At 35.8% G+C, this 72,089-nt stretch overlaps 1 protein-coding gene across 2 annotated transcripts; it reads left to right on the forward strand.

The window, feature by feature from the left end:
• The first annotated feature begins 43,549 nt into the window (after positions 1–43,549).
• Positions 43,550–51,852, forward strand: LOC136224671 (metal transporter Nramp1). Of its 2 annotated transcripts, XM_066013077.1 has the most exons (15): positions 43,550–43,727; positions 43,933–44,059; positions 45,808–45,886; positions 45,979–46,019; positions 46,211–46,289; positions 46,391–46,495; positions 46,754–46,863; positions 46,982–47,163; positions 47,803–47,872; positions 48,355–48,528; positions 48,693–48,797; positions 49,098–49,229; positions 50,105–50,200; positions 50,585–50,922; positions 51,439–51,852. In XM_066013077.1, the coding sequence occupies exons 2-15, from the start codon at positions 43,943–43,945 to the stop codon at positions 51,515–51,517; spliced, it is 1,707 nt and encodes a 568-aa protein (XP_065869149.1). In that variant the 5' UTR covers positions 43,550–43,727; positions 43,933–43,942; the 3' UTR covers positions 51,518–51,852. The 2 variants fall into 2 exon arrangements, with proteins under 2 accessions (XP_065869149.1, XP_065869150.1); XM_066013078.1 differs by lacking the exon at positions 51,439–51,852 and having other exon boundaries at positions 43,551–43,727; positions 50,585–51,039.
• The last annotated feature ends 20,237 nt before the right edge of the window (positions 51,853–72,089 follow it).

The raw sequence follows: 72,089 nt of genomic DNA on the forward strand, positions 1-72,089 counted from the left end.
CTTGTAACATATGAGAATTTTTAAAAGAATTTTCTTATCTCTTTTAGAAAATAATTGAGCAAGTTATTCTTCATTATTTTTAAAAGAATTTTCTTACTAGAAAATTGTGTTTGCTTTAACTTAACTTCCTTTTGATTTAAAAGCAATTAACTTAAAAAAAAAGAAGCAATAAAAAATTTAGATGCATTTTCATTGGATTTGTATGATTAAAAAAACATGTCATTCTTTAAAAAAACATGTCATTAATAAATTAAACAACAAAAAAAAAATCCAAAAAACAACAAATTTTAAGCAACTCTAAGATCCTATTTTCCCATACTTGTTTCTCATCTATGTAGAAGCGCTCAGAGGTTACCTTAAACCTGAAAGAGGCCTACACCAAGGAGATCCTATTTCCCATACTTGTTTCTCATCTGTGTAGAAGCGCTTTTGGCCAATATAAGCCTTGTAGAGAGCTTGGGTCACGTACATGGTCTGAAGGTATCACGTAATAGCCCAAGTATCTCTCATTTATTCTTCCCAGATGATTCACTGATTTTTGGTAGAGCCACTCAGTCGGATATTTCTAGACTCAGTCAGATTCTAAGAGACTATGAGAGGTTTTTGGGGCAGATCATTAACTTCAACAAGTCTGAAATCTTCTTTAGTTGTGGATTGCAGGTCAATCGTAGGCAAGTGCTAGCTGCTTCCTTGAATGTGAGAAAAAACTGGAGAGTTCCCAAAGTACCTTGGCCTCCCTACCTTGATTGGAAGAAGCAAGAAGACAACCTTCTCAATAATCAAAGATAGGATAAACTGGATAATTTACTATAAAATCATGTTATGGTCTTTTGGAGAGATGACGTCAAGCAACAATTTTACCTTCCTCCTCTTTAGGGAATTCAAATTCGCCATAGAAACGCCTCTGGTCCGCCAACTTGGCTCCAAAGGTAAAACATTTCGCTTGGAAGCTATTTACTGATGTTCTCACGTGCTCCTCAGTCCTGCAGCAACGCGAGATCCCGGTGACTGGCTGTTGTGTCCAGTGCTACACCGAAGTAGAAACTCTGCAACATGTCTTCATCTTTTGTCCATCTGTTAAGGAGGCGTGGAAAGCATTAGGGATGTTGGTGCGATGGGATAAAATCAGGGCTCCTAACTTGTGCTTGTGGGTTCAGCAGTGCTAGAATTTCTCTACTACAGACGAAGGACAATTTGGTATAATCCTGCTTTGGTGGTTGTGGTATAACAGGAACTGAATGATGCATGAGGGGACTAAAATGGACTCTGGTAGCCTTATAGCCAAGGCGCACAGTTTCTACGCGGAGTGGAAATCCCGAGCTTAGAGTCCGAATGACCCTATCCTAAGCGTATCGCCCCTTGACTCTTACAAGGTCTGGCATCCCCCTCCCGCTGGCATTACTAAACTCAACTGTGATGCCGCATGGGAGGATAATGGCCTTTTTGCAAGAGTCGGGTGATCGCACGGGACTCATAGGGACACGTCATACTTTCGACTGGGACTCCGCTACCGCTCTATCTGTCGACAGAAGCAGCAGAATTGCGAGCCATTCGTGAAGGTCTGATCATTGCGCGGAATTCAAATTTGCAGGATATCTGGGTAGAGTCGGACGCAAAGATAGTCGTGGATATGTTAACTCGCAGTCTAATTACACATTCTTCACTCAACTTCTTATATTTAGACGTTATACATTTATCTATTTCATTTTCTACTTGTTCATTTCATTTCGTTAGGAGAGAAGGAAACAAACTGGCACATTGTTTAGCACAATGGACACAGGATTTACAATCACCTCTGATTTTACAGTAAGATAATCTGAATTTAGTCTGGCCTTTATTATATAATGATGTCATCAGTATTTAATATATGACTTTTCCTCATAAAAAAAGAGCAACTCTAAAATACAGTTAGCCACGTAAAAGAGTCACATAAGAAAAGAAAAAAAAATTTGCAAAGTAGTACATCGAAAACGTTGACATTTTCTTGAGAATTTATTGATCATACATTTTTTTTTCTCTTATTTTGATGAAATCAGGACTCTGATTTTTCTAGCAAAATCTATACTATATATAATTACGGAAGCAGAGAGAAATGAGAATAAGTGTTTTAGAGGTCTTTTTGATGAGTTGTCAACGTAGTAAAAAATCAGATTAAAAATATTTAATTAATTAAAAATAACAAATTTATATTTATAATATATTAAATAATTACTAGCCTATTAATTAAAATAATAAAAGAAAGCAAGAGTTACGGGAAGATGAAAAAACACAAAACAAAGAAAATCCAAAAGTCAAAAATAAACTTCTATATAAAGCATGATAGATATTATTCCACCATTATATTCATTGGTCACGATAGATAGTATTATATTTCTAAAGGTAAATATTCAATTTTTTTCATATGTTGTAGTTATTTTGTTCTCAATTATGTTGTTGTTTTATTTTTATTAAACAATAGTTGTTATAGTTTCATCTTTCAAATTCATTTCTGTTGTTACACATGTTCTATACCTCTCGCTATCTTATCCATGTTTTCTTTTTTATTTGTCTTTTTTTTTCCAAACTGATAGCTTCAATTGAAGAAATCCGACAGAAATAGAAGATGCATGAACAACTAAAATCGGAAAACAAAAAAGTGTCAAAAATTACAAGAAATTCTTATGTTTCTCAATGTAATTATTCGATTTTTTCATATGTTGTAGTTATTTTTGTTCTCAATTGTGTTGTTGTTTTCTTTTTATTAAACAATAGTTGTTATAGTTTCATTTTTCAGAGATGAAATTCCATTTCTGTCGTTACCCAGGTTCCATACCTCTCGCTACCTTATCCATGTTTTCTTTTTTATTTGTTTTTTTTAAAATGACTAAAATAAAGATTTTGTAAATTTGTATTCTTTTTTAGTATATGTTGCTAGGTGTTATCGTTTCGATTGCTAACTCTTAACTAAAATTTAGATTTTCGGCTTTATATGAACTCAATTTTTGGCTTTCTCAATTGTGCTGTTGTTTTATTTTTATTAAACAATTGTTGTTATAGTTTCATCTTTCAAAGATGAAATTCCATTTCTATCGTTATCCAGATTCCATACCTCTCGCTACCTTATCCATGTTTTCTTTTTTATTTATTTATTTTTCAAAATGACTAAAATAAAGATTTTGTATATTTGCATTCTTTTTTAGTATATGTTCCTAGGTGTTATCGTTTTGATTCTTAACTCTAACTAAAATTTAGATTTTCGGCTTTTTATGAACTCAATTTTTAGTTTTAATTGAAGTTAGATTAATTTTTCTAATTCGGAACATGTTGAAATCCACTAATTTTTTTTAGTTTGAGTTTAGCTAATTGATATGGATTGTATTTTTTATTTTTATACATTTTGGTACAAATAGATATAAAGTTTCACACGATAGTTGTTCATTGAAATTTGAGACATATTAAATAAAATATTAAAGAGATATTGGAATATTATACTTACAATGAAGTTTATTTCAATATAAATTATGTTATATTATTATTATTATTATTATTATTATCAAGAAGTTATTTTTTCTCAATTTTCTAGATAATGAGATTGTAAGCGTCTAATACGCTTGATAAGATGTTTATTCTTGAAAAATGTGGATTATGCTAGATACGAATTCAAAATCAAGGTAAATAAAAATAAATTTTGATACTCAAAATCCTAAAAATGTACATTAATTATGGATATTGAGATAATTGCTTTTGCAACATTGACTTATATAATTTTTAACTATTATATTATGGTTCGTACAAAATTGTTAGTATTTCAAGAGTTTTTAACAGATGAAAATGAAATATGATTATAGGACAAATTATTGAAAAATATTAATTAAGAAAATATTATTATTTGAATCTCTTCAAATTCTCAAATGTTGAGCATAATGATTCTAATTAATATAATTAGTTTCACATATTAATTATAAAACGTTTTTTTTTTTGTACTGAGTGGTTACAATTGAGATTTAATTCTATTTAACTAAAATTAATTTATGGACTTAATACTTCATTAAGAAAAAAAAAATGTTTAATTAATGGGCAAAAAATATTTTCACTCTCCTCTTTATACGCTTATTTCTCGACATTCTCTCTTATTTTCAAAAAAAAAAAACCCGAGAGGAAGATGGTTCTCTCCTAATTATCTTTTTCGTCCCTTCATTTTTTTTTCAATTCTTTTATTTGTTTTTCTTACTTACAAAATTCAAGAATATATAATTATTAGAAAATATTAATGAAGTCAAATAAATGATATCTGCGAGTATGGCTAATATTCTATATAGTGAAAGAATGAAGAACAAATTGATCGAATGTCTTGATGAGATATTACGAGATGAAAATAGGAGAAATCATCATCTTAAACTGATTCAATTAGATATATTGAGTTATTGTAGCAGAATGAATAATTGAATTTGAATACTTGGTGATCATGAAATTCCATCAACCAAAATAATTATCATCAAGATGAATTTGTGACTAATTTTTACGAATTTTATTTTTTTTATATGTAACATATTGAATTGATAAAGTTTATTCATATGCAACATTAGAAAAGTATTGATTGTAATAGTTTATAGAATAATATATTGATGTTGCTTCCATTTTAACATAGATTGTAATTCTTTTGTATCGTAGATATAATATTTAATTTTAATTGTAGTTTAATTCAATTTTTGTTTAACCTATATTGTAATTCTTTTGTATCGTAAATATAATATTTAATTTTAATTATAGTTTAATTCAATTTTTGGTTTTTTTATTATATTCTAATATATTTCTTAATTAATCTGTTATTTTATTATTATTGTTTTACAGAATATTTGGAATATGAAAATGTATTAAAATTCCTAAAAAGTACAAATCATTGAATTTTGTAAAAATAAATAAATCATTCATCTTTAGTTAAAATTCTATAAAAAAAGTAGTCAATTATTTTTAAAATTAATTTAATTTGAATTATCATTAAAAAATATATATTAATTTCAAATATACATAATATAAATTTTTTTCATAGTATGATATAAAATTATTTAAAAGTAAATATGTCAATTTATTTATGTATCTAAATTATATAAAAGTTTCATACCCCGTGCATTGCACGGGTTTTCGACTAGTATAATGTAATTTTAAAACGTAAAAATAAAAATAAGAAAACGACAAACTATGCTCTAAATTAAACTGAATTTATTTGATCAAAATCGATTTTTTCTATAAACAAAACCTTCACAGAATTCTTTGGGTCTAAAATGTAATGTGGATGCGGCTTGTTTTGGGGATACCATGCAGGTTGGGATGGGTGATGTCTTAAGAGATGAGAATGGAAGGTTTGTTGCTGCAAGAACCGCAACTGTGGTTGGATTACCGTCGGTGCAAGAGTGTGAGGCTTTGGCACTTTTTTCGGCGCTGAAATGGGTGACGGAGGAGGGACATAGTTAGGTGGGTTTTGAGTCAGATGCGAAATCTGTGGTTGATGCTATTAATTCCAGAACTGACAATGTATCGGAGTTTGGCTCGTTGGTGTCTTGTTGTCGCTCTCTTCTTCTTAACAACAATTATTCTGTTTGTTTTGTAAGGCGACAAGCGAATGAGGTGGCTCACTCTTTAGCGAAGTCCTCTCGTTCTTATTCTTGTCCCATGTTTTTTGATGTTGTTCCGTCTTTTTTACAATCTGTAATTAACTATGATTGCCCAGTAGAGATTTATTAATTGCATTCTTTTCGGAAAAAAAAAAAACCATCACAGAATAAATGCTATACCCTGTTATTCTTACATATCCTCCATTTTATACAAATATTTCTCTACGAAAAAACCAAAGAATAATACTTTGATTTATTTCGTATAGCATTTGGAAACCGCCACTTGTAAATACTATTCCACGCACTTTCAATGGTCTATATTTATTAATTAATACTCAAAATTCTCATCTTCAATTACATCTCAAATCTTGTACCAATTTTTTTTTTTTTTTTATCTCAAATCTATAATATTTAATTTTATATATTGATACGACTCAACTGGAATTCTTTCTATGTTTGATACTTCAAACAGAAAAATGATGGATGGGTAGTTAGATAGATGTATGCATGGATAATTTTGATAGTCAGTTCAGGATGTGTCCTCTAGCTTCGTTTGAGGAAAGATGTCGATTTCTGGATTAGTTGCTCCTTTTCGTGCTCTTATTTGCCTTTTCACTTCAAAATGGAGAATTTTAGGTGTTTAGTTAACAACATTAGGTGTTTGGTTAGTGATTTTCTGTTTCCTTTTTACACCTGAAAGACAGTCTTTTACAAAAGCAGATAATCTCTGCTTTTTGGAAAAGCAGCTTTCTCCAACAGTAAACAACATACAGCAAACCGTAACAGCAAACAGCAAACAGTAGGTAAAACAAACGGGTCCGTAATTTAGACAGTTTGCAATCAGTGGCGGACCAGGACATATAGGTCGGAGGAGCTAGACCGTAGACAAAAAAAAATTAAATGCTATGGGTTGGGCTAGATGTTGCGGGTCGAGTTAGACCGGTCCATGTTATTTTTATAACTCCCAATAAATCTTAAATTAGACCCTAAATTAATTATAGGGATAAGGTACCAAAATAGGCCTATGGTTTTTTTGGGAATTATCAATTTAGGCTCCACGTATAAAATAACACTAATATAGGCCCAACGTTTAAAAAATGTACCAATTTAGGCCTCAATAACGAAATGAGACACGTCATTGATACCTTTTTTTAAACGTTAAGCTTATATTGGTACTATTTTGTACGTGGAGCCTAAATTGATACTTCTCCAAAAATCATAGACCTATTTTGATACCTTATCCCTTAATTATAATCACTAAAAAATTTCTGAGCAAATAACATATTAAACCCTAAATTAGAAATCCCTAAATCAGATTTCCTAAATTAAACCCAAAATTAATTGTAATTACCAAAGAATCTTTAAATAAACAACACATTAATAATAATCCCCTAATAATAAACCTTAATATAGAAATTATAAAACTAAAGCTAGAAGAAATAAAATAAAAAATGAGAAATACAAAACTTACTTGGAAATTGGAAGTTGATTGAGAGAATAATAGATAGACAATTGAAATTTAAAAGGAAGTATGGAGTGATTTGGGTATTTTTCCTTATATTCAAAACTTTCTCCTTTTCTTCCTCGCTTCTTCGCGAATAGATTAAAGAAGGAAAAAGAGAAGGCTTTAATAAGCCTTCTTTTCCAACAGATGGAAAGGGCAATTTCGCCCTTTCCATCTGTTTAAATTTTTTGGATCTAAAGGACCAAAACGTCGCTATTTTGGGCTTTAGGTTTTAAAAAAATTAAATAGATAGGAAGGGCGAAATTGCCCTTCCCATCTGTTCTTCGTTGAAGAAGAAAGATTTCTTCTTCAGCTGCCGCCATGGCTGGAGGGGCTCCAGTCATGGCGGCCCCTAGCAGAGCCAGGGTAGAAAATCCCATTCCTGGGGTTTCCCAGTGGGGCCGGAGGGTCAGCCGACCCTCCCCGCTCCTTGGCTCTGCCCCTGTTTGCAATATGTCCACGATGTAATCATGAACTATAGGCATGACTCAAGGGTCCTACTTTGAAGTGGTTTTAGAATGCATCTTATTTGTCCAAGTGTCTTGGTCGTTACTCATTCTAACATGGTATGATCTGGAGGTTCTCCTTGCTCCACATGACCTTGCTTGCTTCAGATGAGCACACATGTATATTTGGTATATTTACATGATATCAGATGTTCCCTGTTTGGTTCTAAAAGATTTTTAGGGCTTCAGTCATCGTGGATCTGTGTGGCCTTTATAAACTTTTGTGAAGGGTTTGGTACTCTATGGATACTAAAGTTTAAACGCTGCTAGTAGTATGACGCGGTGTTCCTCACACTGCACTTGATCCTCCCCTCGTCTTATAAGGTGAGACGTCCCATCGAGCTCCTACAAAATGATGTCACCATTATAAGGAGTGCATCCACTTCTATAGGCTTAATTTCCATCGCTTCTTATTTCCATTGAAAGCGCAACATGTATCCACGAGCACCATGTCTAGGAGTAAATCGCCCAAAAATTTATGTGAGTTCTAAAAAGCATAATCACCATAGATCTTTGTTGAAAGAAACATTTCACCATCCATCCAGTAAACTCTATGAAAGGGGGATCAAGGCGACACATTTTCTTCTTTTTAGATTTTCGCACTTGCTTCCAATTCTTCATTTCTTTTAGGCTCTAAGGAAGTCAATAAGTTTACTTCTTCCTTGATTTTTCCCTTTGTTGTATGGAAGTATTTAGAAGGAAGAATTCTCACAACCCAAAAACACTCATCATCATTGATCATACTTCCTCTAGTGACTCCAAAATTATGGCTCCTAAGAAATAGAACAAAAAAACTCAGTTAAAGGGGAAAAGATGGTCGTTGAGAAGGAGCAATATCCCAAAGCATGGGAGAAAGGATCATCCATGACAACACTCTAGTTGGTGGAATTGGCTTGTGATTATCCAAAACTTGGCAATGAGGAGATGCACTTGCTTGATCCCGATCAGCACATCAATGATGGCTATAATGACGATGAAAATAACTTCGTTAGGGTTTATGTTCAAATGTTGCTCTATGAGATAAGGTTCCGCATTCCAAGTTCTATCATTGACATTCTAGATGAATTCCATTTGCATCCTTTTCAACTTTCACCCAACATTTAGTTGGAAACTATTAGCCTTGAACAAGTTATGTGTAGACTTAAAGTTGATGCTAATTGGGTCCATTAATAGGATTTGGGAACAAATGCTAAAGTAGTTGTTGTTAAGGCCCCTCAGGTAGGCGATGACATGATATTGGTCAATGTATTTTCGAAACTCTTTGATGACATCACAAGAACAATAAAGTGTACATGAAAATTTTGGTTGAGGTCTAAAGTTCAGCAGTTCATCCCATATAATTTTCATCTGAGTATAATAATCTTAGATAAAGAGTGAACCTTGTTTGAATGTTTGTATTTCCTTCTGCAACTCAGCGATTCTCATGTTGTCTCCTTATGAAAACCCATCTTGTAGGTCATTCCATACAACGCTGGTTGTGTCAATCCACACTATACTTTTCCCAATCTGAGGTGAAAGTGATTGCTGAATCTAGGACATGATAATGGTATTGCATATGTTCCAAGCTTGGTGAAGATTATCATCTGGATCTGATATTGTGGGAGATCCATCGATGAAGCCATACTTGTTTTTCGCCATGAGAGCCTTCCTTATCGTCCTGGCCCATTGATGATAGTTGTCTCAATTGAGGACGAGTGGAACAAGCACCAGAGAAGGGCTTTCATCAGAGGCTATAAAATATTGACTGGTGTGTGCAATATTGGCCATTGCAGGTGAAGCAAAGGCTTTTAATCTTGGAGAATAAAAATTAGAGTTTTAATTGCTCTGATACCATTATAAATGGGAAGCTATTTGGGGGAATAGAGACAATACTTTATCATTCATAAAAAATGATTACAACACTGATTGTTATATATACGTAGAAGCATATGCGCTCAACAAGAAAAAGAATGACAACTAATCAAATAAAACAAAATCGTAACAACATTGCACTAAAAGGATAAAAACAATTATCTTATCTTATCCTTAGTGACTCACAATTAATGGGCTTGTTTTACTTCTTTAGTAACAACCCTAGGCTTCTTTCCTCATGCATCCCATCTAGAGAATAGACTTCATCAGACTGGGTGGTCACTTAATTTCTCTAATATGTTCGTTAAGGAGAAATATTATTTGTTGTGTCATTTGGTCCATTTGGTTTAAGGGATTTAGTTCGATAAATCAATTGTGAGGTTGTGGTTCTCCTTTGTTTTTAAATGTGTTTGGTTTCTTGATTAAAGATTTCAGTGGCTTTGCACTTATGTAAGGAGAAGGCTTGTTGGGTCAATCTATCTCAATTCTTCATACATATATCTGAGTTGGATTGAAGTTTTAGTTGGGGATATCTTTGAAGTGGCTACCAGTTTTTGATATGTAATTGTGTCAATAAAAAATACAAGCAAATGTTCATATTGGTCGGTTAGTATCATGGGGCTCTCTCTCACCCATACATGACTATACATAGGAATTCTCCTAAATTATCTCTCGTTGTATTCAAACTGAAGGCACCTTCGTTTTAATACAAAACTTGCTTTCTATATAATAATAATGGAAGGAAAACAAAAAAAAAGACAAATCCACCATAATATCCATGATCTCATTCAGAGTTTATGGGGATTTAAATAAAAAAACATATAATACTATCCAATTAAAACCAAAATAAGTGAAAATAGGATAAATAGAATGGTTGCTGAAATTTAAGGTCAGTTTAAAATAGGTAATTAAATTTCGTTTGATTTGAATAAAGTTATTAAACTTGAGTTTTTATTTTAATAAAATCATTTCAAAGAGAAAAAAATCATTGAAATAATGACGTGACAATGATATTGAAAATAAATCTTTATTTTACGTATAATATGATATCCATATGGTAACCATGTGATAGCAATATAATTTTTTTTACTGTTAGGTGTAAAAATTAATTTTTTCTAATTTAACTATTATATTACTATTCATTCCGCTGATTTTTTTTATCTAAATGAATTTATTAAAATAAAAATAAAATTTTAATAATATTTATTAAAATAAAATGAAAATATTTATTAAAATAAAATGAAAATCTTTATTGAAATAAAATGAAATTCAAACTATGGATAAAAATAAGGTAAAAAGTATCATTAAGCATCTGAATTTTACATGTTTTAAGAATCAAACTCCTGATCAATTATTTTTTCATATTGAGCTTATGATTATTGATTTTATTATGGATTTGGTTCTTATTTAACTTTTCCGTCGAGTTTAGGAGATGAGAAGATCGAATTTGCGATTCTAATGTAGAAAATCATAAAATGGAATAGGATAAAATCGAGTTTGGAAGAATATACTAGAAATTAATTTCTATAATTTCGTTTTAGTTTTTAATTTTTTTTATCTCTCCTAGTCAAAGAATTTTTATTTTTATTTGTCCATGTCAAGTATCATTCTAACGATGTATGCAGTCCAAACTCGACGAAAAAATTAAATAAGGGTCTAATCCATAAGAGAATCAATGATTAAGGTTTCAATGTAGAAAAATAAATGATCAATGGCTTAATCTTTAAAACAATCAAAGTTCACGGGCTTAATTATGTTTTTTCCCTAAAAATAAGGGTCTGAATATCATAATTAAAAACAAAATTACAACTAAATAATATCACCAAACTTAATTTTTAATATGTCATTATTTTATATGATTTTACACTATAATTTAAAAATTCTAGATCTCAATTTATAAATCATAAACACTAGAAAATATATTTTAGACTCTTAATTTATAAATTATAATCTTTAAAATATATTAAAATTACTGATTTTAGTAGTTTGACATAATTCAAAATCGATATTTGACATAATTGTAGGATAAAGATTATGTTTACTTTATTTTTTTTAAGTGAATTACTGTATATGTAAATTTCCTTAAAAATAATAATATCAAACAACCATCCGATGGAGGGAATCTAAGACGGAGCCACTTTTAAAGTAGAAGAAAACGGGCCCAGTTTTACTGCTATTAAAGATTTGGAACCACAAGTCAAACACTTTCCAAGGAACTATGCTTTGCCATTCTAATCTCTCCTTTTCAATTAATTGTTACTCTTCACCATATACAGACTCTTTTATATATATATATATATGTTTAGTTCTACTTTTTCATTTAGCATGCATTATTTTTAGGTAAATACAATTATGAGGCTCTTCATGGTGTATTACGCCATTTATCTTATGTTTAGATATATTAAACACTTTATGTTTTTTTTTGTTACATTAAACCTTTAATGACAAGACATCAGTTTTGAATATAAAACTCGGTTAATAGAATATTTTTCATTTCATCTGCTTTTAAAATTTGTAATTTTTACAAAAAAAAAATTTCTTATATGTAACTAGTCGAAAACCCGTGCGATGCACGGGGTATGAAATTTTTATATAATTTAGATAAATAAATAAATTGACATATTTACTTTTAAATAATTTTATATCATGCTATGAAAAAAATTTATATTATGTATATTTGAAATTAATATATATTTTTTAATGATAATTCAAATTAAATTAATTTTAAAAATAATTGACTACTTTTTTTTATAGAATTTTAACTAAAGATGAATGATTTATTTATTTATACAAAATTCAATGATTTGTACTTTTTGAGAATTTTAATACATTTTCATATACCAAATATTCTGTGAAATAATAATAATAAAATAGCAGATTAATTAAAAAATATATTAGAATATAATAAAAAAATCAAAAATTAAATTAAACTATAATTAAAATTAAATATTATATTTACGATACAAAAGAATTACAATATAGGTTAAACAAAAATTGAATTAAACTACAATTAAAATTAAATATTATATCTACGATACAAAAGAATTACAATCTATGTTAAAATGGAAGCAACATCAATATATTATTCTATAAACTATTACAATCAATACTTTTCTAATGTTGCATATGAATAAACTTTATCAATTCAATATGTTACATATAAAAAAATAAAATTCGTAAAAATTAGTCACAAATTCATCTTGATGATAATTATTTTGGTTGATGGAATTTCATGATCACCAAGTATTCGAATTCAATTATTCATTCTGCTACAATAACCCAATATATTTAATTGAATCAGTTTAAGATGATGATTTCTCCTATTTTCATCTCGTAATATCTCATCAAGGCATTCGATCAATTTGTTCTTCATTCTTTCACTATATAGAATATCAGCCATACTCGCAGATATCACTTATTTGACTTCATTAATATTTTCTAATAATTATATATTCTTGAATTTTGTAAGTAAGAAAAATAAACAAAAGAATTGAAAAAAAAATGAAGGGACGAAAAAGATAATTAGGAGAGAACCATCTTCCTCTCGTGTTTTTCTTTTTAAAAAAAAATAAGAGAGAATGTCGAGACATAAGCGTATAAAGAGGAGAGTGAAAATATTTTTTGCCCATTAATTAAACATTTTATTTTTTCTTAATGAAGTATTAAGTCCATAAATTAATTTCAGTTAAATAGAATTAAATCGCAATTGTAACCACTCAGTACAAAAAAAACGTTTTATAATTAATATGTGAAATTAATTATATTTATTAGAATCATTATGCTCAACATTTGAGAATTTGAAGAGATTCAAATAATAATATTTTCTTAATTAATATTTTTCAATAATTTGTCCTATGATCATATTTCATTTTCATTTGTTAAACACTCTTGAAATACTAACAATTTTGTACGAACCATAATATAATAGTTAAAAATTATATAAGCAAATATTGCAAAAGCAATTATCTCAATATCCATAATTAATGTACATTTTTAGGATTTTGAGCATCAAAATTTATTTTTATTTACCTTGATTTTGAATTCGTATCTAGCATAATCCACATTCTTCAAGAATAAACATCTTATCAAGCGTATTAGACGCTTACAATCTCCTTGTCTAGAAAATTGGGAAAAAATAACTTCTTGATAATAATAATAATAATAATAATATAACATAATTTATATTGAAATAAACTTCATTGTAAGTATAATATTCCAATATCTCTTTAATATTTTATTTAATATGTCTCAAACTTCAATGAAAAACTATCGTGTGAAACTTTATATCTATTTGTGCCAAAATGCATAAAAATAAAAAATACAATCCATATCAATTAGCTAAACTCAAACTAAAAAAATGAGTGGATTTCAACATGTTCCGAATTAGAAAAATTAATCTAACTTCAATTAAAACTAAAAATTGAGTTCATAAAAAGCCGAAAATCTAAATTTTAGTTAGAGTTAACAATCAAAACGATAACTGTTGGAAAATTTATATATAAATGAAATTAGTATAAATTCCAATAGTCATCCTTGTTCATGAACAGTTGTGTTCGTTCATGATTAGTCGTGTCAGTTTATGAACAGTCTTGTTCGTTCATGAATAGTCGTGTTCATTAGAGAACATATATGTCCATTCAAGTTCTATATATACATGATGGAACTGTAAGATTGATATACTTTGAAATATTATTCTCTGAAACATTTCTGCTTTCTGTACCTATTGTTTTATTCTACTCTGGTGATAGCTATTATACACTCGGTAAGAGTTCGCTTGCGTATCTGTTGTATCCTAGAAGACGATTGTCAATAGCGACAACATCTGTCTTAAGGAAACTGCTAATACAGGCCTCAGATTTGTCTAAACTCTTTCCTTTTTAATTTATTATTTACTGTTCATGTTTCTTTCTGTGTTTATTTGTTTTTGGTTTAATCATTTTCTAACATTCTTAAGACAGATCTTTAGTTTTGTGATTAAAGAAAAACTCTGCTTATTTTAATCTCCAGAAAGAAATATATCTTTCTTTGTTTTAATCTTTCTTTTTAAACAGATAAAAACAAATAAAAGATAGAAAGTTATAGATTAGAAATTTTTTGTTTTAAAGGTTCTGGGTAATTTCCTTTTTCTTCTGCATATTAGCTTTGATATTTGTGGCTAACATATTTTTTAGTTTCCTGCATATTAGTTATTGTCTTTCCTATTGGGTTTGTCAATCTAATATATCTATTACTAGTTTCCATATGCAATTCTAAATTTTTTTTTTGGATATACACTCCAGTATAGCATGAGTGCTGTTTATGAAATACAGAAAAGAAAAAAATATTTTTTTACATCTTCTATTTTGTACTACGTTTTTTTTCTGTACTAAGAATTAAACAATGTAATTCTAATTACATCAACTTGAATTCTTATTATATTATTTCATTAGAAATATATTGATAACGGGATATAGTAACTCAAATTTTATCTGTTTATTTTATGTTCCTGTTTGTTTGAAACAGATTATTGTTTTGTTTCTAACTTAATTTGTTTGAAGTTTCAGAAAAAAAAATGGTTGAGATTGACAACACAAATGTATCCAGTTCTAACGTGAATCAGAACATGGAGATTCCACAGCCTACTCGTCTGCCAGTATCTGTGCCAACTTCTGTCAGCCACAGTGAACGTCCTGAAAAATTCACAGGTGTGAATTTTAAAACGTGGCAACAAAAAATGTTATTTTACCTTACTATGCCTAATTTGGCTAAATGCTTATAGGATGATCCTCCTGTAATCAGAGAGGATGAGGTAGATGCTGCTACTGCCTTTAATGCAATGGAAGCATGGAAGCATTCTGACTTCCTTTGCCGTAATTATATTTTAAACGGCTTGACTGATGCACTTTACAGTGTTTACCAAGTCAAGCAAACGGCAAAGGAATTATGGGAATCTCTGGACCATAAATATAAATCAGAGGATGCTGGGGCTAAGAAATTCTTAGTTGGGCAATTTCTGAATTATAATATGGTAGATTCTAAGAAAGTTGTAAGTCAAGTGCAAGATTTACAACTAATTATCCATGAAATCCATGTCGAACGTATGTCAATTTCTGAATCATTCCAAGTGGCAGCAATAATAGAAAAATTGCCGCCTAGATGGAAAGATTTCAAAAATTACCTTAAGCATAAGAGAAAGGAAATGACAATTGAGGAACTTATTGTCCGACTCCGAATTGAGGAGGACAATAGAGGCACGGAGAAGAAAGTCTCCAATATGGCTAGTCAGTCTGTGGCTAAGGCAAATATGGTGGAGACGAATGAGAACTCCAAGAAAGGCAAAGGCAAGAAGCCGATATGGGGTCCTAAAGGTGGCATATCCAAAAATACCAAATTCAGTGGAAAATGCTACAATTGTAATAGAAAGGGTCACATGTCATCTAATTGCAAGCGACCAAAGAGGTTTAGGCCAAATGAAGCACATGTAATGGAAACCATTGAACAAGATGTATCAGACATTGATCTATGTGCTGTGGTGTCAGAAGTCAATATGATTGATTCCAACCCAAGGGAATGGTGGCTAGATACTGGTGCCACACGTCACGTTTGTTGTGATAAGGATTCCTTTGTGAAACTGACTCCTCAAACTGGAGAGAATCTCTTTATGGGAAATTCTGCTACCTCTAAGATCAAGGGGATTGGGACTGTAACTCTGAAGATGACTTCTGGAAAGGAAGTGAAACTGCAGAATGTTTTGTATGTTCCAGAAATTCGGAAGAACTTGGTTTCAGGAAGCATCCTTAGTACACATGGTTTTAGGATGGTCTTCGAAGCCGAAAAGTTTATTTTGACTAAAGGGGGAATGTATGTGGGAAAAGGATATGTATCCAATGGGATGTGGAAATTTAATGCAATTTCTTGTAATCCAAGTTCAATGAATATTAATAAGAATGACGTTTCTTCTGTTTATATCATTGAGTCATTTGATTTATGGCATGGTAGACTTGGACATGTTAATTCTAATACGATGCGTAGATTAATTAATTTAGATCATATTCCTTCATTCCCAATTGATTATAAACATAAATGTGAAATTTGTGTAGAGTCAAAATTAACAAAATGTTCATTCCATTCCGTGGAAAGAAAAACAGAACCACTTGATCTAATACATAGTGATATTTGTGGCTTAAAGTTTATTCAAACTAGAGGAGGTAATAAATACTTTATTACTTTCATTGATGACAGTACGAAATATTGCTATGTATTTTTGCTTAAAAGCAAAGACGAGGCTATAGAGAAATTTATTCTCTATAAACAAGAGGTGGAAAACCAACTTAATAAAAAGATTAAAGTGGTTAGAAGTGATCGTGGTGGTGAATATGTTGAACCATTTGGGGAATTTTGCTCGCAACATGGTATTATTCACGAGGTAACACCACCATACTCTCCTCAGTCTAATGGAGTGGCGGAGCGTAAAAATCGTACCTTAAAGGAAATGATGAACGCAATGCTAAATAGTTCTGGGTTGCCACAGAACATGTGGGGGGAAGCTATTTTATCGGCAAATCACCTTTTAAATAGAGTGCCCCGTAAGAAATTAGACAAGACCCCATATGAATTATGGAAAGGAAGAAAACCTACCTATAATTACTTGAAAGTGTGAGGGTGTCTTGCTAAGGTAATGGCTCCATCGCCAAGAAGAATGAAAATAGGTCCAAAGACGGTGGATTGTATTTTCATTGGCTATGCGCTTCACAGTAATGCATATAGATTTCTTGTGCATGAATCTAAAAATCCTGAGATTCATAAGAACACCATCATGAAATCAAAGAATGCATCATTCTTTGAAAATATATTTCCTTGTAAGGAAAAAGAAGATGGTTCGAGACCCAAACGGGCTTTAGAAACTGTTGATGATAACAGTCAGGACCCTCAACAAGAAACTGATGTTGAAATTGAGGAAGAGGCTGAGCCTAGAAGGAGTAAGAGAGCTAGGGTAAAAAAAGCATTTGGTCCAGATTTTCTAACCTATATGGTAGAGGCAGAGCCTCAGACCTACAAGGCAGCTGTAAGCTCAACGGAAAGCCCTTTGTGGAAAGAGGCTATAAGGAGTGAAATTGAATCCATCTTGCAAAACCATACATGGGAAATAGTAGACCTTCCTCCGGGAACGAAACCACTAAGCTCTAGATGGATTTTCAAACGGAAAATGAAAGCAGATGGAACAATTGATAAGTATAAGGCCAGATTGGTTATAAAAGGTTATAGACAAAAAGAAGGTCTTGACTACTTTGACACGTACTCTCCCGTGTCTAGGATAACATCTATTAGGATGATACTTTCAATCGCCGCTTTGCGGAACCTTGAAATACATCAAATGGATGTTAAGACAGCTTTCTTGAATGGAGATCTTGATGAAGAGATCTACATGGAACAACCTGAAGGTTGTGTAGCTCCAGGTTAAGAAAGAAAAATCTGTAAATTGGTGAAGTCTTTATATGGATTAAAGCAAGCACCAAAACAATGGCATAAGAAGTTTGATGATGTCATGATGACAAACGACTATCAAATAAACGAGTGTGACAAATGTATTTATGTCAAAACTACAAATGAAGGATATATCATTTTGTGTTTGTATGTTGATGACATACTTATTGTTGGAAGTAATGACAAGATGGTGAAGAGTACCAAGGACATGTTAAACTCACGATTTGATATGAAAGATATGGGACTCGCAGATGTGATTTTGGGTATCCAAATCAAACGTTCACCTAGTGGTATCATCTTGACTCAGTCACACTATGTGGACAATATTCTTGACAAGTTTAGTAAGAATGATTCTTGTATTGCCAGAACTCCAATCGACACTAGCCAACATTTATGTAAAAATAAAGGTGAAAGTGTTAACCAAGTAGAATACGCAAAAGTTATAGGCAGTCTAATATATCTCATAAGTTGTACAAGGCCTGATATTGCTTTTACTGTCAGCAGTTTAAGTAGATACACGAGTAATCCAGGGGAAATCTGTTGGTCCCTTGTAAGGTTGTAAGTATAGTTCCAAGGGGGGGTTAGGAACTATTTAAACTTTTTCGCAATTAGGGCAGACTTCTTTTTCTAAGGAAAAAGGTTTTAACAGCGGCGCTGAGTAAACAGCAAGATACTGGCTTAGTCAACTAGTGACTAGGTCAGTTTCTTAGCTTGAGTCAGGAGATAGCACTTAGAGTCTATTCCTGAGCTCAGACGTTCAACGCGCACAACTCAACTTGACCTCTTTACTTGGTCAGTTTTTGGTTATTTTAAGCAAGCAATATAAATAAGGAGTTAAAGGTAAGAAATACTTCACTCAGTAGATTTATTAAGGTTCGGCTTCTTCTAAGCCTACGTCCTATCCCCGGAACACGTTCCGAGATTTCGAATCCTCTACTGAGCTCTTTAAAGGTAGAGCCTCAAACCTTTTACAATATCAGCAACTGAGTATGACAAGAGTACCTTCCTCTATACCTCTACTCAATCCTAATCTCTCGCTGAGTACTAAAACCGAGTACTCAGCTTCTCCTTTCTATCTCTAGAAATGATAAGTGTTTTGTCCTATACAAAGATTTGCTAAGACACTTTAGACGATTGAAACAATCACTCTAGACTTTTACACAGATATAAGAATTGTAGTGTAAGATTTTGCTTTGCTTCTTTGCTTGCAGAACTTGTAGAAATTTGGTCAGCGTAATGGCTTGATCAAGTTCTGTGTGGAGTGAAGCTTCTGATGGCACTATTTATAGAGACGTCTGGGCATCGGTCATTTCGAATTTCGAAATAACCGTTGGAGGGAAACGGCTACATGTCATTGTCATCCTGACTTGCTCAGAGCTCTCGGCCAATCAGAATTGTGTATCTTCTGTCCTCGGTCAGCTCAGCAGACTGTCTCTCCTTTTATGGTAAAGTCAACTGGACAGCATACTGTGTCGTCTGAACTTTGCCCAAAGGGAAAATACTTTGTCTGGAAGTTTTCCTTTGCCAGCTGCTGTCTTGTACGCTTTGTCGAGACTTACTCAGCAGCTTCATCTTGAAGTTGTTCCCGAAGGTCTTTTAGATCCTTCCTTTTGCTGAGTTGCGTTTTGTTCAAAACGGCAACGTCTTGACACACGCGGTCCGAGTTGTACTGATTTGTTTGACTTGGGCCTTGACTTCCGTATTGGGCTTGGGCCTTTTAATCCTTATGTCTTATAACAGTTTTAACTCAACATTGAACAAACACATTAGTGGAATAAATCAAAGCATTTAAACTTAGTGTGTTTAGAATATGTATTTTAAATTATACTTAAACAATTTTGTCAAATCAAAATTATGTGGAAAGGTGTTTCAACAAACTCCCCCATTTTGATGTTGGCAAAACTATTCAGCGAGGAACTCAGTATGAGCTCCCCCATAATAGTTGACCTAGTATAATTTAGCAAACTCCCCCGTAAGGGTTGAGCTACTGACTTAGTTTTACTCAAAACATTTAAAGGTTTAAATGAGTAAGTCTAAGATCAGTTTTCAGATATAGGTCAGCTATATCAACATATTCTATTTACTCAGTATTAAGCGGAAGGTTTAGTCATATAGAGCGCGCTGAGTAATTTGTTGTTCAATGAGTTCTTATCAGAATATTTTATAAACACATAGGTCAATGTCAAACATATTATCAGCATATCATTTAGTCAATAAATGTTACAAGTATTAAACATATCTAATTTAATTGAAGATACATAATGACTCAGTACTTAATAACATATATCATAACTCAGGATTTGAATAAGAGATGCAAATATGATATATAGATAGAAGTTAGTAATTACACAGCAAAATTTTTATAGATAAGTCAAATAGAATTAGATTACAAGTGACTCAGTCTAAAACTAGGCTAGCCTATCTATTTCTTTTTCTTGTGATGCGATGACTGACTTCGCTCATGCTGAGCTCTTGCTGCATGTTCTTTCTCCCCCGTTTTGTCAACTTCAGGGAGTCTGAAAGCATCAGTTAATACAGCTCGAGTCAGTTCTTGGGATAGCTCCTTAAGCTTCTTAGCGCTTTCATTTACGCCATCAAAAATGGCAACTCCATCAGCTGATACCTCTTCGGGTACTTTGAGATCAGCAGCACTGAGCATATTTACACTGAATGCTTGAGCTTTGCCTTGCCAGATAAGAGCTTCAGTAAGGCCAGCAAAGATTTGGTGGAAGGTTTTTAAGAGAGCTGTGTCGTAATACTGACGTTGGATGTTGTTATGACGAATGTGATTGAAAGTCTGTTGTGCGAGAGTCATCATCTCGTTCTGCTTCATTGCATTAGTATCCATCTCTTGCTTATTCAGATTAAGCAACCTTATAGCCTCACCAATTTTCTCTACTGAGCACTGACTGTACGACACCATTTGCTCGTTGGTCTTAAGTTGCTCGGTATGAAGCTGAGCAAAGAGCATTTTGATTTCAGATGAAGTGGCATAGTCAGTGTTCACAGCTGACAATTTCTGGACTTGTTGATGGAGAGAGTTCAGGTGTTGCACGGTTGTCAGCTGGATCTCAGCCAACTTGGCAATTGAATCCTGCTTAGCTTGCTGTGCTTGGAAGGATAAGACGACGTTCAGCAGATCGTTGAGTCCCTTAACTTCGTTGAGAAGCTGAGTGACTTGGGAGAGTTGGGTGGTCTCAAGAATTGAAGATCCAGTAGCAGGAGAAGTGGAATGTTGAAGGTCTCTGATTAATGCTTGCACTGAGTCAATGATCTTTTTGCCGGACTCAGTGGCATTCAGATGGCTTTGTGAACCTTCAGGGACATCAGTATGACCGGAAGGAAGAGGAGTGAAAGGGGTAACCTGGTTAGTGACTGGAATAGTATGCTCAATCTGCACTTGAGTTGTAGGAATAGTTGATTGATCGGCAGAGAGTTGAGTTTGAGAAGTTGTAATGCGAATACTGTCTGTGCTGACTGCAGAGGTGTGTGGAGTCAGCACCATGCTTGAGGAAATAGCATGAACAGTAGACGGCTCAACCTGACTGGTTGATATTGCGGAAGCATTGGGGTCGGCATGTTCCTGTTGAGAAGAAACAGAGGCTTGTTTTTCTAATACCGTCGATGTAGTGGACGTGGATTGGCGTTTGAAAAACTTGAGTTGGACGGTAGAAGGGTCCTTAGTTGTCTTTGAGACGACAAAGTTAGGAAGAGTTGGTAGTTGCACAGGAGGTTCACTAATTAGCTTCTCACTGGCCTTGACCAACTTTCGCCTTCTATGAGGTGGAGTGACAGTATTATCAGGTTCTCCTGAGTGAGAAGGGGAAGATTCTTGTTGCTCAGTATGAGGCTGGTCAGCTTGCTCTTCAGCTGGATCAACAGTGTGTTGGTCGAGTACTTGCTCAACTCCAGCAGCCAACTCAGTATCGGCATGCTCAACCTCAATCTCACTGGCTATTTCCTCAGAGTCCTCAGCGTCATCCTGACCACTGGCTTCTTCTTCTTCTTCTTCAGTACTGTCACCATCAAGTTCTTCCTCAACTTGAGAGATGAAGTGATCATCTAGTTGAACCTCATGTTCATCATGCTCAGCTTCTGTACCTTGACACTGGGTGAAGTGAGAGTCACCCGGTACAACGAAGTCCGTAGGTATGGCGTTCAGTGGAGTCAGTGTTGAAGACTTCTGCTTCTTCTGAGGTTGCTCCACAGCTTCCTCAGTTCCAGGCTCACCTTGCCTGCTTCTTTTCTCAGCTGACTTACCAGCTGACTTCTGCCTCTTTGCTGGAGACTCAATGTTTTTGGTAGGAGTCTCAATAGTTTTCCTCTTGCGGGAAGTTGGGGCCTTAGTCCTTCGCCCTTTCTTAGGCTCAGCAGTTCCCTCAGCTTGGCCAGCAGCAGCAGCTTTACCTTTCTTCAAGGGCTGTCCAAACTTTAATGCTCTCAGCGAGGCAGCTGTGATCTCAGATCCTCGATTCTTCTCCTCACCTTCAAGATCAACCTTATGGTCAATGAGGATTCTGGTGATGAGTGATCCAAGCCACATCGTGCCAGTGCTTCGAAGGAAACCAGCAACGAGGAAGACCGGCATGTTGATGGGAGTGTACGTCAGCATGTGCCATATAAAGCACTGCTCCAAATTTGTTGCTGATTTAGTGCAGTTGATCTTCGGGTAGATGAAGTAGGTCAGCAAGTAGTGAGCCATCTTCTGGTGCTGACCCATTGATGAAGCTGACACTTCTCCTGAGTGACCCTCAGGTTTGCAAAACTTGTGTGCATAGTCAGTTTTGTCCTGATCTCCCGATCTTCTCAGCCTTGCTCCCTCAGTTTTTAGCTTGAGAAGATTTCCTATGTAGAGAGGGTTGATGAAGATGGTTTTGCCTTTCACCTCAGTGCACAGGTAGTCGGTGTTGTCATTGGCAACTTTGAGGTTGTGGTAAAACTCCCTCACTAGGTCAGGATAGGTTTCATCCCTAACCGAAAACAGCTCCGTCCATCCGTTTTGTGAAATCCATTCGCAGAAAGGTTGTTCGTTCTGTACGAAGTGTTCTGAGACCCATCTGGAGGGCTCAACTTTCCATTCTCGTACGTTCTCAAAAACTTTGGAGTAGGTTCGGACTTTCACAGTCTTTCCTTGACCAGAGGTTTGGCCAGTTTTTCCTTTGCTCGGCGTAGGAGGATTTCCAGTAGGTTCATCGGAGTTAGTCTTTTGGTGGTCGGCACCGGAGACGTTGTAGGATACCTTAGTCATTTTCGAGGATGGGGAAGGTTTAGAAGGATTTTGAGAGAGAAAGAATTTCTTTGCCTTAGAATTTGATTAAGCGTAAAGAATAAAAAATGGGGAATTACCCATTATTTATAGATGGAATGAGCGGTGTGGATTTAATCAAATCCATGTGTCAGTTTTTCCTTGGGATTATGTACCGACAAAGATCCTGGCATTTATGACACATACGACGAATACGTCATCCTAAGGCTATACGCGTGCTATTGCATTCATTCTAACGGATCTAACACTCAGCGTGTAGAATGTCAAGCGTTTGATATTCTGAGTGGTCAGTATTGCATTTACGGATGATTTTTAAGTTTAAGTTTAAACTAATTTACTCAGTGTGCAAGTTTACTCAGTATTTGATGTTCAGTCAGTTTCGATGAGTTACTCAGTAAACAATCAATCATTCAGCATAGTAATTCACTCAGCATTCATATTCATTTAACATAGGAATTTACTGAAGAGGATTAAACATACCAATTGCTTCTCTCAGTATGCTGAACTGCTCACGGGCCAGTGGCTTCGTGAAGATATCCGCAAGCTGTTCATCCGTTGGGACAAAGGTCAGCTTGATCTCACCCTTGAGTACATGGTCTCTAATGAAGTGATGTCTGATGCTGACATGCTTCATTCTGCTATGTTGAATTGGGTTCTTTGAAAGATCAATTGCACTTTTGTTGTCACATTTGACTTCAATTGTCTTCGTTTGAACACCATAGTCTTCAAGCTGTTGCTTAATCCATAGGACTTGAGCAACACAATGACCAGCAACAATGTACTCAGCTTCAGTGGTAGATAAGGCTACTGACGCCTGCTTTTTGCTGAACCAGGATACAAGACAGCTTCCTAAGAAGTGACATCCTCCAGAGGTGCTTTTACGTTCTAGCTTATCCCGTCCATAGTTAGCGTCAGTGTATCCGATGAGTGTAAAATCATGAGTATTTGGATACCATAAACCTGCGTTCACTGAGCTTTGCAAATATCTAAGGATTCTTTTTACAGCAATGTAATGAGATTCCTTAGGGTTAGATTGATATCTAGCACAGTAGCATACTGAAAACTGAATGTCCGGTCTACTGGCTGTTAAGTAAAGTAGAGAGCCTATCATACCTCGATATAATTTGCTGTCTACTGACTTACCATTCTTGTCAGCGCAGAGGACAGTGTCAGTGCCCATAGGAGTGGATATTGGCTTGCAATTTTCCAAGTCATATTTCTTTAATATCTCATTGGCATATTTGGCTTGACTGATGAAGATGCCATTCTTTCCTTGTTTAATTTGAAGACCGAGGAAGAAGTTGAGTTCTCCCATCATGGATATTTCAAACTCAGTCTGCATTTGTTTGCTAAACTCCTTGCACATAGATTCGTTAGTTGCACCAAATATTATATCATCAACATAAATTTGGGCCAGCAGAGTATCTTTACCCTTTCTCTTAATGAATAAGGTTGTATCAGCTTTGCCCTTGACGTAATTTCTAGTCAGCAGGAAACTGGTCAGCCTCTCATACCAAGCACGTGGTGCTTGCTTGAGGCCATACAGAGCCTTTTTGAGTTTGTAAACATGGTTTGGGAACTTAGGGTCCTCAAAACCTGGAGGTTGATTTACATAAACCTCCTCGTTTATAACTCCATTAAGAAATGCACTTTTGACATCCATTTGGAATAATTTAAAGTTCATGTAAGATGCATATGCACATAGAATTCTAATTGCCTCTAGCCTTGCCACTGGGGCAAAGGTCTCACCGTAGTCAATACCTTCTTGCTGACTGTAGCCCTGAGCTACAAGCCTTGCTTTGTTCCTGACTACATTTCCTTGTTCATCCATCTTGTTCCTGAAGACCCATCTTGTTCCGATGGTCTTTTGACTCTTTGGATGAGGCACTAACTCTCATACATCGTTTCTTCTAAATTGATCGAGCTCCTCTTGCATTGTGATCATCCAGAATTCATCGTACTCAGCTTCAGCGAAATTCTTCGGTTCTTGTACTGAGACGAAAGCAACATTGCTGAGGTACTTCCTGAGTTGATTCCTCGTCATCAGGGTATTCCCAGCAGAATCAAGGATTGCACTTTCTGAGTGCCCTCTTGGAATCCTTATCTCTTTAGGTAGATTTATGTCTTGTGCTGTCTCTGTTTCAACAATCTCTGCAGAAGTAGATGAGTCAGTAAAAGTAATCTTAGGTTCACTCTTACTCTTGGTCAGCCTTTTCGTGAATGACTCAGTAGCTGGTTCTTGGTCAACGGTGGTTACTGAGTGTGGATCATCTTCGGTCAGCGGCTGGTATCTACCTGCAGGGTCAGTTTCGTCGAACTCTACATGTACTGACTCTTCTAAAACTTGAGTTCGCTTATTAAAAACTCTGTATGCTTTGCTGTTTTTTGAGTAGCCCAAAAAGATAGCCTCATCAGCTTTTGAATCAAACTTTGCTAAGCTATCTTTGGTATTTAAAATAAAACATCTACAGCCAAAGGCACGAAAGTATCCAATATTTGGCTTTCGTCCTTTCCAAAGTTCATAGGGGGTTTTCTTGAGTATAGGTCTAACTAGAGCCCTATTAAGAATATAGCATGCTGTGTTAACAGCCTCTCCCCAAAAATACTTTGGAAGCCTATGCTCATCCAGCATTGTCCTGGCTATTTCAACCAGAGTTATGTTCTTCCTTTCTACAACCCCATTTTGCTGAGGTGTTCTAGGAGCAGAAAAATTGTGGTCAATGCCGCTGGCTTCACAGAATTCAATAAACTTTTGGTTTTTGAATTCTCCACCGTTATCACTACGGATGTGAGCTAATTTTAGGTCTTTTTCATTTTCAATTTTTCTAACCAAATTTGAAAATGTCTCAAAGGTCTCATCCTTGCTGGTCAGCAAGATAACCCACGTATACCGAGAGAAGTCATCTACAATGACCAAGGAAAATCTTCTTCCACCCAGACTCAGCGGCTGGACTGGGCCGAAGAGATCTAAGTGTAGTAACTCTAACGGACGTTTAGTTGAGACGATATTTTTGCTATGAAAAGATTGTTTGGTTTGTTTTCCAGCTTGGCAAGCATGGCATAATTGATCTTTTTGAAATTTAAGTTCAGGCAGTCCCTCAACCAATTGCTTTCTTGCTAGTTTGGCCAGGAGGTCCATGCTTACATGACCAAGTCTCTTGTGCCATAGCCAGGAATTTTCTTCCTTTGATACTAAGCACACAGTTTTTGAAAACTTTTTCTCTAAGTCTAGCATAAAGACATTATCTATCCGAGGGGCAGTTAAAATTAACTCATTTGTTTTACCCTCGTATATTTTACATCCAGTAGCATCAAATATAACTTTTCTCCCATTGTCACATAGCTGAGCTACGCTGAGTAAGTTATATTTGAGTCCGCTGACTAGGGAGACAGATTCAATAGTAGGATTACCTCCGATGGTTCCTGACCCTACTATCTTACCCTTCTTGTTGTCTCCAAAACTTACGCTTCCTCCTCGTTTACGCTCAAACGTGATGAACTGAGTTTCATCACCCGTCATATGCCTTGAGCATGCGCTGTCAATATACCACATCTTTGACTTCTCGGCACATCTTAGGCTTGCCTCATTTGATTGCTCCTCGTCATCTGATAGGTCAGCATGCTCAAAGACGCATGGCTCAGTAAGTTCGTCAGCCATGAAGCATATCTTCGCTGACTCGGTGGCCTCAGTTTCTGTAGATGAAGACTCATCGCTGTCGCTCCAAGTAGCCACCATTGCCTTCTTCCCACTCTTCTTGTCTTTCCTTAGTGTGGGGCAGTTTGACTTAATATGGCCAGCTTGATGGCACTCAAAGCATGTAATGGGCTTTGAGCTGTCCTTTCTGTATTTGCTGTCACTTGAGTCAGCCTTATACTTATCAAACTTTCTGTAAGGCTTTTTAGAGTATTTGTCACTCTTCCTGAATAGCCTTTTCATCTTCCTTGTGAACATAGCCATCTCCTCATCGTCAGTTGAACTCCCGTCAGTGGAGTCAGCTTTCATGACAAGGGATTTCTGCTTCTTGTCTTCAGATTTTTCCTTCACCTCAAAATTTTTCATGGATATCTCATGGGTCAGCAATGAACCGATGAGTTCGTCATATTTGTAGGTGGTTAAATCCTGAGCTTCCTCAACTGCTGTCTTCTTTGCTTGCCAGTCTTTAGGAAGACTCCTGAGTATCTTTTTGACTTGTTCTTCCTCAGTGAAGATTTTCCCAAGTCTCTTGAGCTCATTAATGATGTTGGTAAACCTTGCATTCATGTCTGAAATGCCCTCATCATTGTTCATCTCGAACAGCTCGTACAGTCTCATCTGCTGATTCACCTTGGACTCCTTTACTTTATTGGTTCCCTCGTAGGTGACTTTCAGCTTTCTCCAGATCTCTTGTGCCGACTCACAACCTGAGATTTTATTATATTCTGCAGCATCGAGCGCACAGTGAAGCATATTGATAGCCGAAGCGTGATTTTGAAGCTTCTTAAGATCATCCTCTGTCCATTTGGCCTCAGCTTTTACAACTGTTTGTCCAGCCACAACCTCGACAGGTACAAATGGGCCTTGGACTATAGATAGCCAGGCACTCATGTTTGTAGCCTGAATGAAGTTTTTCATCCTATTCTTCCAGAAGGTATAGTTTGACCCGAAGAATAGGGGAGGCCTAGTAATGGACAGCCCCTCAGGCAGTATTTGAGTTGTTTGGTTTCCAGGGAGAAACCGAGTGCTGTTTTCGCCCATGGTAGGGATCAGCTCAAGGTTGTTAGACCTTTTAGAGTGAGCTTTTAAGCTCTGATACCACTTGTTGGTCCCTTGTAAGGTTGCAAGTATAGTTCCAAGGGGGGGTTAGGAACTATTTAAACTTTTTCGCAATTAGGGCAGACTTCTTTTTCTAAGGAAAAAGGTTTTAACAGCGGTGCTGAGTAAACAGCAAGATACTGGCTTAGTCAACTGGTGACTAGGTCAGTTTCTTAGCTTGAGTCAGGAGATAGCACTTAGAGTCTATTCCTGAGCTCAGACGTTCAACGCGCACAACTCAACTTGACCTCTTTACTTGGTCAGTTTTTGGTTATTTTAAGCAAGCAATATAAATAAGGAGTTAAAGGTAAGAAATACTTCACTCAGCAGATTTATCTAGGTTCGGCTTCTTCTAAGCCTACGTCTTGTCCCCGGAACACGTTCCGAGATTTCGAATCCTCTACTGAGCTCTTTAAAGGTAGAGCCTCAAACCTTTTACAATATCAGCAACTGAGTATGACAAGAGTACCTTCCTCTATACCTCTACTCAATCCTAATCTCTCGCTGAGTACTAAAACCGAGTACTCAGCCTCTCCTTTCTATCTCTAGAAATGATAAGTGTTTTGTCCTATACAGAGATTTGCTAAGACACTTTAGACGATTGAAACAATCACTCTAGACTTTTACACAGATATAAGAATTATAGTGTAAGATTTTGCTTTGCTTCTTTGCTTGCAGAACTTGTAGAAATTTGGTCAGCGTAATGGCTTGATCAAGTTCTGTGTGGAGTGAAGCTTCTGATGGCACTATTTATAGAGACGTCTGGGCATCGGTCATTTCGAATTTCGAAATAACCGTTGGAGGGAAACGGCTACATGTCATTGTCATCCTGACTTGCTCAGAGCTCTCGGCCAATCAGAATTGTGTATCTTCTGTCCTCGGTCAGCTCAGCAGACTGTCTCTCCTTTTATGGTAAAGTCAACTTGACAGCATATTGTGTCGTCTGAACTTTACCCAAAGGGGAAATACTTTGTCTGGAAGTTTTCCTTTGCCAGCTGCTGTCTTGTACGCTTTGTCGAGACTTACTCAGCAGCTTCATCTTGAAGTTGTTCCCGAAGGTCTTCTAGATCCTTCCTTTTGCTGAGTTGCGTTTTGTTCAAAACGGCAACGTCTTGACACACGCGGGCCGAGTTGTACTGAGTTGTTTGACTTGGGCCTGACTTCCGTATTGGGCTTGGGCCTTTTAATCCTTATGTCTTATAACAGTTTTAACTCAACATTGAACAAACACATTAGTGGAATTAATCAAAGCATTTAAACTTAGTGTGTTTAGAATATGTATTTTAAATTATACTTAAACAATTTTGTCAAATCAAAATTATGTGGAAAGGTGTTTCAACAAAATCCACTGGAAAGCCATTGTAAGAATACTTCGGTATTTAAGATATACTCGTGATTATGGATTGCACTATACGAGAGAACCTGCCGTGTTAGAAGGATTCTCTAATGCAAGTTGGATATCTGATATAAAAAATTCCAAAGGCACGAGTGGATATGTGTTTACTCTAGCAGGAGGAGCAGTATCCTGGAAATCCTAGTGGATATGTGTTTACTCTAGCAGGAGGAGCAGTATCCTGGAAATCCTCAAGGCAAACAATTATAACGAGATCCACTATGGAGTCTGAGTTTGTAGCTTTAGATAAAGCAGGAGAAGAAGTCGAGTGGCTAAGAAACTTCTTGGAGGATGTTCCTATGTGGCCCAAACCTGTGCCCACAATTTGTATACATTGTGATAATCAAGCAACGATTTAGAGAGCATGGAATGGGATATATAACGGTAAACATCGACACATGCATCGTCGACATAACTCCGTTAGACAACTGATCTCAACAAGTGTTATTTCTGTTGATTTTATTAGATCAAAGGATAACACAGCGGATCCGCTAACCAAAGGGTTAAATAGAGATCAAGTTGAAAAATCATCGAAAGGAATGGGACTAAAGCCCATAGAGAAGAGGCGTTATGTGAAGGAAAACCCTACCTAGTTGACTGGAGATCCCAAGATCTAGGTTCAAAGGGACAACCTAATTGCATAAACCTTACGCATTCACTGTAGGGGGTTAAACCCTAGTTCATTCCTAGATGTAAACAGTGACACCAACGGAAAAAGGTTAAGCTATATGCTTTTAATGATACATTGTCCGTTAGAAATTCTGAGCAAATAAAATCACCTATGTTAGAGTGAAGTGGGGTCACTTCGATGGAGACTAGTGGGGCCTAGTTATCTTAAACTCTCGCAAAACCAGACGATGTTCATAACCATAACGAACATAACCATGAGAACCTATACCGGGTTATGTTGGTATCTGTGTGGGGTGTATCATCGTTTACACAAACGGCAGAATAGTTCAAAGCATCGCGTCTACTAGTCAGCCAGTAAAGTAAATATACTTTCACAAGGGAAGGTTCAAGGCACATTAGCTACCTATCCTATGCAGATATCAGCTGTAGAAAGTTATCACCACATCCTAATCGTCTCGTTTCCAATTTCATTTATATGGGGGATTGTTGGAAAATTTATATATAAATGAAATTAGTATAAATTCCAATAGTCATCCTTGTTCAGGAACAGTTGTGTTCATTCATGATTAGTCGTGTCAGTTTATGAACAGTCTTGTTCGTTCATGAATAGTCGTGTTCATTAGAGAACAGACATGTCCATTCAAGTTCTATATATACATGATGGAACTGTAAGATTGATATACTTTGAAATATTATTCTCTGAAACATTTCTGCTTTCTGTACCTATTGTTTTATTCTACTCTAGTGATAGCTATTATACACTCGGTAAGAGTTCGCTTGCGTATCTGTTGTATCCTGGGAGACGATTGTCAATAGCGACAACATATGTCTTAAGGAAACTGCTAATACAGGCCTCAGATTTGTCTAAACTCTTTCCTTTTTAATTTATTATTTACTGTTCATGTTTCTTTCTGTGTTTATTTGTTTTTGGTTTAATCATTTTCTAACAATAATACCTAGGAACATATACTAAAAAAGAATGCAAATATACAAAATCTTTTATTTTAGTCATTTTGAAAAATAAATAAATAAAAAAGAAAACATGGATAAGATAGCGAGAGGTATGGAATCTGGATAACGACAGAAATGGAATTTCATCTCTGAAAGATGAAACTATAACAACAACTGTTTAATAAAAATAAAACAACAGCATAATTGAGAAAGCCAAAAATTGAGTTCATATAAAGCCGAAAATCCAAATTTTAGTTAAGAGTTAGCAATCGAAACGATAATACCTAGCAACATATACTAAAAAAGAATACAAATTTACAAAATCTTTATTTTAGTCATTTTGAAAAAAAAGACAAATAAAAAAGAAAACATGGATAAAGTAGCGAGAGGTATGGAACCTGGGTAACGACAGAAATGGAATTTCATCTCTGAAAAATGAAACTATAACAACTATTGTTTAATAAAAAGAAAACAACACAATTGAGAACAAAAATAACTACAACATATGAAAAAAAATCGAATAATTACCTTGAGAAACATAAGAATTTCTTGTAATTTTTGACACTTTTGTGTTTTCCGGTTTTAGTTGTTTATGCTTCTTCTATTTCTGTCGGATTTCTTCAATTGAAGCTATCAGTTTTGAAAAAAAAAGACAAATAAAAAAGAAAACATGGATAAGATAGCGAAAGGTATAGAACCTGGGTAACAACAGAAATGAATCTGAAAGATGAAACTATAACAACTATTGTTTAATAAAAATAAAACAACAACATAATTGAGAACAAAATAACTACAACATATGAAAAAAATCGAATATTTACCTTCAGAAATATAATACTATATGGTGGAATACTATCTATCATGCTTTATATAGAAGTTTATTTGTGACTTTTGGATTTCCTTTGCTTTGTGTTTTTTCATCTTCCTGTAACTCTTGCTTTCTTTTATTATTTTAATTAATAGGCTAGTAATTATTTAATATATTATAAATATAAATTTGTTATTTTTAATTAATTAAATATTTTTAATCTGATTTTTTACTACGTTGACAACTCATCAAAAAGACCTCTAAAACACTTCTTCTCATTTCTCTCTGCTTCCGTAATTATATATAGTATAGATTAGCTATAAGAAAACTGCGAAACTTTATTTCAAACCCTAAAACATGGGTAAATTACATACGTGGTATATAACATTTACCTATTTTCACATTTTGGTGTACAACCAAAAATTTGTCACACTAAAGTGTACAAGCTTCAGGTGACCTCCCACTAAAGTGTACAGCCGGTTTTTGTGACCGATCAACGTAAGTCAATATTGTCATGTCAGCAATTTGACTACTTTAAAAAGTCAAAAATTGACAATCTATTATGAAATTACTCAAATATCCTCGTCTCCTTCTTTAGAACACCTCTCTCTCACTCTTTTCCTTTCTATCTCTAAATCCTCTCTCCCTCTAACTCATCTCTCTCATATTTCTCTATTAGATGTCTAACAACTCTCTCTCTCTCTCTCTCTCTTTTTCTTTTTCTTTCTCTCTCTAAATCCTGCCTTCTTCTACCTGAAAGTAAGTAATTGAAAGATCATAACGTATTCTATCCTTGAAGACATCATTCTTATAACTACGGTTTTGTATATGTAGAAAGAGAGTGAACACAGGAAAAAGATTACGACTTTCTCTCTCTTCAAATTATTTCTTTCTCTCTCTCCATATTTCTTAGAACTACGGTTTTGTATATGTTTGAAATTATATACGTGGTGCACAAACATAGATAAAATAAATAATGCAATTTTAACGGAATTAAATGTTCAAAACTAGCTAATTTCACAAGGAATGATTAAATACGACAAAAATAAATAAATTATCAAGGATTTAATGTATCAAAATAAAAGATAAGAGCTTAATAAATAAATAAAATAAAAGTGTAGGAGACACATGATGCTTTTAGGCAAAAAAAAAAAACATAGTAATGCCGCGTAGTCTTTCATTTTTTTTGTTTATTAAACCATTGATATTTTATTTTGATACCTTATGCTTTTGATCTTTTATTTTTTTTGTCACATTAAGGAGGTGTTTGATTCAGTTTTTCGTAGTAGCGTTCAGCGTTTCACTCTAAACCGCATGAAATATAGTGTTTGGTTAGATATATATAACCGCATTGTTTAACATTTTCTTTAGAAACCGCAGCTTTATTTTGGAGCTTTTAACACGAAAAACTCATTTTTAAACATTTTCATAAATATATGTTTGTAGTTATTTGTTATTGACAAAATTATCGTCTTTATTTCCATAAAATATGTTTCTTCTTTAATATTATTTCTATTTCTATAGCATAATTACCGAAAGAACAAGGTTTTATAGCATTTAATAAATTTTTTTATTTAGATTATTTTTATTAATTTGTCTAATACATTTTTTATTTTATTATTTATTTGTTGATTGATTTAAAACATGTGTTCATATTAAACATTTTAAATACTAACAACTAACAATTTAATATAATTTTACCAAAAACTAATAATTAAACAACTAATAACAAATAGCTAACAACAACAACAACAACAACAACAACAACAACAAACAGTTTACTGCCACCGTAAACAGCTAACAACAACAATTATTAGTTAACAGATGAACCAAACAGGTCATAAGTCTGTGATGACTAAAAATATCAGCTTTAAACATAAAATTCGGCTAGCAGAGTGTTGCTCTTTTCACATGTGTTGTGTTTTTCATAGTTTGAAAGCCGTTTTTTATGATTAATGTGACTATAAAAAAACTATAAAAATATTAATTCAAATTGTAAAAAATATAATTTTAAACACATATGAAATGAATAAAAAAATTTCAAATCGATTTCAATGACAAGAATCAGCAAGAAGGTATGTATCATGTAATTAGGGTTCAGGGTTTATGCGATTTCGGATTTCAATGCCAATCATTTCAGTCCTTATCGTATATTACTTCCTCTACGATTTTGGATTAGGGTTTATGCTTTTTTATGTGTTTTTTCGTTAGTTTATAGCTATATTTTGCGAAATGAAACTTAGAAATAGTTCAAAACGGTTGGATCGACTTCATTTTATAGAAATTACTACTTCACAAAGATGAATTTGATTCGCAGATCTCAGAATCTACGAAGCAAATTCATACTCGTGAAGAAGTATTTTTTTCATAGATTCTAAAATCTGGGAAGTTACAATGCTCTTTGCGAATTCGCATATAGGCTTTTGACTTCGCAGATTTCGCAATCTGTGAAGAAAATTCATATTCGTGAAGTATTTTGTTTTGCAGATTCTAAAATCTGTGAAGTTACAAGTAATAGGCGAATTCAATATTGGCTTCTGACTTCGTAGATTGGGAATCTGTGAAGATATATTCACTAGATTAACTTCGCATAACTTCAAATATGTGAACTAAATAAGGATTGTGTGAAGTAGTATTTTATTCATTTTTTGATTAATTTGAACTGCTTTTGTTGAAGGTTGATCATTCTAAGTCTGATTCCAAAAAGAGAGAAAGGACACCAAGTGAGAATAATACCAAAGGCATCACTTTTAAGTACCCCCTATACCTTGAATACAAAAGCAACAATCATAATGAGGGCTGATGTTGAGGTGATGAAGAAAGTGAAGGAAATATTATCAGACGTGCAATTGGACATGTTGAGGAAAACATGCTTTGGGCATTTGATGGACATGGATATGTATTCGTTGTCCACTCTTTTATGCCATGAGGTCCTTACGAGAGAGATCAAACCTGAAAATCCAAAATATAGAGAGATGTGGTTCAACATCAACGGGGTTGAACTGAAATTCAGTGAACATGAATTTAGACTCATCACTGGGTTGAGATTTGGTGACCCGATACCGATTTTGAAGCGGTTGAGTAATTACAAAAAGGCAAACAAATTGAGGAATTTGTACTTTGAAGGTAGCCCGAGCTTAATTCATAGACAAATATATGAGACTTTCTTAGGTAGAAGTTGGAAAAAGGAAAACAACGATGATGCGGTCTCTATGGCTATGTTGTTCATTATATATAGGCTCCTATTTACCACCGATCCAACAAAAAAGGTTGATGACAATATCACCAACCTCACTGATTTTACCACAGTGTTTAACTCGTTTCCATGGGGTGTCTATGCTTGGGATAAGACATATAAGACTATGGCACGGGTTGTATCCTCTCCAGCTATAAAGGAGGCATTTGACGAGTTCCACAAGCAAAAGTAGAAGAAGAAGAAGGTTGTTCCATATCTTCTAGTTAGAATAACACAAACGTTTCAGGTGGGTTTCGTATATTTATTTGATTTACTTGATGTTAGATTTCATCTGGATTGAATGTAATTAAATACTTTATAGGCTTGGATACTTGAGATATGGAGTGCGCCTCATAAATTCTACTCGAGGAAAGAGAAGAACATGTTCCTTCGTTTATATAGGTGGATAAGTTCAAAAAAATATAACTTTTAAAGAAGCAGCGGCCATTTTTAATGTAAGTATATACATTTTGTGTACATAAGTAATATGTGCTTTGGATGCAAGTAATATGTGCATATGGATTGTGGTTTGTTTCTATGTTTTCAGTCATCCGACATGCCAGCATTTGAACTGTGGTTGAGGAAGATGAAGCAAAGTACGAATGGTATGCGCCACTAAAAGATTATTTAGATGGGAAAGCCGTAGACCTTGATGTGCTATTCAAACTGTATAAGGAGTTTGAGTTGGGGCATGAATAAGAGCATAATAAGGAAGGAAATGTTGTGGAGAATGAGGATGAAGAGGATGAGGATGAAGATGATGAGGAAAAGGATAGGGAGGAGCAAAGTAGAAAGGAGAAGAGGCCTAAAAAGATGAATGAAGAGGTTAGGGTGGACGTACAAGCAAATGATGATGAAGAAATGAAGACAATGATGTAGGGTCAATTTGAAAGGTTGAAGGTGGAACTTAGGGATGAAGTGACTGAGGAGTTGATGTGAAAGATGAGGGCGGGGTTGAGTGAGTCTCATAGGAGGGAGATGATAGAGTTGAGGGTGGAGATGATTGAGTCTCATAGGAGGGAGATAGTGGAGTTAAGGGCAGAGATGAGAAGAGAGCGGATGGAAGATAATATATATGGTAATTTAGACTTTGGGGGGAGATAGCAGAGGAAGTTAAAGAGAAGAGGAAAGAAGATAATGGTGAAGAGGATAGGAAGAAAGAGTTGGTTGAAGAGGAGAATAAGGAGGAAGAAAAGAGGAAAGAAGAGAACGGTGTAGAGGAGAGGAAGAAAAAGTTGGTTGAAGAGGAGAGTAAGGAAGAGGAAGAGAGGAAAGAAGAGATGAAAGAAGAGAATGGTGAAGAGGAGAGGAAGAAAGAGTTGGTTGAAAATGAGAGTAAGGAAGAGGAAGAGAGGAAAGAAGAGAAAGTGAAGAGGAGAGGAAAAAAGAGTTGGTTGAAGAGGAGAGTAAGGAAGAGGAAGAGAGGAAAGAAGAGAATAGTGAAGAAGAATGGAAGGAAGAGTTGGTTGAAGAAGGTAAAGGTGAAAATCTTGAAGACAATGTCGTGATTGAAATCGGTGATGATACCGAACCACAACATACAACTCACGCACAGGTATATGAGTTAAAATGTTTATTGACATATATATTTTTGAAAAATGTGTGATTTAAACCGTGTTTGGTCATTATGTATTGCGCATCAGAGCGAGATTAAGAAGGTAGCATGCATGCCTTAACAATGTCGTTTTATGTGTGTTAGTTGTTTGTTTGTTGCTTAATTGAATTTTGGATTGGCATTTAGGATGAGCTTAAATAGCAGCAGGCTAGGGGATGGGGTGGAAAGCCCAAGTCGCTTAAGGATGTGCGATCAAGGAAAACTTCGTAGTACGTGAAAACACCCTTCACTGCAGGTAGGAAAAAAAGGGGGCTAAGAAGGTCTCTCAGAGCATGGCTAATGTCATAAATCAGAAGCCTAACATACCTAATGCACCTAAGGCATGGATTGACCGACTTGATGCGGATGATATGTTGATGTATGAGACTTGGAGAAATGTCTCTGATGTAAGGTCGTTAAGATTGATTGGAGGGACATAACCTCTACAATCGGAAGTCACATGGTTCATACAAATAGAGACCCCAATTAAATATTGGGACGGAGAGGTAAGATTGATTTCAAATTAGAATTCTTATTTGTTTGTGATGAATATATCTTATTTATGGGTCTTTTTTCTTGAATTAGCACATCGATGCATTCCTTTGGCTATTGAGGCGTCAGTCGATGGAATCTGGATTTACTTTGCATATGTATAAAATTGTGAAGTGAAATGAAGTTATGCGGAGTTCAATAGCTTCACATATGATCCTCTATTTCGCAGTTCATTAACTACGAATTCACATATTCATAAAATTTGCGAAGTGGTATGCATTATGCGAAGTAATTATAAGTTCAAATATATTACTTCAGATTTCTAACAAAAGCAATTCAACACATCAATATTCTTACAAAACACTTCAATTATTCATACAAAAACAATAGAATTATTCTTACAAAACACTTCAATTATTCATACAAATACAAAACACTTCAATTATTCATAAAAAAAACAATTCAACACATCAATTATTCTTACAAAACACTTCAATTATTCTTACAAAGATAATTCAATACTCTTACAAACACACTTCACGTCTTGGAATTTAGAGAACTTGCAATTATACTTGGAGTATTACTTGTATTTGGTAGTAGTTGATGACAACTCAACCTATTGTGGCTAGTATTCTCGCATCAGCTACATATTCTTGGAACTGAATCTTCACCTTGTGATGGTCTTCTGTTCTGACTTCTCGGTCGTCCGACAGGTGCATAACCTTTTACAAGGGGGAGAACTTTCATTGGAGGATCATAGTTTGTCCACTCCGATTGGGGTCCAAGTGGGTATATACACTTTGCGTAAGCTAATTTAACCATGTTGTTGGTGTAGTAACTATCGACCCATTGGTATGCATCATTCAGACGATTCTTACACGCAACTTTGCATACATGTTTACAAGAAAACTAAGAACGTTGCCATTTCCTACACGTGCAAGTTCTTGCATTTAAGTCAAGAACTCCCTCTTTTGTTCGATCTCCAATCTGAAATGTATGTTCGTTTATTACAAGGAACATACAAGGGATAGCTTTGGCAATATGACTCGCCATCTTCTCTTCAGCCCAATGCGACAAATGATGTTGTCGTGATCTTAAAATTGAAAGTTGTTATGTTAATGTATTTATATAGCATCCAATTTTCAAAAGATATAATATCTAAAATGTTTATCAGCCAAACCATCATTAGACAATGCATCTAATGTACTCTACCAACATTGTGATAGGTAGACGTCTTCGTACCACCATAACTGTGTTCCATGATTTTGCAATTTTTGTGGTCATTATGTTATATCGACGGGTATGAAAGCATGCACATGACCATTTCTCGATATCGGTTTTCTCTAGCCATTCTGTTGCGGGGCCATTTAGTTATTGAAGTAGAGAAAGTTCCTCGTTAAAAAATCTGAAACTCTATATAAGCTTTAGTAGCTTGCTGGTACACCTCATCTATCTTTCTAATTTTCTAGAATTTAGCTTTCACATTCATTCTCAAATATTGACAACAACATCCATGTATCACATTTGGAAACGCTAAATTCACAGCATAATCAATTCCCTTATGCCTATCCAAGATTATGGCAAAATTCTCTACATCCCCAATACATTCTTTGAGCTTGTTCATAAACTATGTCCATGCCTCATTGTGCTCGTTTGGTCCAACCCCAAAAGCAATAGGATAAATCTGGTTATTACCATCTTTGCCAACTGCAATGTACAATTGGCCGAGATATTTACCTTTAAAGAATGCTCCATCAACACAAATAACAGTGTGAATGTGTTCTTTAAAAGCTCTAAGTGAAGGACCAAACGCTAGAAAGAAGTACTTGAAGTTATCATTATCATCGGTTTGAATATGTGTCACCGTACCTGGATTGCATTTTTTCAAGGTCTCACAGAAGTCTGGTAACAACATAAATGACTCTTCCAGTGAACCTATCGTATCTTCTAACACCCAACATCTTGCTCTCCAAGCTTGCATATAAGACAAGTTGATTTTATACACTTTTTCAAAATATTTCACAATGTCATTTGGTCTATACACTCTATCCTCGAGATCAAACTTATCCGCAAGTAGTACGCCGGTAACTCATTTCCCCACTTACCTGTGATGTGGTAAAATTTGATCTCTGGCATATGTGGGTTTGTTCATTGTATCCATTCTTCGGAGCCTAAACATATCAGAATTGGGTATCGCATACCTTTAGCACTCCATTTACATGTCTCATCATGCTTACATCTAACTTCAAACATCGACTTGTTAGACTTGTACACTCTCCATTCAAACATGTTCTTAACTGCATATTTTCCCAATGCATATTGCAATGATCGTTTGTTTGAGAATATATCATGCATCTTTAAACCGACAACCCCTTTTGATACACTAGCTTCAATAAGAAGCATAGGTGCATCATGGATCTCTGGGAGCCATCAAAATGGATCATTCCTCTTTCTTATTCTTTCTACATCATCCGCCTCATATACTTGCCAATACATTGCTTTTGGGAATAGCTTCATGATGAGATTGTTTCCAAAGGATAAGTTGTTTATCATTTAACATTCCTTTGTTTACCGTTTCTTCTGTGTCAAAATGACCCCAAATGTCTTCTTCGTACATCGTTTCTTTTGAAAAATAAACTAGTTTCGAGCTAATATCATCTAAACCAAGGTTCGATGCAAGGTGGAAATCAATGATCTTTTCTTTTCCTGGCCGATGAGTTTGGATTTCAACGGTTGTGTTTACTTCAACGGTTGTGTCCATTTCAACGGTGGCATTGGCATCACAACTTGAATGACTAACATTCTCCATCTTCATAGCTCGTCGTTGGGTTATTCGTGAATCAAAATTAACATATAGTGGGATAACATCGCTTGGATTCATCCAACAATACTCTATGAAGCACTCAATGTCATTTGAATCAACAATCAGAACTACTACCCCAGGAACTTTGTCTGGACCGTATGTAGTTTGCATAGTCATACGTACGTTAAATAATGTTGGATCAACATGTGCAGAAGTGTATACTCCCTCTTGAAGGAAGTTGATTTTCGTTGACAGCCGAAGCAACTTCGGTTCACCCCCCCCGTATGTGATGGTTTTTCCAATGGTTTTCCATTGGCCATTCTACATGATCACACACAATAAATGGTTGGTTGACATGCTGCTACCAAAGATAAACAACAAGGAAACCAAAAGATAGTGTGTCAAACAATGAAATAAACCAAACAAAGCAAACAAACTACATATACTTCGCAGTCTTCACATATTATCAAATTGCGAATTCGCAGTCTACGTATATCATAAATATGTGAATTCGCAATCTTTCGCATAATATGTGAATGTAGTTATGTGTTCAGGATGCACTCAGTCTTCGCAGTTTGCGATTCCGTGAAGAAAAATCACAATCCATGAAGCTATCGGGTTGAACGAAACTAATTTGAAATACAGATTTTTCAAATTTCTAACTTCAAAAACACAACACTAACAAGTTCAAAATGATTCATGTATGTGAAATTAACATAATACCTACATGAAAAATCTTGGACTTAGATTGGGGTATTAAAATGAAGTATTCCAATGAAAGAAAGAGAGAGAGAGCATAAGAAGAAATAAGAATAATTTGGCTAAGTTGTTATATATATATAAAGGGTATTATGGGTAATTCATAATGAAACAATCTAGATATGTAAATTGTTTTCAAATATATCTAAATATATAGATGGCCTCAATTTGATCCAGTTTTATAATTTTTCCTTCTATATGTTTAACCGAGCGTGATTGATTTCTAAGATCGCTCCCAGCTCTAGGCTTTTTACTAGTTGACAAGTCGGAAGGAGCAACCAAGTTTGAGACCGACATGAAAGATTATATTCCTATTCAATAATTGCATCTTTGTTAAGTTCAACTACCACCCTAGGACTTGGAATAAGCTTAGATTCTTCAATACTTCCAACTTTTAAGATTACATTTGTCTTTTTCTTTTTAAAATTTATTCTCAAAACTATAATAGCATGGGTTAGTTAATAAATAATTGATAGAAATATAAAAATAAATAATGTGATTTTAAAGATTTATAAAAAATAGTTTCGTAGTTTAAAAATTTATAGATAAGAGCGTGAGTTTTATGTAATTTACAAAATCAGTTATTTCGTAAAAAAATGTTATCGTGAGTCGTGATTATGTATCTCAAAATAGAGCGATTTGAAGTAATTAAAAAGAACCATTTTATAAATTATCATATATATAAGGTTTGATTTTACAAAAGTACACAAATTATTAGATCGAAAATTGATTCATAAATTATTTAATTACAAACTTCATGAATCTCAACCTCATATTTGTAAATTTTTAAATCATAAAATTGTTCTTACAAATTTATTTTTATACTTTCTAATTTCGGGATACTTAACATAAAGATAGATGTTAGTGGTAGAAAAGGCACACTTTTAAATTTTTGTTTTCTTTTGGAGGATTTAGTTTAAAACAGTTGCGTTCACATGAACTTTGATGACCACGTAAATTTGGTCATTCACCGTTAGATTTAGACGGATTAAAATCCTAAGGTGGAGATTCAAAACATCCGAAGGCTTATATTTAATCCGTCTAGATCTAACGGTGAATGACTAAATTTATGTGGTCATCAGGGTCTATATGAACGTAACTGTTAGTTGAAAAATGAATGTTTTGTGGATTGAGTTAATACACATATTTGCCCATGTGTTTTCTCGAAAAAACAGATTTTCCCTTAAATCAAATAAACCCACAAAACTATCCCTGAATTTTTCACAAACCTACAATTATACCCTAATTTAACAGAGCTGTTAAACGGCGTTCACATCAAACCTGCTTGTCTCTAGAAAAACTTCAGAAAAGAACAACCAATCACAAACAGAAAAAATATGCACATTCGATTTCGATTTAAAGCAAGTTAGAAGAACAGATTGGTCAAAATTCATTTTCATAAAAGCTCAATCAACCTAATAAAACGACGTCCAAACCTCCTAATTAATCCAAAAACAATAGTAATAGAAAACAATAAGAAACCAAATGAATTTTGATTGTCGTCATCCAATTTTTTTGGAGACAAGAAGGTTTGATGTCATCGCCGTTTAGCAGCTCTGTTAGATTAGAGTATAATTGCAGGTTTATGAAAAATTCAGGGATAGTTTTGTGGGTTTATTTAAGGACAAATTTGTTTTTCGACAAAAACACAAGGGCAAATATGTGTATTAACCTTTGTGGATTTCTCAAAACACTTCCACATATTTTTTTTTATGTTTTCTTTTTATCTCTTTACAGAGAATTATTTAGTTTTTTTTATTATTATTATTATCAAGTCAAATCAAACTTCTTTAAAAAAAAAAAAGTCAAATCAAACTATATACCCAGCAAAAGGGGATATTTCAAGATCTCTAAATAATAATATAGTACCCAAAATTTCTCTACAGCCTGTTTTTTCTTTCGTATTTATCTTCTGCTTCTAAAATAAATTTATTCTATTTTAATAAATTTCCTTTTTTCCTTTTTTGGTTACATTAAATATTTTGGAGATAATGTACGGATTTTGCTGTATCATTAAGTGGTGTTTGTTTTAACTCTTCGGATGAATGCTTAGCTTTTCGCTCCAAACCGCAGAAAATTGAACGTTTGGTTAAGTTTATATAACATCAGCATTTAACATTTTTTATGCAAACAATATTTTTTTTTGAGCTTTTTACGAAAAGTTCAAAAAATAAAAATTAATGATCAAACAATGTATTACAATGACTTAACACGGTGTTACTTATATAGGAACTAATAAATTATTTACTAATTAAAGATTAACTGCAACAACAAATAACTATTAGCTAACAGTTGAACCAAACTAAACTTAACTATCTCACATTCATGGTTAAATGTTGGATTGGATATTCGTATTTGCTTGGCATGACAAATAATTCCAACATGAGAAGTGTGTTATATATTTTACATTGTTTAATTGAAAGTTATACATACTCTTTATATATGTGATAAAATCAGAATTTCGATCAAATCACACATCGCAGTATACTAGACCTTGTAATGATATTAGAATTGTAGTTTAATGTTCTATTATTTACGCCATCCAAATCGTGAGTGTTAAATATAGCAATTTCTTAGTAATGAAACTAATTGATTCTTTATATATGTGATGCAATCCTTACTTTATGAGGTATTTTTGAAGTGAGTTAGATCTTATTTACACTTGCAAATTATTTTTCATAATATTACATAATTAACATTTGGATTGTATAAGTGGTTTGAAATTTTCTTTAGGCAATAATAAGTTTGATTTTGATTAAAAACTTTAAAAGAAAAGTGTTTGGCATTTGGCATGATGGAGAGTAAACATGTAGTACTTTTCAAAAAATATATGGGGAGATTTGGACCAAAAAATAAAAGGGCAAATATGGACCAAATCCGAATAAATTGATGTTAGTGTAGTGTACTGTACTTTACTGCATATAAAATATAAAAACGGAATATGAGAGAAGGTAGTGATGAACTGAGAGCGTAGAAAGAGTATCTTGTTTTAATACTGAAATTGTTTTCAGCGAGAGAGAAAAAGAACGCTGTTCCATTCCAAAATTGCATTTCTAGAGAGATTTTCTCTTTGTGTTTTTGAAAAGAAGGTCAGTTTTTGCCCATTTTACACCCATGCAAATCATCATTTCTTATATGGGGGTTTTTGTTTCTTCTACGTTTTTTTTTTCTTTAATTTATTGCGGAATGTTTGGCTCATTAAGATTTCACAGTAATCATTTCATTTTCTCATATAAACCTTGTAAGTTTACACTTTCTCTGTCTTTTTTCTTTTTCATTTTTCATTCATACCAGGGAGACAGAAATGGCGGGTTCTTCATCTGCACAACCGCAGTTTATCGCCAGCTCTGGCAATCGGAGTTTTTCAAATGCACCTCTTATTGAAGATCAAGGTTCTGCTAATCAAATAGTCATTTCTGATGTATGTGATTCATCTTCAATCTGCTACTATTTTATTTCGTTACTTTTCTTTTTTCTTTTTCTTCTTTGGTTACTATTGTTTGATGCCAAGAATTCATTGGAAAAGAAAAGGACAGAAAGATAAGGTTGCTTTGGATTTTTCTTCTTTATTTCCAGTAGATGCAAAAATGGTTTTTGCTTCTTTTGTTAATTGAATAAGATGTGGAAATTACTTGTATGGTTGGATAATTTATCAGTTTGGTTGCTGACTTGAGTTAAAGTTACTAGTTTAGAGTCATTTTTATGTTTTTTTGGGTTTTCTTATTCCTATTATAACTTAATTATCAAATGATTCTCAGTCACCTGCCATCAGTGGCGAATACATTATTGGTTCCTTGGGCCAATTTTACATATGTTATTATCTGATTGGTATGAACCCATTTATAACGTACCACCATAAAACTTCTCTAAATTAAGCTAGATTTTGACTATAAAAGTAAGGTTGAATTGTTTTCAACAAACTTAGAGAAATTTATCGTCTATCATATATTATACAAGTTGTATTTTGTAATTAAATATAAACTCAATGAGTTAAGTAACCACCCGAACCTTAATTTGTCAGAAACAAGGGGGCAAAACCATCCATAGTAGGATAGTTCCAACGGCCAGGGGACCGAAACCATCCATAGCGGCAACTGGAGCCTCGGCCCCTCCAGCCCCCCTCTGTCTCCGCCGCTGTTCGTCTTCTTTGACTTTATTGGCATGAGAGACAAATCAAATTTATGTTAATTTCCATGGATTTAAAACTTACTTTTAAAGAACAAAAAAAAAAAAAAAAGGGCGGCCCGGTCGCACTACGCGTCCCCGCTGAGCGAGGGTCCGGGGAGGGGTCCCACCACAAGAGTGTACTGGGGGCAAGCCTTCCCCTACCAATTTATTTTGGCAAGAGGCCGCTCCTAAGACTCGAACCCGTGACCTCTTGGTCACACGACAACAACGTTTACCGTTGCGCCAAGGCTCGCCCTCTTACTTTTAAAGAATATAGTAAAAATTTTATATGTTTAGAAGTTCTCATTTAATTTCAAATCCATATTTTTTACTATTTAAATTTTATTATTTTTTGCTATTCTTCTGCTGTTTCTTTCATTGAAATATACAAACATCTAGTCAGAAATTAGAATTGGTTAGTGGGTCAATGTTGCATGATAAACTGAAATCATTCTTCAAAGATTGCTTGATGATTCCATCAAGCAGGGGGAGATTAAATTTTGTGGCTTGCATATTGTGCAATCCTCACTTAACTGCAATGATGTTTATTCAGATCTTGAAGTAGAAGAATAACATTTACCCTCTCCATGAACACCTCCAAAGGACACTAAAAATGTCAATAAGAGAAGTAACTTGTGATTTGTGAGCTATGTTAATTGGTGAAATAGTCTTTGTATCAATATTATTTGATTTTCTTCAGCCTATATGGAAAATCTAGTTAACTAATCATTGATCAATATATAAATGGGTGTTTCGGTTGGTAACCATTTATACCTAGATGACTCATAAATCTTTAGAATATCATGGGTTTGAGGTAGCTTTATTCTGATTGGCTCTCAGCTTTATGCTTTTGCTTTGCATTCTTCCATTGATTTCTTTTAGTTAACCTGAAATGTATGCTTCAATATAATGTGACTTTCAATTTTGTTTATTACCTCTTTATGGAATGACTTTTGAGTGAGAATATACCTGATTGAAGTCATATCAAATTTCTTTATGCAGAAGAAAAGCTGGAAAAACCTGTTTGCTTATATGGGACCAGGTTTCCTTGTTTCCATTGCATATATTGACCCTGGAAATTGTGAGGCCCACATTATTGCTTTTTTTCTTCTTACATGTGTCAACATACCCACTATTAACTATAACCATCAAATGTTCTGTGTTAATCTGCAGTTGAAACTGACCTGCAGGCAGGAGCATCATACAAGTATGGGGTATGCTTGTTTACTTCTTAATGAAGTTCTTTTCCCTTTTACAAACTCTAGCTAGTGATCTGTGAAAAGCAATGCTCTTTATCCTATGCAGATGTTGATTATCTTTTTTCATACTTATAAATCATCATACTTTAATACTTTTTTTGCTATGCATTCTTTCTTTGTCTGAGTAACTTTTGTTACTGGTTCAGTTACTTTGGATCATATTAGTGGCCTCATGTGCTGCTCTTATTATTCAATCTCTAGCAGCCAATTTGGGAGTTGTCACAGGTATACAGCATACATATTTGTTTGTATTCCCTAGAATATCAGTATTGGCTCCAGCTGTTTTTTTTTTTTTTTTTTGATCTAATATTGATATATACTTGTAGGAAAGCATTTAGCAGAACACTGTAGATCTGAATATCCGAGGGTTCCCAACTTCATCCTTTGGGTTCTTGCTGAAATTGCTATTGTTGCATGTGATATTCCTGAAGGTAAGCGTTTTTCGATTGCTTGATGTTTTCTTCACTACAAGTATAATAAACTGCAATTATACGAGCTTCCAAATTGCATTAACTTGATACTCAAAATGTGTATTACATATATATGTTATTAGTGTGTCTAGGCATGCGCAAACTATTTTAAAATTGGTCAAAGTAAATTACCAGTGGAACCAATAGCAACCTGTTTCTTTTGTGAAATTTTTCATTAGGCTGTTAGTTTTTTTGCCAATGACTTTCTTTTGTTTTCAGTGATAGGTACAGCCTTTGCGTTGAACATGCTCTTTAAAATTCCAGTCTGGATTGGTGTAATTCTTACTGGGTTCAGTACCCTAGTTCTTTTAGCACTACAGCAATATGGGGTAGGTCAACTCCTTCCAATGTTATACTGCTGTTTCAATGCAGAAACATGGCTTTACAAAACATTCCGAATTTGATGAAGCAAATGAGAGTTTCCTCATTCATTTTGTCATCTTATAGGTCCGGAAGCTTGAATTCCTCATTGCTTTTCTGGTATTTACAATTGCTGCATGTTTTTTTGTTGAGCTTGGTTATGCAAATCCTGATCCAAAAGAAGTTATGGAGGGGCTTTTTGTTCCCCAACTAAAAGGAAATGGTGCTACTGGTCTTGCGATCTCACTCCTTGGTGCCATGGTTATGCCGTGGGTGTTTTATTTTATGTGATTAAGTTTTCTAGTAGTTGGGATAAGGTCCAAATTTTCCCCTAATGTTTATGGGGAAGTACATATATACTCCTAACGTACAAAATGGTAAATTATCCTTATTGTTTCCAACTTTGAGGAATGTTGGGCTCAGATAACAGAATCTATAAAAGGGAGCTCTTGTCTGGGTTCAGAGGCGAAGGTAGGGGGCACGGGTGTGGTGCACCATCGCTGTCAGGAACCACCCCAGCCCACCTCTCCAACTTCATCTGTGGGTTGCTAATTGCTCGTGTAGCAGATAAAAGGTTGTGCATCTTTCTTTTCTTTGCCAGGTCAGGTCAAAACGGCGTCGTTTTGGCCTAGGTAGGGGCAAAAAGAAAAAAAAAATAAAGCCCAAACCATATAGGCTGGGTTTATTTTTTGCACTCCAAGCAGTCAAAGGTTGGCTCAATCAACCACTGCATGAGCCCAAAACTGCTCTAAGTTGGAAAAATTGTGGACAGAATTTTACAATTTCTTATGTTGGGGTATATCTAAACTTCCCCAAAACATTAGGGAAAATTTAGGCATTATCCCTTAATAGTTCCTTCCATTTGAAAAACATTCTTATATGCTGTGGTTTTTATTGTCTTGGTGCAGGCATAATCTCTTCCTCCATTCAGCCTTGGTGCTTTCCAGGAAAATCCCGCGGTCTGTTCGTGGTATCAAGGTAAAGATTGAGTAGTTTCAACATAATTCATCTGAATTCCTGTTTCACTTATCCAAATTAATTCATGTAATCACATTCACCATGCTTGCTCAAGTGAATTATATGCAAATGAGAGAAGGCATGTTGAAATTCTTATACAAATATTACTTTGTTTTTAAAAGTGGGATGCAACATAATTATAATCACGTTTTCTTGAACTTCATTGCTCTAAACTTTCTGGTTACGTGCTATAATTTTGTATGATGTAATCATTACGTATCTTTGCAGTACTTAGCTTTCAACAGCATTTGAACATGTATAATTACCTTCTTTTGCAAGATTTGAACATGTATAATTGCTGTTTTATCATATCTTGGGTGACCACTCACAAAAACTATGAACACAATCAGAATTTGATATGTAAGTACTAAATAATCTTATGAGATTGACAGACATGATTTTGCTTGACAGCGAATGGGCACTAACTTGCTTCTTGTTTGCAGGAAGCTTGCAGCTTTTACATGATAGAAAGTGGCTTTGCTCTTGCAGTGGCCTTTCTCATTAATGTATCTGTTATCTCTGTTAGTGGTGCTGTTTGCAATTCCTCAAATTTAAATCATGAAGATCAATTAAATTGCCAGGATCTGGACTTGAACAAGGCTTCCTTTCTGCTTAAAGTAATTGACTAGCCATATTCTTATTATATGATTGTATTTCCTATGTTCATATTTGTTCTGTACTAGATAATGCAAGTATAATCATACAACGTTGCAATTATCAATTTCTTATATATGCAGCTTTGGAATGGATTGCTTATATGGTTATGGTTTATTGTTTGCAGAATGTCTTAGGTAGTTGGAGCTCAAAACTTTTTGCAATTGCATTGCTGGCATCTGGTCAGAGTTCAACCATAACGGGAACTTATGCAGGGCAATATGTCATGCAGGTAATCGCTAATGACTGTGTAACTGTTGTCTCTTGAGATCAATGTACTTGAGTTTACTACCATAAATATTTGTTAGTTCATTTCTGAAATAAATGCAATAGAAAACCTTTTTTTGTTCATAATGGTGATCTTATAATAAATCACATTTCGTGAGAAGAGATAAAAAAAATGGCAATCATTTCAGAGCAGTCTTACATGATCATATCAGCCTCTTTAATATCTTCTTATTGCTTGGTTTTTGCTGCTCTTTCTTTCTGTTTTATGTCTTTTATATACTATTTTCTATATTAATTTTTGCAGGGATTTTTGGAGCTCCGGTTGGTACCATGGATGAGAAACTTTCTAACTCGATGCTTGGCAATAGTTCCAAGTTTAATTGTTGCACTTATTGGTGGCTCTGCTGGAGCTGGGAAGCTAATTATCATTGCCTCGGTATGATTTTCTTATTATAATATTGTTCCTTCAGAAATATGTCCTTATATATGCAAGCATGAACATATTTGTAGTGTAGGAACTTGTTATTGTACTAATATGTTACAAATTGGTTCCATGCTTATATTTGTTGCTAAATTAGTTTATTTTTCTACAATTTTGTGATTCTACATTGATATCTGTGAATTTTGGTGCACTATAAAAAAATTATGTTGCATCTTTGGTTTTATACGATTGAATTTCCATGTTTATCATTTCAACTTGGAATTAGGTGAAACTGTTTTCTCTTGGTGGAAGTATAAAAAAAAAAAAAGGGCGGCCCGGTCGCACTACGCGTCCCCGCTGAGCGAGGGTCCGGGGAGGGGTCCCACCACAAGGGTGTACTAGGGGCAAGCCTTCCCCTGCCAATTTATTTGGCAAGAGGCCGCTCCTAAGACTCGAACCCGTGACCTCTTGGTCACACGACAACAACGTTTACCGTTGCGCCAAGGCTCGCCCTCTTGGTGGAAGTATGAAAGGATAAAATAATTTGAAAATATCTCTTTAATATGGGACATTCCAAAGTTGATTTCTGTGAGGATGTCTCCCTTAATAGAATGGCTGATAACTTTTTCTTTTTCTTTTTTCTTTTATGACTGCTGCCTACCATCTGTTTAGAAATCGAAGAAGTCCCTACCTCTGCAGGCATTTATTTTGCAGTTGAATGCTTTTAGTTTGGAGAATTAATCCAAACTTGGGGCTGTATTCATGCAGAAAATACAGTCACAAAAGAGATTTATCAATTTGATAATTTATATTGACTTATAGTTTTGTGCTTCACCGGAATGGCTATATTTTTTCATTGTCTTTTACAACAAGTCCTTTGATGTTTGCAGATGATTCTTTCATTTGAGCTTCCTTTTGCTCTGATTCCACTTCTGAAGTTCACCAGCTGCAAAATTAAGATGGGGACACATGTTAATTCAATTGCGGTATTATTTTCTTTTTATTAAAGCATAATCCCTAAAATAAAATTGGCAGTATTAAAAAAATTGCAGACAGCTATTAGATGTCTCATGAAAATTACGTAGTGTTCATATTTAACCTCCTTCATGAAACTTTTATATTTCTAGCTGTTAGTTTTCTACAAAATATTGTATATGTCAGTTGAGTATTTTTCAACACAGGTATGCATAAAAGAACTTCTCATGAAAAATCTGAATTGGATTGTTATTACCATATTCATTTGTCAAGCACGCTGTAGATCATAATATTAAAACAAACGAGTATGTTTTAGATGCTGTAAATTTTATGTTGCTTTTTCCTTTTATTACAGCATTGATGTATTGTGTGTATATATATCGCATGTTTTGCAGATTTCAACAGTCACCTGGATCATTGGGTCATTTATCATGGCAATAAACATATACTACCTTGTAAATGGCTTCATCCGAATTTTAATTCATGGCGAATTCAAAGTGGTATCTGCTGTTTTTCTTGGGATTTTTGGATTTTCGGCCATGATATTGTATTTGGCTGCAATTGCGTACTTGGTGTTGCGGAAAAACACAGAATCTTCAAATCTATTGGCGCTAACGATGTCTGAAAGTCAACAGACGAGTACAAATCGCGGGGAAGGATCAGTGCATAATCTCCCTAGAGAAGACATAGTAAATATGCAGTTACCGCAAAGGTCTACAGAAGAAGTTGATATGTAAGTGATATATCTTGTAATGGAAATCTCACTAGAATAAAGTTGAAGATCAGATATGAAGATATAAACCCTTTTATAAATTATATTGGAAGGTATTTCACAGACAATGTTTGTGTAGACAGTTGGGTAAGATGTTGCATCAGTAATGCTGTGCTTTTATATGATGCTATTAGAAAGTTTTGACCCATTGGATTGAATTTGGTGATCACAACTTCACAAGAGAGTTAACTTCAGCTTCTAAATCTTAAAAATTTATCCATTAACCTCCAAACAAAGGCTTAATGTGCAGATCCATCAAGTATGGCTACTAATAATATTTTATATTTCTAAATAAAAATCACTTGCTATTGATAGATATTCTAAGGAAGTTAGTTAATACAATGATCAAATTGGTTTGGATGTCATTTTATTAGTGGGTATAATTGACGTATAATGAGATATATTCAATTTTCATATGTTTAATGCTTAATTTATTTTGTAAACTCCCAATGTTAATATAGTGAGTAATTTAAATAGTAGCAAAGAGAAAGTTGTGGTTGTTAAAGAGGAGGCAGGGAAAGGAAAGGTGGTGAAGACAAGCAATAGGTCCTGGTGAGAAGAGAAGTCTGAGAGCAGCTTAACGGAAAGATTCATTTAGAGGAGGAAGAGGATGGTCAACGAGGGAATAACTCAAAAAAAGATTTGTTTGAAGGAAATCGACTTGAGCGGCCTGAATTGCGCAGCAGTAGGCTGGAGATTCCCGGACTTGCTCAGCAGTAGGCTGGAATGTTGGAGAATCAAGGACATTCCATATCTTGAAGCTTGTTTGACTACATTGCGTAATGACGAAACAAAGAATACATTGATAATTGCATCTGCCTTGTGATGAGATATGAAAGTATTATTGCCCTCTTGATTAATCTAAAATGTTGTTTTTTTTTGTCCGTGACATTATTGGTAATAGTTACTCGTTCAAAATGTTATACTGAAATAAGAAGCATTTTCACACTCAATTCTGCCTCACATATAATCTTTAGAGTATTCCAAATCTTTAATATTGATTAGAGAAAACCATAGCTTATACCATACTTTTAGGACTCCGTAATTTCTTCCATCCTTAGTTAACAAAGTGTTTTATGGATTCTTAAAGTGCTTAAGTGTCATGGATTGGTTTTAGAACGAGATAGTTTTAATCATAAATTAACAAAAAGGTTCTTTTCTAGCTAAACTAGAAGGAATTAATCTCGGGTTTTACGGACTAAACCGTAAGGAAATCAAAGATTCCCCATTGTTGAAGGTTGAAAACCTGAACACACTTCACAAAAAAGAAGATATAAATTATATTGATAAAAGCTGGATATCATTACAATTAAAAGAGCTTATATAGCTCAACAAAATGAAATGTAAAAGACTAAAAAGCCTAACTAGAGTTACAATTAATAAAGAGCTGAAATGCCAAAATGGCATTTAGGGAATTAAAAATAAAAGGACAAACAATAAGGTTAAAATGACATAATTGTAATTAAGAGATGTAAGTAATGGTGGCAGCTTTGGTCCTCCTATCACCTAACCTTGTGTCTTTTTTTCTTGGGCTGAAAAGTTGATTCTCCATCGCTAAAAACCAATATTCCGTTGCTGAGAGTGAATTTTCCGTCGCGGAAAAGAAACGGGACGTCACCAAAGGTGGAACCACTCACCCAGCTCTTAACTCAGGAGCTTTGTCCAGGAGCAAGACATGTCACACGCCGTCTGGGGGAAAATCTGGCCCATTTCGGCCATTTGTCCCACGCGCTCGATTTTGCCTCGTGTCTGTTATGTGCCCGCGAATAGGATCTCGTCAGAGGTCTTCCCACGAAGAAATCAGTTGGGATTCCTTTGTTGGTATTTCTGCCCTTCTTTGAAGGACCTATTTTCTTACGGTTGATGGTGGATTTTTTTATTTAAGAGATCACCAGCTCTTCCTGATATTTTTTATTTAAAATTCTGCATATCCATTGATCGATAAAGAATCCCCTTTTATAAAAAGGTACAAGATTCCTAAGCATCTAAGGTATCCTTAGCCAATTAGGATTCTACCATCCTTAGGATTCTACCAAAAATAAAAGAATAAAAGCCTAATAAATACTACTAGCAAAAACACGCAAACCAACCTAAATAATAAGTAATAACTGAACATAAAATAATAAATAATAAATAATAAAAGACTCCTAAATTTTAAAGCTTTTAAATAATAATAAAACCCTAAATAATATAACCTAAAATAAGACAACCGTAACATGTCATCCCTCTTCGACTAGAGCTTGTCCGCAAGCTCAAATTTAGGAAGGAATTCATATTTGTCATCCTCCATTAAGGCAGAAGAGTTTCTTACACTTATGTCTTGGTGAGTAAAGTTCATCACAATTAAAACATAGCCCTCGAGCCATGCGGTCTGCCATTTCAGTTTGGGACAACCTTTTGATTGGAGGTGGAGTGTTGTTACTCGTGTTTGATGTTGTTGAGGTGTTACTGGCACAATTCTTTTGATCATTGACGGTGGTTTGAATCGAGGGTGATGACTTGAGCTCCTTTGAGACTACCCATGAAGAAGTGGTCTGCCCCATGTTTAATCCTTGGCTGATTAACAATTTTCTCTCAAAAGCCCTGGCAAAATTCATGGCAGTAACCAGATTTGGAGGATTTTACATCTCCACATCCCTTAAGGTTTCGGATAATCCAGCAGCAAAGAAGTCGACTTGTTGCTCAGCCCTCACCAGAAGGGTTTGAAATCGTTCTTGGTACTCTTCCACCATTCCCGTTTGTCGGAGATTAGTTAGTTCACCCAATGGATTACTGCTCAATAGTGGCCCAAAACGCAACAAACAATAGGACTTGAACTGGTCCCAAGTGAGTCCGGACTCCTCTTGTTCGAGCTGGTAGTACCATAATTGTGCTTCTCCTGTCATGTGAAAAGCAGCTAACCCTACCTTCTCTCGTTCGTCTGTATTTTGATTGCTGAAAAATTGCTCACAGCGGTACAACCAGCCTAAAGGATCCTCCTTTCCGTTGTAAGAGGGATACTGAAGTCGGGTATATTTTGGAATGGTGTTTGAATTTCGGTGACCTGTTGTCTCTGATCCTTTGCTCCCAGTTGCAGCTCCACCTTCAGGCTCCTTTCCCTTTCCCAAAATGTGTAACTCCAACATATGTTGGATTCCTTTCATGCCTTCTTTTAACTCTCGCAACTCGTGGCTAAATTTTTTTTCAGATTCGGTTAGCCGGCGATCCAGATTCTGAACCTTGGCCGTCCATTGCTCAAAATCACCCACGACGATAGGCTCTGATACTAATTTGTTATGTGCCCATGAATAGGATCTCGTCACAAGTCTTCCTACGAAGAAATCAGTTGAGATTCCTTTGTTGGTATTTCTGCCCTTCTTTGAAGGACCTATTTTCTTACGGTTGATGGTGGATTTTTTTATTTAAGAGCTTATGTGCCCGCGAATAGGATCTCATCACAGGTCTTCCCACGAAGAAATCAGTTGGGATTCCTTTGTTGGTATTTCTGCCCTTCTTTGAAGAACCTATTTTCTTACGGTTGATGGTGGATTTTTTGATTTAAGAGATCACCAGCTCTTCCTGATATTTTTGATTTAAAATTCTGCATATCCATTGATCGATAAAGAATCCCCTTTTATAAAGAGGTACAAGATTTCTAAGCATCTAATGTATCCTTAGCCAATTAGGATTCTACCAAAAATAAAAGAATAAAAGCCTAATAAATACTACTAGCAAAAACACGCAAACTAACCTAAATAATAAGTAATAACTGAACATAAAATAATAAATAATAAATAATAAAAGACTCCTAAATTTTAAAGACTCTTAAATAATAAAAAAACCTAAATAATATAATCTAAAATAAGAGAACCATAACAATGTCTCCCCCGATTCGCCGATTCCTTTTGTCGCGACTCGAACCCTTGAGGAAATGCTCCGCATCATTCACTCTATCTTGAAAAGAACTATACCTCAAGTTTCTTGTTACGTATGGATGAAACTTGTTACCTTTGAGTGGACTCCAAGCTCTCAAAATCGAACCACTGCGTTGTTCGGAAATAATTCAAGAAGCCCATTCCATATATCTCGTGATCCGCCTTCTTCACACAAAATTTCCCCCACATCTTAACTGGTGTCTTACTCCGGTCTCATCCTACATGGTACTCGTCTCCTAATCTCTACCGTCATCGAATGGTATATCTTGTCAAACCACTTCCCAACACTTTGCTTGGATGCTCCTCCAAATCCCCACATTCTATCGAACGGACCACCCCTGGATCCTCTTGATCTCCCCATCACCAACTTCAAGAGTCGCCACAACCTTCTTCCGCTCATAGCCTACTTCAAATGGAATATCCCGGCGACACATGTCAACCCAATTAGGAGCAATCCCGTGACCACTCTTCAAAACCCCAACATGACCTTGAGTTGAGTATGTCCAGACTTCACTATCACTCACTCCACTAACCCGACTACCATACTCAACCTCTACTTACCCATGGCCGACATCAAATAGAATATCCCGACGACTCTTGTCAACCCATTTCATAGTGAGCTTAAGAACACTTGTATTAGCTCCATCCTCGCATTGGGTTAACAAATTGGGAACTTCAAGACTCTCTTTTACTAGCTTGGCCACTAATCCATAAGTCTTGAATTTCTTCCATCTTCTTTATATCCCTCAAGAAGCCATTCCCATTCAATAAATACTCCATGAACTCACATTCTTCTACAAGATCACCCCTTATGGACTCCTCATAGGATAGGTGTTGGTCCCGTGTAACGTGATAGTATTAGTTCCAAGGGGGGTTAGGAACTAATTTAAACTTTTTGATAATTAATGCTGACTTAATTTAAGAATTTATGATTCAACTCAATTTCAGGTCAGTAAGGCTGAGTATGATGTGAGACAGATTTAGACAGATACTGACTAGAGCTGTTTCAATCGTGAGTTGGGAAGTAACACTTAAGTCAGTTTCCAACTCAATACTCAGATTACTTAGCTTTAGTGTGTACAAATTGTTTTACTGAGTAATTTTAAGCAAGCAGCGCATACATATATATATATCAAGAGAAAGGGTTAGAAGTTACTCAACAGACTTATCCTGGTTCGGCCTCTCTGCCTACGTCCAGTCCTCGGAATCCTTCCGAGCTTTTTCAATCCTCTACTGAGCTCTTTAAAGGAAGAGCACAAACCTTTTACAATAGCAACTGAGTATGCAAGAGTATCATCCTCTATTCGTCTACTCAATCCTATCTACCACTGAGCACTATAACCGAGTACTCAGCTTCTCTCTACCACTGAGTACTATAACCGAGTACTCAGCTTTTCTAACCTTTTACAGATGATACAAGAATTGTTCTCACTTAATGAAGAACACTTTAGATGAATAAAATCACTCTAGACTTTTACACAATGATTGGAGTTTGGTGTAAGAACTTGCTTTTTCTTTTCAGACAGCTTCTATTTTGGATTTTTGACTTAGTGAAGATTTTTGCTTGTCTGTATATATCTCTTGTATGAGTCATTGATCCAAGTGATGAATTGGCCTTTTTATAGTAATCTTGAGGCTTCAATGATTTGAATCCCGATATAGCCGTTGTGGGAAAACGGTCTTCTTCGTCATCACTTGGTCAACAGTCAGTGCTGCAGGCCAATCCTGTCTTCTGTTTTCGCCAGGAGCCAGGTTTGTCTTCTAACGCCAGGTTTGTCTTCTTGTGCCAGGTTTGTCTTTTAGTAATTTATCAAATGGTCCATGCTTCTCGAAAAGGTCCTTCCGACAGATTTCTGAGTCTTCTGAATCTTGCTCAGACTTTGTCTTCCAAGTTGACGGATTATTGACGCTGACCTGACGACTACTCAGCTTGACTTAGCGACTTCGCCTTCAAGCTTTTCTGGAGAAGACATTTCTTTTGCAAAATGGAGTTGCATTCTACTCAGCTTCTGCTGTGTGATTTGCTCTAGCTGACTTTGTCTTGTCTTTCTTTTATAGACTTTCAGTTCCTGTTCTCGTTAGTTAACTTACTCAACATTGAACAAACTCATTAGTACAATTAAATCAAAGCACTTAATTTTAATTGTTTAATCATGGGATTAACTTAAATAATTTTGTCAAATCAAAATCATGTGGAAAAGTGTTTCAACAAACTCTCCCATTTTGATGTTGGATAAAATATTCAATAAGGAACTCAGTATTGAGCTCCCCCATGATAGTTGACCTTTTCTATTCTTCTAAAAATCTCCCCTGTGAGGGTTGGATCTACTAACTTAGTTCCACTTTAAACCTTCTAAGATCTAATCGAGAGAAACCAAGGCTTGAATCCACTGACTTAGTTCAATTCTAAACCTTCTAAGATTTAATCGAAATGAGTCTAAGATCAGTTGCAGAAGTAAGTCAATACTTGGAACATTTTGTTAAAACTCAGTTAAGTTTTGGTATCAGAGTTGAGGTACGCTGAGTAAATTTCACTTGTTTACTTTCCATGTTCACAAGTTTTAATTGATTGTTGTTCAATGAGTAGTCATATGAGAAAGGTCAGCACATAGAAAACACAGCATATAAGCATCACATATATAAAGACAGTTTGTAGAATAGATGCTTATATTTAGATGTACTCAGTTCAACAAGAAACATGCCATATAACAACACAAGAAACAAGTTACAAGCTAAGACTATTGCTAGTTCTATTTCTTGATGTTGGCTTGAACTTGGTTAGCTTTGGGTTTGACTTGGCTTAGCTTGATAGTTCATTGTTGCAGAGTTTGTTTGCCCGGGACAGCAGAAGTTGAGCCAGGAGGCTTCTGTTGAGTTTGACGTTGAGTTCCGTCAGCTGGCTGGGTATCTTTCTCCCCCGTTTTGCCAGCATCACCAGGCTGAGGGGCAGAAGCATAAAATTTCCCCTTTTGAACAGAACGAGTCAGTATGGTGGAGTACTATTGCATTTGACTCGTACTTTCTTTAAGACCCGTAAAGACCTGCATGCCATCTGCCATACTTGATGCGGGGATTTTAATATGAGCGTGGAGCATACTTAGTAAAAACTCAAGTGACTTCCCAATCCAAGTAATGGAGTCGGTCATCCTTGCATAGGATTGATAGTACATCATGAGCATCGAAGCATCGTACGTATGATGCTGAGCATTGATGTGCCGAACATATGCAAGAGTTGATCGGGTGTAGTGTAGAATGTCATTGGTCTTTACCTGGTCAGTGTCCATTTCTTCTTTGCTCAGGTTGAGTAGGTGTATAGCCTCACCAATTTGTTCGATGGAGCATTGAGAAGTGGAGGAGATAAGTTCACGAGCTCCGGTTAGCTCAGCGGTCAGCTGAGTGAAATGCTGAGTGACTTCAGCAGAAGTTGCCGATGATGAGTTCACAGCAGATAGGGCATTGATTTTCCCTTCGATTGAGTCTATATGATTAACCATCATTAGCTGAAGTTTCGCCAACTTGACCATAAATTCTTGCTTGGGCTGTTGAGATACTAAGGAGGTCATAACATTCATCAGCTCCTTGAGACCTTTGAGTTCGGTCAGAAGTTGCGTAATGGATGAGAGTTGAGTAGACTCAGCAGGAGCGGACCCAGCAGCATCGGCTTGAGACTGATGTATCTCTTGGAGTAGAGCATGAGCTGAGTGGATGATTCTTCTTCCTGACTCAGAAGCATCCAAATAAGTGTAGTGATCATCAGTATTGTGCTCAGGGGCCGTTTTCTGGTTAGCAGCATGTGTTGGAGAATTTTGGCGCTGTCCAGAAGTAGAAGTGCCAGCTTGGTCAGTGGCTGCACTCTCATTATTGAGGCCAGCAACAGGAGCTGTCTGGCTTACTAACTCCTTAGTAGAAGATGGATGTATTTGTTTAGCAGTAGTAGTTACCTGCTCAGGGTCAGTCTGGAGTTGAGTTGAAACTTGAGGTTGAGGCAACTCAGAACTGTCTTTAACAGGAGGATTTTCCTTTGCTAACTCGGTGTGTTGAGCAGCTGGAACTTCGAGCACTTGCTCAGTTGAAGGTGGAGCAGCGGTGCCGGCAGAAACTTGACCCTTAGGAGCTTTTGGGTCGGCTTGTTCCTCAATTTGAGAAACAAAGGCTTGCTTTTCATTCACTTGACTTGGAGTGGGCTCGGTGATGGTGGTGAAGAAGTTGAATTCAAGCCTAGTGAGGTCAGTGATGGGGTCCCTTAGCGGAGAATCATCTAAGATGTCTATGAAGTTAGGCTTCTGTGCCTTCCGCTTGAACCGTTTTTCAGTGCTTCCCTTATGATTTTTGGTCGGAGGAAAGGGGACAGTTGAGATAGGTTCTGAGGACTCAGGAGAGGAGTTGAGTCTGAAGTCAGCATAAAGGTTCTCAACAACCTTGTCCTTCACTGGAGACTCATCTCCTTGCTCATCAGCTTGCTCAGTAGCAGCTGTGTTACTAGGCTCAGCAAATTTCGTTTTGTCAACTTCAGCCTGTTCCTCAGTACAACCGTGTTCTTCCTCCTGACCATAAGGTGTCTTTTCAAGATCTATCTCCTGAGCTCGCATGAAGTGTGAATCCTTTGAGATGACAAAGTCGAGTGGGGTAGCGTTTAATGGTGTCATCCTAGAGGTTTTCTTCCTCTTTAGGGGTTGCTCAAGAGTTTCCTCACTTTCTTCCTCAGGGTCAGCTCGCTTCTTCTGTCTGTCAGCTGACTCTGGTTTCTTTTGAGCTGGCTCAGTAGGAGCATCTTTCTTCTCTCTTACCGCCAGCCTAATCTTCTTCACAGTTTGATTAATCTCTTTGGTTGTCGGTGTTGAGGAGGGGTCAGCTTTCCTCTTCTTGTTCCTCCTGAGTCGTTCAGCAGGTTCTTCTTCAACCATGGTTTTCTTTCCTTTCTGAGGTGACTCAGCAGGTGCTTCTTCAACCATAGTTTCCTTACCTTTCTTAGGTTTGAAAGGAAGGCTGTGAGCTAAGCCGAACAGGATTGCTGAGGTGATTTCAGTTCCCTCTACATCAATTTCCTCTTTTAAGTTCACCTGGTGATCTTGAAGAATTCTGGTGATGAGAGAGCCCATCTTGAGGATCCCGGTGCTGCATTGAAAAGCCCCAATGAGAAGACGGGCATGTTGAGCGGCTTGTAGTTCAGCATGTGCCAGATGAAGCACTGCTCAAAGTTTGAGGCTAAGGAGGAGGTGTTGACCTTGGGAAAGAGGTAGTTGGTCAGGATGTAGTGTGCTTGTCTTTGAGGCTGACCCAAATTGGTACTGGAGATCTCACCAACGTGGTTTTTGGGTTTACAGAACTCAGCCTTGTACTCAACCCGCTTGTAATCGTTTGTGCATCGTAGTTCCGCACCTTCTGCTTTAATCTTTAGTAGGATAGCGAGATAAGACGAGGTGATGGTGATCTCCTTATTCTTGACCTTGGTGACCATATAGTCGTCGTCATCGTCGGCTACCTTCAGGTTCGCGTAGAATTCCTTTACTAATCGTGGGTAGGTTGTTACAGGGAGAGAGAAGAGGGTAGTCCATCCATTCTTTGAAATCCAATCGCAGAAGGGTTTTTCTTCTTCGACGAAGCTCTTAGAAAACCATCGGGAATGGAAGACGTTGAGGTTCTTTACACTGCTAAAGACTGGAAAGAATTTCCTTTCCATGGGTTTCTTGTTTTTCTTCTCCTTTTTCTTCTTTGAAGGGGTACATTGGTCAGTTTGGGGGTTCTCACCGAGGATGCTGACCTCATCCATGGGCTGGTCAAGCTGACCATAAGTTTGTTGTTCAGAGGAAGATGTCCTTTGATACTCCTGCTCAGCTGGAGAAGGAGGATTAATGTCGGAGCGGTTGTCGTCGTATTGCCCACCGGAGATGTTCTGGGAATCATTCGACATGGTGTTCTTGGGAAGTTCTTAGGAAATGCAGAGATTTAGAAGTTTGAGAGAGAGAGATCGAGTGCGAAATGTTTCAAGCGTAAAGAGGAATTAGTGGGAAATCGTCCACTATTTATAGTCGGTGCGTGTTGATCTGATAGGTCAGAATGGCGGTTCGTTTTTTAATCAATCAGCGACATTTAATTCTGACATTAATGACATATTCGGCATGGTTTTCTAATCATTACGCTTATGTCATCCTAGGTAGCTACTTAAATACGCGTGCAAACATTTATTGTTCAAGTTATTTAGCTCAGCATCTAAGGTATTCAACGTTTGAAGTTCTGTGCGTATAATTTAGCGTAGAAGGGATAGTCAGCATGTATACTAACTCAGCTTTTAGCATTCACTCAATGTATTTAACAATTCAGCACATAGTGATTTCATAGCATTCATATTTACTCAGTATATGACAGTTAATCAGCATGTAACACTTATTCGGCATATTATAATCACTCAACATTTAATTTACTCAGAAATTTATTAAAGAGGATTAGACATACCGATAGATTCCCTTAGTATGCTAAACTGCTCACGAGCCAATGGCTTCGTGAAGATATCTGCAAGTTGTTCATCTGTTGGAACATAGGTCAGCTTGATCTCACCTTTGAGTACATGATCTCTGATGAAGTGATGCCTAATGCTGACATGCTTCATCCTGCTGTGTTGGATTGGATTTTTGGATAGGTCAATGGCACTTTTGTTGTCACATTTGACTTCAATTGTTTTAGTTTGAACTCCATAATCATCCAGCTGTTGCTTGATCCATAGGACTTGGGCAACACAGCTTCCAGCAGCAATGTACTCAGCTTCAGTTGTTGATAGGGCAACTGACGACTGTTTCTTACTGAACCAAGACACTAGACAGCTTCCAAGGAAATGACATCCTCTTGAAGTACTTTTTCGCTCAAGCTTGTCTCGTCCATAGTTAGTGTCAGTGTATCCAATGAGTGTGAAATCATTTGTATTAGGATACCATAGACCTGCATTCACTGAGCTTTGCAAATATCTAAGGATTCTTTTTACAGCTATGTAGTGAGATTCCTTAGGGCCAACTTGATATCTTGCACAATAACATACAGAGTATTGTATATCTGGCCTACTTGTCGTTAGATAGAGTAGAGAGCCTATCATACCTCGGTACAATTTACTGTCTACTGACTTACCTTTTTCGTCAGCACAAAGCACGGTATCAGAACCCATTGGAGTAGATATTGGCTTACAGTTTTCCATATCAAATTTCTTCAATATCTCCTTGGCATACTTAGTCTGGCTGATAAAGATGCCATTCTTACCTTGTTTAATTTGAAGTCCAAAAAAGAAGTTGAGTTCTCCCATCATAGACATCTCGAACTCAGTTTGCATCTGCTTGCTAAATTCCTTGCACATTGACTCATTAGTCGCACCAAAAATAATATCATCAACGTATATTTGTGCCAGCATGGTATCTTTACCTTTTTTCTTAATGAATAAGGTTGTGTCAGCTTTTCCTCTGACATAGTTTCTGGTCAGCATGAAGCTGGTCAGCCTTTCATACCAAGCACGTGGTGCTTGCTTCAGGCCGTACAACGCCTTTTTGAGTTTATAAACATGGTTTGGGAACTTTGGATCCTCAAATCCTGGAGGCTGACTAACATAAACCTCTTCATTTATAACTCCATTAAGAAATGCACTTTTGACATCCATTTGGAACAGTTTAAAATTCATAAAGCTAGCATATGCACACAATATTCTTATAGCTTCTAATCTAGCTACAGGGACAAAGGTCTCACCATAGTCAATACCTTCCTGCTGACTATAACCTTGAGCTACAAGTATGGCTTTGTTCCTAACTACGTTTCCTTGTTCATCTAGCTTATTATGAAATACCCATTTTGTTCCTATGGTCTTTTGATTCATTGGTTTAGGCACTAAATCCCATACGTCATTTCTTTTGAATTGGTCGAGTTCCTCTTGCATCGCGTTTATCCAGAAATCATCGTTCTCAGCTTCTGAGAAGTTTCTTGGTTCAAGAACTGACACGAAAGCTACATTGCTGAGATATCTCCTGAGTTGATTTCTGGTCATCAGGGTGTTCTCAGCGGCATCAATAATGCTACTTTCAGAGTTTCCTCTTGGAACCTTGATCTCCTTTAGTAGTGTAGTGTCTTCAGGGGTAGGTGTTTCAACAATCTCTGCAGGATTATATTGGTCAGCAAAGATAATTTGAGGTTTGTTTTTACCTTTGGTCAGCCCTTGAGGTAGTGACTCAGTGGCTCCATTTTGGTCAGCGGAAGCTGAGCATGTGTCATCTTCGGCAGGCTGACTTATCTTCCCTACAGGGTCAGTTTCATCGAATTCAACATGTACAGACTCTTCTAAAACCTGAGTTCGTTTATTAAACACCCTATATGCTTTGCTGTTTGTTGAGTAGCCTAAGAATATAGCTTTGTCAGCTTTTGAATCAAACTTAGCAAGGTTGTCTTTAGTATTTAGAATAAAACATTTGCAACCGAAGGCACGAAAATATCCAATGTTGGGTTTTTGTCCTTTTCAAAGTTCATAGGGGGTTTTCTTAAGTATAGGTCTAACTAAAGCCTTATTGAGTATATAGCAAGCTGTGTTGACAGCTTCACCCCAGAAATACTTTGGAAGCCTATTCTCACTCAGCATTGTCCTAGCTATTTCAACTAAGGTTCTGTTCTTCCTTTCAACTACCCCATTTTGTTGAGGAGTTCTAGGAGAAGAAAAATTATGGTCAATGCCGCTGACTTCACAGAATTCATCAAATTGTTGATTTTTGAATTCTCCACCATTATCACTTCGGATGTGAGCTAGTTTAAGGTCTTTATCATTTTCAAGTTTTCTCACTAATGTTGAGAACATCTCAAAAGCTTCATCCTTGCTACTCAACAGGATGACCCAAGTGTACCGAGAAAAGTCATCTACAATGACTAAGGAAAATCTCTTACCACCCAAGCTCAGCGGCTGGACTGGTCCGAAAAGATCCAAGTGTAGTAACTCTAATGGACACTTGGTTGAGACTACATTTTTACTTTGAAATGATTTTTTTGTTTGTTTACCTTGCTGACAAGCATTACACAATTGATCCTTCTCAAACCTGAGTTTGGGCAATACCTCAACTAATTGCTTTATTGCTAATTTGGCAAGGAGATCCATGCTTACATGACCAAGTCTCCTATGCCATAGCCATGAATTATCTTCCTTTGACACTAAGCATATATTCTTTGAAAACTTCTTTTCTAGGTTAAGCATGAAAACGTTGTCAACACTAGGGGCAGTTAAAATACAACCTTTCTACCGCTATCACACAGCTGAGCTACACTCAGTAGGTTATATTTAAGACCCTTGACTAGGGAGACTGACTCAATAGTAGGATTACCACCAGCAGTACCTGACCCTACTCTCTTACCCTTTTTGTTGTCTCCAAAACTTACATTTCCTCCTCGTTTATGCACAAGTGTGATGAACTGAGTTTCATCACCAGTCATATGCCTTGAGCATGCGCTGTCAATATACCATAGCTTTGACTTCTCAGCACACCTCAGGTTCACCTGCAATGTAACTAGTTATCTTTAGGTACCCAAGTCTTTTTGGGTCCTTGTTTGTTAGAGTCAACAAGTGATGCATCATATTTAATTTTGTGACGGCACACATTTATAGCGTGGCCATCTTTTCCACAAAAATCACAATAAACTACCCTTTGGGGGTATTTCCATTTTTGGTCAGCATGATGGTGCTGAGCATACCAACACACCTTTATAGTGTGTCCTTTCTTTCCACAACAGTCACACTGACTGTTCTGCTGAGTGTACCGTCTTTGCTGACTAGTACCCGAATACTCAGTCTTTGAATAGAACCTTTTCTTAGCCGATGAACTCAGCTGGTTCTGTATGGATGTGATGTCCTTTCTCAGCTTCTTAGAATCTAATTGGACTTCAGAGACAAACCTATGCATGATTTTCAAGTTTTCATCTTGCCTGGTATTGTCCTGGAGAATATGTCGGAGGTCACTGAGTTTGACCCCTTCAATCTCATCACATCGCCTGTTGAGTGCTCGTATTTTCTTGTTGCACTTTTTGATAAGTGTATAGAGATCACTCAGGGCATTTATCATTTCATTTCTGAGCAAAGGTAGAGACATTACCCCAGTTGTGTGTTCCTCATGGTCAGATCCACCAGAGAGGTCAGCTTGCTCAGAATGACATAGGTCAGTAGATTCATCAGCCATGAAACATATGTTTGCTGACTCAGTGGCATCAGCTTCTGATGATGTTGACTTATCGCTATCACTCCATGTTGCCACCATTGCCTTTCTATTTCCCTTCTTGTCTTTCTTCAGGGAAGGACAACTGGACTTGATGTGACCAGCTTGATGGCATTCAAAGCAAGTAACGGGCTTTGAGCTGTCTTTCTTGTGTTTGCTGTCACTTGACTCATCTTTATATTTGTCACTCCTTTTGAATGGCCTTTTTGCTGTACTTGTCATTTTTCTGAAACAGCTTCTTCATTTTTCTAGTGAACATGGCCATCTCCTCATCATCTGATGAGTCAGCTATCATGACAAGAGATTTTTTCTTCTTGTCCTCAGTCTTTTCTTTGGCCTCAAAGTTCTTCATGGAGATCTCATGGGTCAGCAGAGATCCAATGAGCTCATCATACTTGTAGGTGGTCAAGTCCCGAGCTTCTTCAACGACTGTTTTCTTTGCTTGCCAGCTTTTGGGGAGACTTCTCAGGATTTTCTTCACCTGTTCTTCCTCAGTGAAGTTCTTGCCGAGTCTCTTGAGCTCGTTGATTATATTGGTGAATCTTGCATTCATTTTCGAGATGCCTTCATTGTCATTCATCTCGAACAGCTCGTACAATCGCATATGTTGATTCACTTTTGACTCTTTGACTTTGATGGTTCCTTCATAGGTAACCTCCAGCTTCTTCCAGATTTCTTGTGCTGACTCACAACCTGAAATCTTATTGTATTCTGCAGCATCTAACGCACAGTGAAGCATATTGATAGCCGAAGCATCATTTTGTAATTTCTTAAGGTCATCTTCTGACCACTTAGCCTCGCTTTTGATAGTTTTTACACCATCGATGATTTCATAGGGAACAAAAGGGCCTTGGACTATAGCTAGCCATGCACTCATATTTATTGCCTGAATGAAATTTTTCATCCTATTTTTCCAAAACGTATAGTTGGCCCTGAAGAACAGAGGAGGCCTAGATATGGATAATCCCTTAGGGAGTATCTGAGTTGTTTGGTTTCCAGGAAGAAAACGAGTGTTGTTCTCAGCCATTACAGGGATCAGCTCAAGATAGTTTTATCTTGAATAGTGAGCTTTTAGGCTCTGATACCACTTGTTGGTCCCGTGTAACGTGATAGTATTAGTTCCAAGGGGGGGTTATGAACTAATTTAAACTTTTTGATAATTAATGCTGACTTAATTTAAGAATTTATGATTCAACTCAATTTCAGGTTAGCAAGGCTGAATATGATGTGAGATAGCTTTAGACAGATACTGACTAGAGCTGTTTCAATCGTGAGTTGGGAAGTAACACTTAAGTCAGTTTCCAACTCAATACTCAGATTACTCAGCTTTGGTGTGTACAAATTGTTTTACTGAGTAATGTTAAGCAAGCAGCGCATACATACATACATATATATATATATATATATATATCAAGAGAAAGGGTTAGAAGTTACTCAGTAGATTTATCCTGGTTCGGCCTCTCTGCCTACGTCCAGTCCCCAGAATCCTTCTGAGCTTTTTCAATCCTCTACTGAGCTCTTTAAAGGTAGAGCACAAACCTTTTACAATAGCAACTGAGTATGCAAGAGTACCGTCCTCTATTCATCCACTCAATCCTATATACCACTGAGCACTATAACCGAGTACTCAACTTCTCTCTACCATTGAGTATTATAACCGAGTACTCAACTTTTCTAACCTTTTACAGATGATACAAGAATTGTTCTCACTTAATGAAGAACACTTTAGATGAATAAAATCACTCTTGTATGCTTCATTGATCCAAGTGATGAATTGGCCTTTTTATAGTAATCTTGAGGCTTCAATGATTTGAATCCCGATATAGTCGTTGTGGGAAAACGGTCTTCTTCATCATCACTTGGTCAGCAGTCAGTGCTGCAGGCCAATCCTGTCTTCTATTTTCGCCAGGAGCCAGGTTTGTCTTCTAACGCCAGGTTTGTCTTTTAGTAATTTATCAAATGGTCCATGCTTCTCGAAAAGGTCCTTCCGACAGATTTCCGAGTCTTCTGAATCTTGCTCAGACTTTGTCTTCCAAGTTGACGGATTATTGACGCTGACCTGACGACTACTCAGCTTGACTTAGCGACTTCGCCTTCAAGCTTTTCTAGAGAAGACATTTCTTTCGCAAAACTGAGTTGCATTCTACTCAGCTTCTGCTGTGTGATTTGCTCTAGCTGACTTTGTCTTGTCTTTCTTTCATAAACTTTCAGTTCCTGTTCTCGTTAGTTAACTTACTCAACATTGAACAAACTCATTAGTACAATTAAATCAAAGCACTTAAATTTAATTGTTTAATCATGGGATTAACTTAAATAATTTTGTCAAATCAAAATCATGTGGAAAGGTGTTTTAACAATAGGTTCTCTCTCATCATACACAACAAATATCCCAACATAGATATTTCAACAAAGCACAAAAGAATAAGTTCAGATTTTACCAAGTGAGTGACTTGATTCTTTTGCATATTGCATGTGCTAGGCGTCTCGGTTCTATCAAAAGGCATCATAGAGTAACCTCCACCCTCCTCCTTAAAGCTCAACTCACCATGTGTAGGACTAGGTGCACTATCTCCCAGATCTCATGCTATGTCACATGGTAACCAGTGATATACTAAATGTGTCATTTAGCCTTTGTGTGTGTGTGTGTGTGAGATAACACTTTTAATAATCACTTCATATAAATATATATGTAATTATTATTGAGTGTGAGATTTAATCTTCATTTAAATAGTCAATAATAATTTGTTTGCACTGAGCCTTATATATTTAGATGGAATAGTGGAATATAATTATCTAAAGCTTATTTTAATTAACTAAAATATAATTACCTGTCTGAAATTATAATCGTCTAATTATCAAAACCGGGTATTTAACAAAATCATCATTTTATTCTTCTGTGATTATTAGACTAATACAATAAAAAAATCTCAGTCGAAAAAGCATTAGAGGAATTGAATATGTCTTTGAAATACTCAACCATAACTTCATCTAACCAATCCTCTCATTCATGCCAATTCCATGAATACTTTTTAAGCTTATCAATCTTATCCCTAACCTTTCTACCCGATACCACAAAGTGAAAAAAAATCGTTTTAGCATCCCCTCCACTAAGCGCACCTTTGATCTCTGTTTCCAATAAACCTCAAGAGTAACTATTTCTTTAAAATTCTCTTCTTACCTTGAACGAAAATCCTCTACGCCCTTTGAATCCCTTCTACTACGAATTAATGTCACTAATCCTCTTTTTAACTTGAGAAATATAATCATCGCCCCAACTAGATAATGCTGCACTACATTCAACAGATTTTTATTGTAAATCAAATGAACTGAATTTAAACCACACATCCTTTACAATATCTTGACATTTAGAGTTTTGAAGCCAAAAATTCTCGAATTTAAACCTTTTAACCCACACCTTCTGCTTTTTACTCAGCAAACTTAAGAGAAAGGGAAAATGATTAGATGAGCTAAAATTTAAAACCATAACCTGAGATTGAGGAAAAATATCCAACCATGTCGTGCTAAAGAGAGTCCTATCAATCTTTTCTTCAACCCCACAGTACCCCTGCTCCTTTCCCAAGTATACGGATGACCCGTACCCAAATCAACTAATTGACTATCTTCCACTGCTTGTTGAAACCCCTTAAAAAGTCATTGGGATGAGGATAAGAACCACACGTATCATCGAAGGATAACAAATCATTAAAGTCGCCCATGCAAATCCAAGGAAGATTAGAGGCGGTAGAAAACGAATGAAGAAAGTCCTATGATTCGGAACGATAAGAGTGTTTTGGGTGGCCATAGGAGCCATTGAAATGCCAAACTTGGTCATAGTAGAGATTGATATTGGCATCGATGAAATTTCTACAAGAATTGTTATTAACAACCATATCTTTATCCAGCCATAGGAGCCCAAGCCACCACTAAGCCCAATAGTATCCACGCTAAAACAACCAGTAAAAAGCCAACTTCCTTCTAACAACATCTAGTCTACTAAGCCTAATTCTAGTCTCAGAAAGAAACACAATATTAGGTATGTTATTATGGATAAGATTCGAGAGAACACCTACTCGTGGGTTGCCTAGCCCACGACAATTCCAGGCTAAAAGACTCGTGAAACACTCAACACGGAGAGAAGAAAAAACTTAACTCTCAGGAGCGAAAAATTAACTCTTCGTTTTTATTTATTAAAAGCTTAATTAATCATTATCGATTTTTCTTCAATTTGCATATGTTTCTAGTTGTTACTTAACTCTCAACCAGGAGAGAAAAAACTCTTAAAAATTGAATTTTTTGTTTTTTATTAAAAACCTAATTAATCACCATTAGTTTTCTTCAATTTGCATTTGTTTCTTACTGTTACTTCAATTTGCATCTGTTTGTAGCTGTTACTAGATACCATCAATTACTTCCATGGAAAATGGAGAACAATCAACAATATTAGGCAACCAAAACTCCGACACGAGAGAAGAAAGACAAGTCACCAGAAGACCAGTACAAGCAGGGAAAAGGAGAACCTTGAATTAAAATGGGTGTTGTTAAACCCAGCCCAATTTCCCACCTCTAGCCCCGTGAAAGGACAAAAGTACCGTTTCAGGCTTTGAGGTGAGAAATTGGGGGAAAAAACCTCTCCCGGAACGCGGGCGTGAGGTAATCACGCCTCACCATGTGGTGAGGCATGAGGTAATCACGCCTCACCACACAGTGAGGCGTGAGGCTATCACGTCCGCACCGTGTGGTGAGGCGTGATTACCTCACACCCGCATGAATAAATCACAAAAAAAATAGTTCATAATTGTGGTAACTCGAATTATCCGTTTACAAATAAAATTATGGCATTTTAACTCGTATTACCCTTTAACAAATAAAATTTAAAAACATAAACATTAAAATAAACATTAATAAACATAAACATTTATAAACATAAAAGAGTAAATATAATATCAAAAGTGTTAAAATGTATGAAGTTCTACAACAATAATTTAGCTCGCCCGACGCCACGCATCCATAAACTCATCCATCTCCCTCTTAATGCGTGGAGCATCCTCGTCAGATTGGTGGGTAGCCGATAGTTGGGTGACACGCCCACTCTAAAAAAAAATTAATAAATAAATATTAAAAATTAAACACATATAAACTAATACTAAATAATAATAAACTTACAAATTCGATGTTGGCGCGAGCATGCTGTACCGGTCCAATCTGTGGTGCATGAAGGAGATGAGGATGTGAATATCGCATATACCAGTCCATATAAGCAAGATCACAAGCAGTGAGATCATATCCAACTGGTCGGCATCTCCTCCGATCAATGCCCCGAGCCGATGGAAATCTCCGCCAGGTATCCTCAGTTGTGACTAAGGAATGCGTGAGCTTATACGCTATAGATCTCCATGGTCGTACTGCTTTATCAGGTCTAATATGCTCAGCTGGGATAGGCTGAGTATATCCGACCTGTCGCAGCACTCGATCGAGCATATACTGAAGGAAATTAGGCTAAGGTATAGCAGCGGAAATATAAAAATTTTAGCCTACGTCCTGTTAACCATAGGATCCGTTAATCGTTATTTCATATAAAGATGGATAAGAAGAAATACCTTTTGAAGAACAATCTACCGTTGTTAATGAAGCGCCCACAACTCTTCTCCGAGTTCCCAAGCACGAAGTAAAACACGGTGAGGTTAAGTTAGAATCAATCGTATGAGATGCAACCAAAATAGATTGCCTCAAATTAACCAACACAAGATCAAAGAAAAAGGAGATAGATGAAATTAATCGATCGATGGAAGCCGTATGAATTCTTGTCCTCAAACTTGGGGGGGTCGAATTCTTTCTTTTTCTCTAAGGTAGGGATTTCGAAAATCACTTAGTGCTAGTTAGAGAGGGTTAGTCGAAATTCATGTATAGAGGGGGTATATATAATCACTTGTATCTAAACCCTAGTTAGATAGGAATAGGTTACTTAATAGGAATTCAATTCGGAATAGAATTCCCAATTATTATCTTATTATATATCTAATATATCTAGGATAATAATAAATAACCTAATTGGATAATAATAGGAGTATATTAATCTAATTAAAACTCCTAACTTAATTATCTCTTAATTAATTTAATTCATATTCCTAATCAAATTAGGATTAATATAATTAAAATAATTCCTTATTTATTATATATAAATTTCGGCCCCCTCTAATTAAATGGGCCTTACTGGGCTCAATTGGGCTTCCATCAATTAATAACATCCATCTCTCTTTTGGTTCCAAGTCTTATGTGTGATCCATTAGGTTCTTACTACTTCTGGCCGTATGCAACTATTAAATTAATTTCTTCAAGAATTATATTTAATCTTTGCATAACGGAATGATGTACCGAGTATGTTATTGGCAAGTCTGTAATCATTCCCCCAGAGTCCGTTAAGAAGACAGGTTGATTCTGTCGTTAACCTTTCCGTATTAGTTATAGTATAATTCGATCCTTTATCAACTACATCCTTGAACTGAATCTTATGACTATGGGTGATGTCAAGTCACATATAGCGAGACGTTCGTTTTACTTGTACAGGCCGAGTCAACTCAAATAGATAGGTTAAGTGAAATTTGTATTTCTTACTCTTAAGCTATCACCTTGCAAGGATTTAGAGTCGAGTCTTCCACAAGCGATCCTTGGATGTATCTCCCATTAATCGGGAGTGATAAATGCTTAATCCAATGTATAACTACCCTGACATTACCTCCTGTGACACCCAACCTTTGCCGTTCACACCCCAGAGTCATCTCTGTTAAGGATCGTGGGACAGCAGGATCAAAGTCTCACATTCAGTAATTCAGGATGACCAATTAACATTCCTTTGAGTCTGAGGATTAGTTATACCTATTAATACCAATGAGATGAACAAGTGACAAGGATGAATCTACCCATCCTGTTATCTCAAATCGGATCCCCAATCCTAATGAATAACGTTTCATCGGATATATGTAACTGTCCAGATATCTGT

The sequence above is a fragment of the Euphorbia lathyris genome, chromosome 3 (genome assembly GCF_963576675.1).
Source record: "Euphorbia lathyris chromosome 3, ddEupLath1.1, whole genome shotgun sequence".
Lineage (NCBI taxonomy): Eukaryota > Viridiplantae > Streptophyta > Magnoliopsida > Malpighiales > Euphorbiaceae > Euphorbia > Euphorbia lathyris.

Bases quoted from the DNA above. Each gene is read 5' to 3' on its own strand.
- LOC136224671 (XM_066013077.1), top strand. From the start codon at position 43,943: ATGGCGGGTTCTTCATCTGCACAACCGCAGTTTATCGCCAGCTCTGGC. The intron at 49,230-50,104 runs GTATGATTTTCT...TGATGTTTGCAG, and splicing joins AGCTAATTATCATTGCCTCG to ATGATTCTTTCATTTGAGCT. The intron at 50,923-51,438 runs GTAAGTGATATA...TAATTTAAATAG, and splicing joins TCTACAGAAGAAGTTGATAT to TAGCAAAGAGAAAGTTGTGG.